This window comes from Squalius cephalus, assembly GCF_949319135.1.
Source record: "Squalius cephalus genome assembly, chromosome: 19".
NCBI classification, from domain to species: domain Eukaryota; kingdom Metazoa; phylum Chordata; class Actinopteri; order Cypriniformes; family Leuciscidae; genus Squalius; species Squalius cephalus.
In genome coordinates, this window is record NC_137140.1 from 18,439,540 (window position 1) to 18,507,405 (window position 67,866).

The 67,866-nt window shown below is 37.6% G+C and overlaps 1 protein-coding gene across 2 annotated transcripts; it reads right to left on the reverse strand.

The window, feature by feature from the left end:
• Positions 1-27,991: 27,991 nt before the first annotated feature.
• ptenb (phosphatase and tensin homolog B) lies at positions 27,992-54,509 on the reverse strand. Of its 2 annotated transcripts, XM_079851408.1 has the most exons (10): positions 53,806-54,509; positions 50,219-50,303; positions 45,916-45,960; positions 45,579-45,622; positions 45,227-45,465; positions 41,789-41,930; positions 38,314-38,382; positions 37,787-37,953; positions 30,193-30,414; positions 27,992-30,039 (listed from the first exon to the last, which is right to left on the reverse strand). In XM_079851408.1, exons 1-10 carry the CDS (start codon positions 53,882-53,884, stop codon positions 29,863-29,865), a joined length of 1,269 nt encoding a protein of 422 aa, XP_079707534.1. In that variant the 5' UTR covers positions 53,885-54,509; the 3' UTR covers positions 27,992-29,862. The 2 variants fall into 2 exon arrangements, with proteins under 2 accessions (XP_079707534.1, XP_079707535.1); XM_079851409.1 differs by lacking the exon at positions 38,314-38,382.
• Positions 54,510-67,866: the final 13,357 nt, after the last annotated feature.

Here is a 67,866-nt window from a genome sequence, read left to right on the forward strand (position 1 = left end):
CCCCATATAGTTTATTTCCAAGGCAATCTTAAATTATAGTTTCATTTTTACCAGCTCATGTTCAGAAATGTATTAACTTTATATTATATTAACTTAAAATAAAGTAAGACATGGTCAGGTTAATTCAACTGTCCTGATATCAAAATGAAGAATATTAGTTTAGGTTATAACATGTTATAGTCTTTTGATGCAACTCCCCAAAACGCAATGATATTTATTAATTAATATTTCATTGTAAATCGAAATACCTTAAAATATATTTAAAATGTACATAAGTAAAAAAAAAAAAAAAGTTAATATGTGTACACTAACAAAACGTGATGGTATGTACTCATCCAAAAATAAATAAATAAATAACAATACTCTCGGACTCTACTTTAATAGTAAGCAAACAATATTTCAAGGGAGTAAAGAAAGTATGTTTTGGATTTATTTTGATAAATCCATGACATTTTTCAAGTCATTAAGAGTCATTAAATTTAAACTTCTTAAAAATGGTTAAAAAAAAAGGAGCATTTTGCCTTTATTAGACATATAAAATAGTCTTTTTTTTAATTGGTTTAGGGATCGCCCATGTGAATTTCTGACCCTGGTCTGGACCTATAACTTCCTGAAAGTAAAAAGAAGTTGGCCTGCCAATGTGGTCTGAGTGCTATCTTCTCAGCGCTGGACATTTTACAGTCTTTCTCTCATTAATCAGCTTTATAAAGGGCCTGTGTATAGAAGGAAGAGCACGTTATTTGGCCAGAGCCATGAGCAAGGACAATCTAACGCTTGGCTAAAGCCTTTTCAGCTCAGATTAGACCAGCGCTCAGTATTACACACAATAGCCCTACCCTAGTTGTAAATCTGTTACAGCTTTGGACTTTAGACTGCAGAAAAGAGGGCAGAAGAGAGCTCTGGGAGAGCTGGCGCGAGCACTTCTGCTCATTTTGGGGCTGAGTGGGGGAAGGGAGAGCGAGAGCCTGGGAGGCACAGCCAATCAGATGTAAGGACACGTCTGTTGCTTTGTTTTGACTGGTCACATACATTTCCCATCATTTCCCTCTCCTCAATGCCACAGAAACGTTCAATATTCTCAGCCTGGTCTCATATGCAGTGTATTATTCATTTAGATGTTCAAAGGTATATTGCTTTCAATAGAACGAAGCATGTATATTGCATTTCAGACAGCCTTGAGTATATTAAACATACAGACGGAGTCTATGGAGAAGAATTCAGTCACTTCTGTTCAGTCTTATAAAGTTTTTTGACACTGAACTCATCTGAACCCCGCTAGAATTCTGATGTACTTGTTTGTGTTTGAGTCTTTGATGAGAATATTAACTTCAAGCTGAACATTATGACATTCTGACATTCATGATTCATGACATTCAAGTGTGATATAAGTCCAGAACTCTCTTTCCATCTCTCTTTTTATTTTTGATGATGATGCAGTAATAGGAAATATTAAGTGGGTCAATGTCATGACATATATATATATATATATTATTGGGGTTTTTTTTTTTTTTTGGTCAGGATTTCTCCATTTATTCAAAAATACATTATTCAATGACCTCATGATGAGCATGTTTTCATTTTTTTTTTTTTTTGCAGGGAGAGCATAAAGTAAATTAGGTTTTTATATATACTGTATATATATATATATATATATATATATATATATATATATATATATATATATATATATATATATATATATATATATATATATGTTCTCCTGTTCTCCACTCATTACCTGTATTAACTGCACCTGTTTGAACTCGTTACCTGTATAAAAGACATCTGTCCACACACTCAATCAAACAGACTCCAACCTCTCCACAATGGCCAAGACCAGAGAGCTGTGTAAGGACATCAGGGATAAAATTGTAGACCTGCACAAGGCTGGGATTGGGCTACAGGACAATAGGCAAGCAGCTTGGTGAGAAGGCAACAACTGTTGGCGCAATTATTAGAAAATGGAAGAAGTTCAAGATGACGGTCAATCTCCCTCGGTCTGGGGCACCATGCAAGATCTCACCTCGTGGGGCATCAATGATCATGAGGAAGGTGAGGGATCAGCCCAGAACTACATGGCAGGACCTGGTCAATGACCTGAAGAGAGCTGGGACCACAGTCTCAAAGAAAACCACTAGTAACATACTACGGTGTCATGGATTAAAATCCTGCAGCGCACGCAAGGTCCCCCTGCTCAAGCCAGCGCATGTCCAGGCCCATCTGAAGTTTGCCAATGACCATCTGGATGATCCAGAGGAGGAATGGGAGAAGGTCATGTGATTTGATGAGTCAAAAATAGAGCTTTTTGGTCTAAACTCCACTCGCCGTGTTTGGAGAAAGAAGAAGGATGAGTACAACCCAAAGAACACCATCCCAACTTTGAAGCATGGAGGTGGAAACATTCTTTGGGGATGCTTTTCTGCAAATGGGACAGGAGGACTGCATCGTATTGAGGGGAGGATGGATGGGGCCATGTATCGTGAGATCTTGCCCAACAACCTCCTTCCCTCAGTAAGAGCATTAAAGATGGGTCGTGGCTGGGTCTTCCAGCATGACAACGACCCGAAACACACAGCCAGGGCAACTAAGGAGTGGCTTCGTAAGAAGCATCTCAAGGTCCTGGAGTGGCCTAGCCAGTCTCCAGACCTGAACCCAATAGAAAATCTTTGGAGGGAGCTGAAAGTCTGTATTGCCCAGCGACAGCCCCGAAACCTGAAGGATCTGGAGAAGGTCTGTATGGAGGAGTGGGCCAAACTCCCTGCTGCAGTGTGTGCAAACCTGGTCAAGAACTAGAGGAAACGTATGATCTCTGTAATTGTAAAAAAAGGTTTCTGTACCAAATATTAAGTTCTGCTTCTCTGATGTATCAAATACTTATGTCATGCAATAAAATGCAAATTAATTACTTAAAAATCATACAATGTGATTTTCTGGATTTTTGTTTTAGATTCCGTCACTCACAGTTGAAGAGTACCTATGATAAAAATTACAGACTTCTACATGCTTTGTAAGTGAGAAAACCTGCAAAATCGGCAGTGTATCAAATACTTGTTCTCCCCACTGTATATGTATACTGTATGTGTATATATATATATGTGTATATATATATATATGTATATATAGATATGTATATATGTGTATGTGTATATATATGTGTGTATATATATATATATATATATATTAGTGGTGGGCCGTTATCGGCGTTAACGCGCTGCGTTAACGCGAGACTCTTATCGCGCGATAAAAAAAATATCGCCGTTAATCTATTCTCCAAATTGGGTTGGGAGCTGGCTCAAGCTACACAAGCTATGATGACGCAATCTACCCGCGGCCGCGAGGAACACCCGGCTGCAACGCATCATATTCGTCGTCATCTTAAGTAAACACGGCTGAAAGTGAAAGCTGGTGTAAAAGATCGGTGGAACATCCATTATTTGGACTTGGTTTGTATTTAAGCCGTCCGACGTAGACTGTGTGGTGTAACAGTTCGGTAAATTAACACACGACTAATCCGTTCTACCACCTCAAATTCAAAACGAAACATATCACTGAATACCAGCGCGCGCGTATTATTCCCAATATATCTTAGTGAGTGGTGTAGCACATAATCTCTTTTTATTAAAAGCGCCCCATTTTAAGAATCGTTGTTGTTTCTTTTTAACTGAAAAGACATCGGTTAGACAATATTCTAATTTTAAATTTGGGGTTTCATAAGCTCCAAGCCATAATAAACATTAGACCTACTTAAGTCTCTGCAGCTAGTGTACTTAAATTTTATTTATCTGCAAAATGATGTTGTATACTTACAGTTTTGCACAATATATGTTCTCAAAACTACATACACCCTTTCAAAAAAACAAATACATTTAGCAGTTGTTTAGCAGGGTCTGTGTAACCTGTTCTGAAATGGTTTTATTATAATATCGTTATCGCAAGAGGCTGCAATGTATATCACAATATGGATTTTAGGCCATATCGCCCATCCCTAATTGATAGCCTATAGTAGTTGATAATAACATAGGCCTACCTAATGTTGCCTACGGACGGTAACAGTACAGTAGTAACCTTTTACAGTCTGTGAGTAGAACAGCTTTCTCAAGCAGTTTGTGATGCATTTTGGAAACAGGAGATGAGCCCCTGGTCTAATGCGCCACCTGGCTTGAGAAACCCGTTCTCAAAGACTTACTTTTATAGTCATTATTTGGGTAGCACACATATTCTGAATGCCTTCGGCAGAATTCAAATGAGCCATTTTAATCTAGATTAATCTAGATTAATTTCAAAATTAATCTAGATTAATCTAGATTAAAAAAATTAATCTATGCCCACCTCTAATATATATATATATATATATATATATATATTTGAAAAGGATTATGATATGCCCAAAATACAAGAATAAATATTGTTAAATGTTTTTACCACAACACACAACATTTTTTAACCTTTTCTTAAAAATGGTATATAAGTTTGTCAAAATCATATCAAACCAACATGAACACAAAGAGTAAAAGAACTGTGTTACACTGTATTCCATTAACCAAATCAAAACAGGCACATTTAGGCCACTGTTGGATAAACATAAAAAATGGGCTTTTGCTCAGACTTTTGTTTGTTTTCTTTCCCTTTGTAACAGTAATGTTGCCATAGATACGGATGTTTTGGATTTGTCAACTAATGGACAACTCATCATGGATTTTTTGGTCATGGACTTTCTGGGTTTTTTGGGGTCATTTTTTTTGTTTGTTTTTTACTTTTTGGACATTGACCCAAGGGGATTTCACAGTACACCTCTACTGTAGCTAGTAGCTACTGCTTTTTGGGTTATAGGTCAGCATTTTCTGCCCAAATTAGAGGAAAATCTGCATAATGCATTTAAACCTGGTGAACCGTGTTAAACAGAGCTGAAAACATTCACATTAGGTGAACTGGATGGCAATATTAGGACAAAAAATCTCACATTTACAGTCATTTTTGCCATAATCCAGTACAGAGCTTTGCAAAGCAGCGCCGTTTAGATACTCCTCAAACATTATGGTTAGGGATTTGTTCTGAACCACATGCTGTTAAGAAAGACACATTATCGTCATGGAAGTAAAGTAATTAGGACATGTAAGGAGAGTGGGTGATAGAAAAGGAAATAATGCAACAGCATGAGAGGGAGAGAGACAGAGAGAGGGACTGTATCATGGTTTACCCGCTGCAGTGGCAGGCTGTGGCCTGCAGACTCTGGGGCTTTTATGGCTGTGGGAAAGGCCAGGAGGTCACCCAAATTTCGTCAGACATCATTTTTTTTTAGAGAAAGCCATTTCAGCATATTTTTTTCCCTCCACATGCCGTGTTTACTTTCATCCACTTCCCACTGTGTGGCTCCACTGCAGTCTGGGGAATATGCGCTCTGCGTTTGTACACCCCTTCCCTGCCTTTGCCTTTGGCTTGAGTGGGACGATGTCCATGCTTCAGGGGCTACATTCACACAGAATATACTTGGTTCTTTTTTAGAAAGACAAATACATTTATGTTCACGCATAGCGCTGTTATGAATGATATTCTATATATAAAACTTAAAACTGAATTGAGAGTGAGTTCAGTTCAGCCTTTGATGTGTGAATGGAAAACAAATATTGATTTTTAGATTAATCATGACCTTCATTTGAACGATTGTGATATTGATACTTATTATCCCAAAAGCAATCTTTTACTTTACAGTATGTCTGTCAATATGGACTCCAGTTAAACTGTCTGTTATTTTTAGTGAATCAAAAACACACAGCATTATCAATGTAGTCCGATCCACAAGCAAATGTCCGTTAATGAGTCAGTTATTTTTGACCAGTGTAGTCCGATTTACCAACAAATGACTATTATGAACCAGTTCTTTGTAATGAATCAAAAAATATATGTGATAGACTGATTCATGAAACTAATGACTCTTATAAGATGTTTTTTAATGAATAGTTCAAAAAAAACATGTTACCGGTTTGAATCGCTTTGAAATACCACCCTGTATCATTTACAGCAAGGGTGTTTCTAGCCTTTTAATCACAACTGGGACACAGGTCATCAAAAATGTGTCAGGATGTTTTTTTTGTTTTTTTCATACAATGGATTGTAGGTAAATATCCACCTCATCCAGTGCTCTTTTTGTTAATATTTTGTCTTATGAATATTCAATATAATATAAAAAATATAAAAAACATGAAATGTTATCAGGAAAAAATTGTAATCCTCATCATGAGACAAGGATTTAGCAGTGATATTCTACTAAGGCACAGCTGTAAAAGGGTATAACAACGCCCCTAATTTACAGCATTACATGTACGCATTTGGCAGACTCTTTTATCCAAAGTGACTTACATTTCATTTTACGGTATACATTTGATCAGTTCATGCATTCCCTGGGAATTGTACCTAATTAGGTACAATTGAAACTTAATTGAAACTTGGAACTTGAAATTGGGTACAGTTAGGTACAATTCCCAAGCCACATTGATGTTTGAGCTACATGGATACAAGAATATAGCATCAATCAGAATCAAAACCAATTGGAATTAAAATAGATTTGAGAGATTGTGAATCTAAATCAAATTTGGAAAACTGTATTGATACCCTGCCCTAATAGCAGAAGTGTCCCGCTTGGTAGAATCCCTCCTCACTGGTGTAATGATGGGACTGGGAGATAGACTTCTGGCGTCCTGCTGCCTTTTTTGGGAAAAGGGAAGAAGTGGTGATCTTAAGTTTCATAAGATGGGACATGGCTTCAACTTGACTGGAAATCTCATTAGCAAACAACTCAGGAATAACAATGTGGTCGCTGGACTGTAAAAGTCAGGGGAGAATCAAAGAGATTCTTCTCACTCCCTCTGTTTAGAGCGCCAAAGCCCAGCTATGTTTCTGATTCCACATCCCCCATGGACATTAATATTTAGAACAATCTCCCTCTCCGAGAAACAGCATTAATGACCGGCGAAGTAATTATCCTTTCGACGAACTGCAATCTCGACTTTCTCGGCTCATGTGAAGAGTGGCGGTGGAGGACCCTCCGTCCCAGGCAAAGATTATACTTGGAAGAAGCGCGTAGTGCTTTGATCAGTCCCGACTTCCTGCAATGATGAATCTCTCGTTTGCTCTCGTCCCGCATTGAGGCCTGAATGGAAGTCTTTGGGGGCGTTAGACAAACAGCGGTTCGAGCGGCGGTGGGGGTGAGCTTGGAAAGAGAGAGTGAAAAGCTCAGCAACTGTTTTGATGGCTTACACAGATGTTTGTCATCCCTAAAGAGTGGAGGCTTTCCCACCTCTGCCCCTGCACCTCTCACAGGCTCTCGCACCTGAGAGCAAGTGTGTTCATGTGTAATAATAAAAGACAGAGGACAGGACTGGCCATCGAGCTGTGACTGATGGCAGCATGGGGGAGAACAGCCACAGGGCGTCTGGAAAAGTGGGTTAACCCGAATCTGGCCCCACTGCCTGCTGCTGAGAAAAAACACAAAGACCTTCACAATCAGATACATGCAGAAACTTATTAACATAAACTAAAATACATGTGCTGTTTTGTTACTTGTAATCAGGCTGTTCTAAAAGAAGACTAAGAACGAATCCTTATTTGCATCCTAAACAATGTGTGCGATATTGGAATTAGCGTGTCCTGATGCATATGTTTAAAAGAGTATGACGGTTCACTTCAGAACTACAGATGTTAAATAAAAAAGAACTACAAACATGGTGGCGTGTAATACCAATTATGGTTACTTTTACTTTTAAAAGTACTTTTAAAGCCGTTACTTTTTGAAAGTTTTCTTTGGTTTCGTTTTTCTTTCTTCCCACTGGCTATTTATTTCCCTCTTGAACAGTTAAATGTGGAATACCCCACATTTTTGTGCAATATCTGTAAATTCAGTTAGTCCTATTTATTCATAATTATTATTCACAATACTGCAAATATGTTAATTATCAGAAAATGTTAATTCTGACTAATCCTATCTGTCTTTTTGTATTTGTTTTTCTTAAATGTTATTGTGTCTTGTTATATTTATGTGTGTGTGTAGTACTGGAAGCTTCAAATTCCTTGTGTGAGCATCATTTATTAGATCTAATTAATTAAATATTTTTTATATAAATGTTTATTTTATATTTATTTAATTAATAATGTCATTAATTTTGACACTATTTTGCCTAAACAAAACACCAAAATCTTTTCTTTTTTTTTTTTTCTTTTTTTTAAATGGCACAAGTGAATTTAGGCATCGTTATAATGTACAGTATTAAAATTGGAAATAGATTTGCTAAAGATTATTTAACAGTGTTTTTAAATTATTAGTGTTTTTAGGGAGCGATAGATGACAGCAATGGAAATCTAAATGGAACAATAGAGAAAATGAGCAGTACAATTAAATATCCATTTTTATTAGTTTTATATATATATATATATATATATATATATATATATATATATATATATATATATATATTATATTGGTCAATAGTACTAAATTAAAAAATATCTGGCTGACAACCGATAAGGTGCCAGTATATTGTGCATAATGATTAATACCTTTACTTGATTCATTAAATTAGCGATCAGCTGCTCCAGGGAACTTACAGTAAATGCTACTCTTAAAGGCTTTAAGTCAAACTGGGTGATTTTATGTGAATGCGGTGTGTTTAATGTTAAAGTAAATGTGTGTCTCTTAAGACATTTCATTTTATAAAATAATCTCTAAGGAAAACTGTCAGTCTCATGGATTTAATACATAAAAGTCATATTTATTTTGCCATTTATTGTGTCACTCAAATGTGGTGGGGGTCAGATGGGGACTGTTATATTGATCTGACAGATGTGAAGCTGCCAAACCAGAAATCAATAAAGAGCTCCAGTAAAGCGCCATGTGTTGTGTCATTTTAAATGCACTATACAACATTTTTACTTGAAAATGATAATGTGAATCAAATTTTACCTTCATCAAAATGATTTATTTGCTGTTATCCATGTTTCATCTGAAACACATTGTGAACACACATTTAATAAAGATGCGGATTGTAAAATTTCAAAAGAGGGATGTTTGGCTTGCATTATCTGCACATTATTAAATGCATCATTATTCAAAAGCTTCAGCAGCACTTAATGCATGAAAGACAGCGACTGGCAGATCTTCAATGTACTTTCCCATCCCAAAAACACAATATAGTTTTGCTGCATAGTGTAAGGTGAATTAGGACACAGTGCTATGAAACAAATAGTTCTGACTCTAAATTCTAATAGGCCACGTTTGAAGCCGTTGCAAAATGCAGATGGTTATGTTTATGTGCCAAGTTGCTTGGCAGTTGTAAGCAGCGTCAAGTAACGTGTTTGTCCACATTCAAAATGAAGGAAAATGTGATGTCGCAATTACTATTATCATGTGGAGAGGTAATTTAGACCAATTTTTCTAAATAAACCAATCCAAATGAATAAATAAATTCATTTTTTGTATCGCTTGCCATGGCCGTGACTACTTAGGATTAAAAACTTAGGATTTACTTGATGTCAATTAACTATCTTAGGCTAAGAAACAAAATAATGTGGTGAAAAAATTGTTTACTGTGAATATTAATAAGAATAATTGTAACTATTTATTAAACGTTGGTATTTCTCTCATATTGGGATCTGTTTTGAGCCTCCATCAGTGGTATTCTTTAGCTTCTTTTCTTCTTTTTTTTTATAAATGACATTATAAATAAATCGCTTTTGTGAAACAGATTGACTCTTTCTCTTAATCTCTCTTTTTCTTTCCTCCCCCTCCAGCCACCTCTCGCTCCCACGCTAAACGACACGCTCTCTGCAGCCAGAGGGTCTGGTCAGCGGCCCAACAGATGGTAGTTAATAGGCTGGTTGTAAAGATACTTATTATTTTGTTTCAGGGCTAAAAGGTTCCATCTCGCTGGTTGGTAATGTGGGTTATCTGTACTAAATCCGTGGTATTGTTCTACTGGCCATTTAATCTGGGGCTGTGCTCCCTGACTAAAACCTTTTTAACCCTTTCACACACTTGTGTATGTGCGTAAGACCCCCTCTGCCATCCTCATTAACCCCTGCCATCCCCACTGCACACTTGACCTTCAGAGCCACTCTCATATTTCTCACAAAAAAAGAGAGAAAGACTTCATTAGAAATGCAAATCTGTAATGTTTTGCAGTTGTTATCCTCTAAATGTACTGAAGGAATATTTGCTGTCATTATTTAATCACCCCTTATTTTGTATTTTGGTTAGTCTGTCTTATTCTAAACATGTAGACACCAGAGATGCAAAAGTAGGCAAAAGAACATCAATATGTTAGCATCATTAAAAAAGTGCCCCTATTATGCTCTTTCGTATTTGTGACCCTGGAGCATAAAACCAGTCATAAGTTGCACGGGTATATTTGTGGCAATAACCAACAAAACATTGTATGGGTCAAAATTATCGATTTTTCTTTTATGCCAAAAATCATTAGGATATTAAGTAAAGATCATGATCCATGAAGATATTTTGTAAATTTCCTACCTTGAATATATAAAAAAAATATTTTTGTGAGTGGATGCAGCAAAATCGCCAACATAAATGGACAACTTTAAAGGCGATTTTCCCAATATTTAGATTTTTTTGCACCCTCAGAATCCAGATTTTCAAATTGTTGTATCTCGGCCAAATATGGTCCTATCCTAACAAACCATACATCAATGGAAAGCTACAATTAAATACAAATAAGACAATTAAAACAGTGGAACAGTGAATATTACCTTTTATTTTTGTGGAACAGTGAATATTACCTTTCACGCAGTGTATAATATAGCTTTTTGTGAATGTAAAAGGTCAAAGTGTGCGACAAATATAGTTAATGTCTCCTAAAAGTTGATAAGAGTTGTTAGCAATTCCAGTCTCACTTACCGTTACATACCTACGTAACAATGTAAAATAATGCAGCCTACAGTCTTCATTTGCAACGTCTACTTTGACCCGTTCTCAAACACTGTAGTTGTAGCTGAGGCCTAGAAGAGTTTGATTTGTGTTGTCGACAGGTCGAGATGATGCTGTTTTCAGTGCTGCGAATCCACTTTGCATGCATTTCAAAAGGATGAGGACTCTAATTGATACAGAAAATTAAACGACACCATCGTTACTGTCTTACCACTGTTTGTCGAGTGCTGAGAAATCCTCCAGAGCTGAAATTCAGATATGTTAATGACCGTTTCATTTCCGCTCACAGCGTTGTAAACGGTAGACCAATCACAACAGACTGGGCCATCTGACCAATCAGAGCAGAGTCTCTCGGAAAGGAGGGGTTAAGAGAGACTGAATCTTCGAACAAACCCTTTTCAGACTCTTTGAGAAATAGATGATGTGTATTAGTATTTTTTTACCTTTGATGCATGTAAATCTATTGTAGGTGACCTCCAAAATAAAATTAGAAACCTTTAAAATAGCATAATGGGGCACTTTTAATTATGAACAAGCATGTGTTATGATAAAATCCATTTTTCTAAAAATCCATTTTTTCTTGTTTTCTTGTGGTTGATGTGCTTTCCAAATCCAAACACATGTGTAAGACACACACAGTTTCCATTTTTGGTGCACTTACATTGAACTTTGAGACAAACATGGAGCGGGGAGGTTGTATGAACTGTCAGGGGAGTGCTGGAGTTCACCCTGACCAGAGTTCTTTTGGTTCTAAGAGCAAAGAGTCAGGCACAGATCTGGCTCTGTTCATATACAAAATCATTCAGTGCTGTACTGCATATAGTATAGTCACGGTTATCTGGACTCACTCATCTTTAGTTTCACTTTCATGAACTTTCAGTTTGTTGTCATCAGTCACATGTTTCTTTGTATCAGTTTCCCACCACTCATCTGTTCCCATGGACACTAATCTTCCACCACAGCTGCACATCGTTTAGTTTGTTACCTCTGTGTATTTAGTTCCTCTGTGTTCAGTCTTTAGTTGACGGTTATTGTTTGTGTTACATTTGCTACCTTCTAGTTTAATAAAACCTCGTTTATGTTTTATAATCCTGTCATCCGTCTTCATCATCTTCAACTGATCGGTGTGGAACTTTTACTTATTCCCTGTTGTATAAAACATTTTTTTTTCTTTTCTTTCATTTTACCATTGCATAGTGTTTTATGTATTTTCTTTTCCACTTTTTCTATTGCTCTATCTCTTTTATTTGGGTCACTGTTGTTGTCAAGGAATTTTAGTTCATTGTTGTTTTTGTTAAAATGTATAAAAATAAAGTTACAATATACAAAATAAGTGGCATTCATAAAAGGACAGCACACTTTTCAAGCACAGCAAAGGTTTGCTGAAAAGATAATGATATATACCGTTCAAAATTGGTAGAAAAAAAAAACGTTCTGTTTGTTAGATGTTAGTTGATTATGTGCTGAACCTGAGCAAAGATCCACTAAAAACACCTTGAGACCAAATGGTTAAAAGTAAATCGCAAAAGAATGTTGTAGGAAAAGGCTATTTACAATATCATCACTATTTAGGAGTTTGAAGATAAACAGCGCAAGTTCCAGCACATTACCGTCTTTGACAGTTGAACCCTTCTGTTTCTGATGGTGCTCTATGGTCTGAAAAGCAGACTACAACACAAACACACACATCTTTCCGTCATTGCTTTTGTGTGGTATTTATCCACCTGCAGAAGCTGTAAAGGTCTGCCGCGTTGCTTCTATGCATTGCCTTCATGTGTGACTCATCCCATGACCTCTGGTAACACAGAGACAGGCAGAACAAGAGAGGCAGTGTTGGCCAACATCTCGCTGGCCTGAGCGGAGAGCACACGCGTATACAGGCCTCCTTCGGCCTTGCAGGAGGAAAAAAAGATCCTTTTCCTTCAGTGATAGCCAGCCAAAGCAAACAGAGCAAATGAATAGAAAAGGAGGAACACACTGAACACACATTCTCAGGTCCAACTATGTAAAATTATCTTAATAAAGATGTCTCTGGTTTGCTTAATCACAAATTTTCGCCTCATTTTTGCCTCTGATGAAATAATCTAGCCATCCAGCAGCTGAGCTCCATGTTTAGATGTAAACATGCTACAGTTTTGATTCATGAACTCTTTTAATGTAAGTCCTTTTTTTCAGTCATTTTCAGAGGTCTGCGCGTCTGGTCTCTTTTATTACTTCTGGAGGCAGGATTAAAATGAAGAGATCCTGTCTGTATTACTGGAATCTATATACAATCATGGCTTTTACTTAAAGTCCCTGTGAACCGGAAGTTTCAAACGACTTTTCTCCAGTGTTATGACGTATTTCCAAGTGAAACGGAATATTGAACAGAGGGCAGGGTTTTACTTAACGCTCCTCCTCTCCATCTATGCTCATAGCAGACTAACGGTTTGAGGGGAGTGGTTAAGCGTTTTCAAACCAAGCCGTCAAACTGACGTCATCATAAAAAGACGCCATTCCAGACCGGAAGAAACTTTTCAGATTTTGATTAAAGATTACCATGGTAAAAAAAATTTTTTTTATATATATTTACTTGCACGGATTAATTGTTCACCACAAGACTAGTAATATGCGCTAACAAAGTAAATAGGGTCAATTTTGATTTCATGGGGACTTTAAGTGGTACAAAATGTTTCTGAATGTCAAGCAGCAGTGTGGGAAAATGAGAAAGCAAGAGCTTCTATCCCAGACAGTTCAGCTTGGTATCATCCACTTGAATGCTTTGGCCATCAAACGTAATATTTTAATTATATATTTTTTTTACTGGCAAAAGTATTTTTGTACTTTTTTTCTTCTTTTGTTAAATCGCATTAAAGGTCCCGTTCTTCGTGATCCCATGTTTCAAACTTTAGTTAGTGTGTAATGTTGTTGTTAGAGTATAAATAATATCTGTAAAATTATAAAGCTCAAAGTTCAGTGCCAAGCGAGATATTTTATTTAACAGAAGTCGCCTACAGTGAACGGCCGGTTTGGACTACATCCCTCTACTTCCTTCTTTAATGACGTCACTAGAACAGTTTTTTGACTAACCTCCGCCCACAGGAATACACAAAAAAAGGGGGCGTGGTCTTGTTGCGCTCCCACGGAGAAGAGGAAGAGTTGCGTTTGTAGAGTGTGTTTGTCGCCATGTCGTCGAGACGCTGTTATTTTCATCCCGGAGTCCAATCACCTTTGTTTGGCCTTCCCAGGGACAAAAATACTTTTGCCAGTAAAAAAAATATATAATTAAAATATTACGTTTGATGGCCAAAGCATTCAAGTGGATGATACCAAGCTGAACTGTCTGGGATAGAAGCTCTTGCTTTCTCATTTTCCCACACTGCTGCTTGACATTCAGAAACATTTTGTACCACTTAAAGTCCCCATGAAATCAAAATTGACCCTATTTACTTTGTTAGCGCATATTACTAGTCTTGTGGTGAACAATTAATCCGTGCAAGTAAATATATATAAAAAAAATTTTTTTTACCATGGTAATCTTTAATCAAAATCTGAAAAGTTTCTTCCGGTCTGGAATGGCGTCTTTTTATGATGACTTAACACTGAGCGCATGCATCTCCACGTTATGGTAAGAGGCGTGACCTTTCCGGGCAACGTGCGCTAAGCTGCTGTCGAATCACAACACAGGAACCACTGGCACAATCAGAACTCGTTACGTATTTCTGAAGGAGGGACTTCATAGAACAAGGAAGTCATCAGCCCGTTTTTAGGACAGTGAAAACAGTGGTATAGCCTACAGATAAGTAAATTGTGTGAAAAATACTGTGTTTTTTTACACACGAAACATGAACACATGTTATATTGCACACTGTAAACACAGTCAAAGCTTCAAAAACACATGAAAAACGGGACCTTTAAAACAATGTGTCAAATGCATAACTCAATGTGTCATTGTATAATGTCACTGCATTAATGCATAATTAGGAAAGCTATTTAGGAGAAAAATATAGAAAATGACAGAACTGCTTTTTGCTTTTGTTTTCCATAAAAAAACTAAAATATGACAATGCATTATAAAATAAGCCTTTAAATATTTTTGTGTGAAAATCATTTAGTTCAGTTATTTAAGTTTAGTTACCACCACAACCAACATGTTGACCATAATACAGTTTTTTCAAAAGTTCTGAATCCACATGTACCCGATGTGGCCCGGATCTGGGCCGACACTATGTTGCTATCTGGACGAACTTGAGATGAAATACAGTATGACACATGTGATGTGTGAAGACAAGTGAATGTCACTTGTAAATCAAGCTGTATTTGTCAAAAAGTTTTACAAATATTTGTGTGTGTTTAGGATACATAAAGTCCTAAAAATTATTCTCAAATGTCATTTTCACCACACAGTGATATCAAAAAATGCCCATAGTTGAAGAAACATCCTTTGACTGGCTACAAAACTAAAGAATGAAAGCAGCAGTGTAATGAAATAAAGCCATCATTTCTCTGCTTTCTGTTATAATTTCTTTTGATGAGCAAACTTTGATGTCCCACCCACTCCATGGGTTGTTGGATACAGGTTTCTCCATCCTTGATAACTTACATGACTCTGCCCTTGTTTAATTTCCACTTCCTGCTTTATTCTTGGCTTAATCCAAACGAAAGACAGCTGTGCGGCAGAGCGAGGGGGCGGGTTATATGAGAGAAAGTGACCTCTTCAACTGTTTTAACAGATTGTGGGAACCAGAGTGTGCGCTGGTGTGTAGCACTATTGATGCGAGGCGGTCGTGTTTCCAGCCTTCTGTGTGTGTGATTTCTGTCCAGGTTAAAGCTCTCATTGAGCTTTAAAGCCTCAAATGTGCAGCCAATTTATATCAATGCAACATGTTATTGCACAACTAGGCCTATCTAAAAGATAAAAAAGGATGGATAAATAGTATATCCATCTTTATCTGCATACATACAGTATACTCAGGTAAAGTTATTTACACTATATAGAAAGATCTAAACTGCTTGATTGTATATACATCATCTCAAATTGCAAACTAAATGATCACCCAGTTCTTTATATAAAGTCTGATAAACATATAAAACAATATATACTATATAGCAAATGTCAACTGCTTGATTGCTTGTATCACTGCATCAAAAGTTTTTTTTTTTTAAGTATTTTTTTATTTTTTATTTAAAGTCTCTTATGATCACCAAGGCTGCATTTATTTGATCAAAAATACAGTGAAAATAATCATATTGTAAAATATGATTAAAATGTAAAAAGTTTTCAGAAGTCTTACAAATGTGCTAATTTGGTGTTCAGTTATTATTGGTGCACAATTATTAATAATGTTTTTTTTTTATTATTACCGGTATTATCAATGTTGAAAAAATGTTGTCACTTTTGATCAATTTAATGCATCCTTGCTGAATAATAATTATTATTATTTTTTTAATCTTAGACCAAACTTTTAAATGGTAGTTTCCACAAAAATATTAAGCAGCAAAAACAGTTATTTTACACTGTAATAATATTTCACAATATCATTGTTTTGTATTCTTGATCAAATAAATGCAGACTTGGTGAACATATTGAGACTTCTTTCAAAAATGTGTATTATGCTAAAGTGTGAAGTGTTATGCTAAAAAAAAGTAGTTGCACCTAATAACCAAAGTGTTGCTAAGTTCACCATGAGCCATATTCTACCTCTGCATCTAGAACATGAAAGAAGGTTTCATTTTGAATGTCTTTTTTATGTCTTTGTGTTTATCTAATAAATAAGGTATTCAGTAAACCCATATGGCAGAAGTGTTACTATTTGTTTACCGCTCTTTTAAAATCAAAGGAGCTTTTACAAGGCAACAGGGCCTGAATAAAAGTAGCTTGAGTAAATATAGATTTAGTACACAACCAGTGGAAAGAAGTGATTTTATAAAGACTTTGGGACAAGGAAGAGAAAACAACTGACTCATTGAGGGTTCGCTGAACTTCACATTTAAATATGGATCCTTTGTCTCTTTTTCATCTTCCCTTTCTTTGTTTTTTCCATCCACATACAGAGTTTTTGATCAAATGCTCCTGCAAGGTCATTCCTTCATAAAAAAAAAGAAAGAAAGAAAGAAGAAGAAATTTTTTATACATCCTCAGTTCATGTTGTCCATAGTGCAGTCTTGTGGAGAACATGAAAGGCTTCAGTAAGGCTTCCCAGGGGAAACTTCGGCTCTGTGTCTGCTCTCCTCTGGCCTTGTTCTGGCTTCATAAGAGAGTGTAGGGGGATGGGGAGGGGGGAAGCGACTGCTGTAGTGTGTCCCCTCACCTCCCTAGGGTCATTGGGTTTAGGGCACAGGTTGAGCCCTAAACAGGCCGGCTCAGACAGGACATCTATCTCTCCCAGCAAGGCTCTGGAGACCGCAGGGAGCTTCTCCCAGATGGGCTTGAGAAGAATCCACGCACATAGCAGATGTTACAATACTGTAGCTGCATATAGACATATGTGTCCAATGAGTGGCTGTTCCTTAAAGGGATACTTCACCTACTATTGTTTTCATCCTCATGTTGTTTCAAACCTGTATTCCTTGCTTTCTTCTGCGGAACACAAACGGTGAATTTTAGAAGAATATTCTCGCTACTCTTTTCAATATACTGTAATAGTAGCCTACTGTAGGTGAGGACAAGACTAGGCTGTGTACAAATATGCAAACTTCCATAGTAGGAGAAGAACAATATGTGAAAAGAGTAGTATTTTAGAATTCACAGTATTCATAAAACGTAGATGAAAAGTAAGTGATGACAGAATTTTCATTTTTGGACAAACTATCCCTTAAAAAAAAAAAAAAAAAAAAACTCGTATCTCAGACTGAGACCTTGAGGGGTTTTGGTTGATATTAGTAAGGACATTTATGATTTTCTTTTTTTTTAAATGACTGAAATGTATCATATTAGATACACCACAAAGATGGCAAAGAAATCAAATATCTCCTCAGATCAACTTCTAAAATATTTCAAGGACAAACTCAAACCTCTCAGAGAGAGATCAGCACTCATTCTCACAGATGAGGAAATTTGATCTACGGCTGTATTTTTGCAGCATGAATTGAGAAGAGCAAGGCAAAGTACTGCTAGTATAAATGTAATTATATAACAGATGTAGAAATAAAACAAATTTAATGAAGTACAAGAGAAAATGCTTTTCTTCAACTTTGAGACCACACACAACCTTAGCCTTCAGCAAACAATGACTATAATTGTTGTCAGTAACCCCAGACTAGCTGTTTATTTGATAGATTAAACCAAAACAATGGAGTCTGAACGTTAAGTTCAGTTTGTTTTCAGCACTTTTGAAGGGAAGCACTTGATTCATTACAGATTCATTACAGATGGCCACAATAATATTTGAGGGCAAGCGTCACCAGTGGTGGCACAATGTGAACACTAAACCTGCTGAAGTCAGTCTGACATACTATCTGGCATGTTAATGCGCATCAAAAATGCATGCTCAAATGCTTATATGAATGTAACATTAGCCTTCATGAACAACTTGTTTAATTGTATCTGAATTGAGTTATACATGTAATGACTGCTGTAACTTACAATCTAAATTTGGGACCAACATAGAAAGCCGTTCCGAAAATTTGAAAAAGAAATCGGACAGGGCAAAAAAAGAAAGAAATTAAAGAAATGTATTGGCAGCAAAAAGTAACAAAAACAAATGAACAAAGAACATATAAACATATACAAGACTTAAATAAAAACTGGCGAGCTAACTAATCTAATCTAAACTCCAGCTCCCACAGGGTTAAAACATTCCTAACTCTCAAGAAAATAACAAAACAAAAGTCTTCTGGGACAACTTACTATGCTTTCCCTCTATTCTCCTAATTCAACAAAAAAAAAAAAAACTCACCATCCTTTACAAAAGAAAACAAACACCAAAACAACCAACAACATGTCAAAGATGCTTGAGGCACAATATAAAAGTTTTAGGAACGTTTTCTGAATAATTAGCAAAAAGTACAGGCCTATTACGATTATTCCAGTTCTCATTTCAGATGAACTGACTGATGTTAAACAGCACTGCGCTGAATCACACTTGTCCTCTGCTAGAGATGAGTATAGCTCCTCGTTCACCACAGCCAAAGGAGTTCCATTCAGAAGCATGCTGGGAGTCGCAGTCTCGTTGCTGTCGAGCAGTGTTTGACTTTATCAGTCTGGTATAGCCACTATTATTGCTCTCTTGCACTGTTATACATCATGATTATCAGCATGTGCAAGTTTGTTTACCCATACAACTATTAAGATTATCCATAGATAAAACTGAGATTACTTCTCATTACCCATGACCCTTTGTGATGACAGAGGTGCCAGACAGACTGAGAGGTCGTAATTTCTCTGTCTGTCTGCGCTCAGCCATGTTGGCAGTGGAAGTGCTGATGACTGCACTGTCTTGGCTGGAGACGGAGAGTAACAAGGCCCACCTGTCTGTCTGTCAGCAGACCCTCCGCTCCAGCCAAGACACACGTTTCTACCTGGCCTCTCTGTCTCTTGTCTGTATACAGAGCTGTGGATCAGAGGCCAAATCATATCTTTTATTGCCCTCTTTTTCCAGCTAAGTTCTGTTTTGGTTTTGTTTTCACTCTGTTTGCTCTGTTCGAGTTCCTAATTAGTTTCCCTGGCTGTTAATTAGTTTCCACACACCTGTTTCTGTTCTCCTTGATTACGTTCTCTGTGATTGAGGGCTGTTTACACAACACCTTTTTCAACTAAAAACGTAAAACCTTTTAATGCGGTTTGGCCGTTCGTTTACACGACAACAGCAGTTTGGGTGCCTGAAAACGCAAACTTTGAAAACGGTCTCCGTGTAAACAACAAAAACACGAATCTCTGAAGACGATGACGTCATGCACATGCGTATTACGTGTTCAGTCTATAGTGTTTCATCGCCATCTAACACCCTGGCAGCAGAATACAGTGTTTTTAGTCGTTTTCGTGGATCCTTGTGAATGGGAATCGTTTCGACAATGGTGTTGTCTGTACAATGGTGTCGTCTGTCGTGTAAACGTACCCTGAGTTCCCTCTGTTGAGTGTCCGGTATCGTCTATGCTATGTGGTTGCATGTGTTTACGATGAGCAATCTCCTGAGCAGTGTTGCCAATTTAGCAATTTTGTCTCTAGATTTACAACTCCCTTGCCCCTTTTGAGACTTTTTTTTTTTTTTTTTTTTTTTTTTTAAAGCCTAGCAATAAATCTAGCTACTTTTTGGACAAACCTTATCTAGATTCTTATCTCACTCTCTGATCTACATTTATATTGTTATAAATCATGTGGAATAAGTACTTCACGACCGCTAAAAAAAAGTATATGTTCTATATAGAATGAATGTGGAACGTAATCTGGACTAACTACATTCGCCATGTTGTCATTATCATGTGACCAAACAGCTCCAGTTACGTTGCTTCACTGCCATTCATAAATCCTATCTCGTGGCCTCATGGGATAGTAAAGTGTCCATCGTACACACACACTTCAGAATCTCGCCAGAAGAATTAGGCCATCTGGATACTCTTTTATAAATACTGTGAATACTTCTTTTATCACATACTGTTTTTCACCTCGTAGGGAAGTATGCAAATTCAGATGCAGCCATGGTTAGAATCAAATTGGGTGTCCACCTTAGCGATTATCGCCATATTTATAATGAAACCATTTAAATATATAAAAATCATATCATATAATAAAATGTCATATTTATTTGTTACTACTGTAAAGCTTTATTAAATTATTATGGGATCTGATTTAATGCTTTCAGAATCTTTACTTTGTTAAATAATTTTGTTTCTGTATTTTCAAAAAAATGAACAAATTTTAACGACTTTATCAAATTAATTCTTTTATTTCTCAAAATAAACAAGTGTTAACTTGAACATTATTAAAAACATATTATTTTAGCTAAATTATTTGTATCAATACTTTTTGCCTTTTGTCCTGGTGAGCCTTTTACCCCGTGTGTTGGGTAAAAGGCCCACCTTGCCACCTTATACATTTATTGGATTTTTAAACAAACAAACCACTTTTATGATTTATTTTCACACAATATCTGTTGCTCCATCAGTGTTCAGTATTTTTTTCTGCAATCATACACTATGGGAGATGTGAAAAGCACATTTATACCCTATAAGCAAAATGCAAATATTTTATGCACTTTTTTTTTTTTTTTTTTAGAGATGCTAAAATGTTTTACTGGAAAACAAGACAAAAATAATGATAAGAATAATGAATAATGAATAATGAAAAGAGAAATAATTCCGATTTGAAGAGTTGTGATTTGGTATGTCAGAGTTTTATCATATATGTGAAACCCGACCGCAGCTCCTACACATGCTTTAAGCACAAACACAGTCTGATGCTGGTCTTCATGCTGGAAGACACTGAAATAAATACTACTTATGCAAGAGTGTCCAACAGCAAGTCTCACAATGAGCCGCTTGTGACAGGCTGGAAACAGACAGGCTGTTTCATCCTCTTATTTGCAGCCCTCTTGTGAGAGTCTAATGTGGAAAAAAACTGCAAAGCAGCAAAGTCTCATATTGCCCTTTTCCCGAACTCCAAGAAAAGGCTTGATTTTTCACACAAAATTACTTCCACAGAAGGTAACTTTCTTTTTAAGCAAACTTTCCCCAGCTCCCAAAGAACATTGTTCCCTCTCTGTAAGGCTAGAGCGTGTGGGAGGCGGTTATGTCATGCTCCTCTTGGGGAGTTACCATGCATGCTGCTGCTGCTGCTGTTGTTAGGTAACTGCCCTGAGCTTCAGTCAATTACACTGACAAGAAAAGCAGAACTTTAAATCCATCCGTTACATCTGATGACCAGGGCCACGAGTGGAACACACCGCAGAACCAGGCCTGCCATCAGGTCTGATTGTTTAACCCTTAAGACCTCAGCGTTGACACTGATTACAGCAATGACACTCGGTACTTAGTTACGTACCTTTCATGTACTTGTACTCATAAAAATGATTGTGATTCTAACAGTAAAAGACTGTAAAAATGCTACAGTGAAAAACTGTTTATTGGTTAACAGAAAGTTTCCTTACTATATACGGTAAATAACTGTGATAGATCTAATGGTACATTTACTGTAAAATACCGTTAAATTGACAGTTTTTGGAAGTGAAACCGAACAAATCATTGTATAATTTACAGTGAAAAAACGTACATTGACATTCCCACAATTCCATGCGTGACACTTCACATTTGATGTATTTTTGTTGAAATAACTGTTTCATCATAGTTTTCTTAGTTTTTTTTTTCTAATCAGTTATGTACATTAGGGTTTTATGTTACATTTAATTTAGCTAAATTAATGTTTATTGTATTTTTAAAATTTCATGTGTGTTACCATGATGGTGTTTAATGTTTGTGTGAATGACACTGTGCAGCTTCTATATATTAGTATTAACTTTCTTGTGGAAGAACTGCTTGTGATGAGCTTTGATTGATCATGTGACTCTCATCACTACAGTGATTGTTGATTGTCAGTGTATTACAATGGTACAAATCAGATATTAATACTTCAATAGGACGGTAAATTAACATTATATCAGATAATGAAATACGGTTAATACTGTCAATTTTAAGTTAAGTCTGTAAAACCTAAAATGCTGCTACCGTATTTTTACAGGTTTTTTACAAGTTTCTGGTAACCACAGCTGCCAGTTTTTTACCATAAATGTAAGGTTTTTTTTTTTTTTTTACAGTGTACTCATTTTTTTGGAATGGCAATAAACCATCCTTGAATCCTTGATTGTGTATAATTTGTGGAAAAAAAAAAAAAAAAAAAAAAAAAACCGTGTCAACACCTGGTTATAAAATGTGTATGCACTTTTTGGTTTGATTCAAGTTCAGGGCAAATGTTGAAAATTAAACAGCATGAATGAATGTGTAAAGATGCAACATAGTGCAGATATATGTCAGAGAAAGAGAGAAATTTAAAAAAAGGGACAGCACGACACTGTGATTCATCACGAGGTTGTGAGAGCAAGCCTGTTTGAGGATGTCCATCATGACATGGTCACAATGTGAATGTGGAAAGGAGAGGCGGTGTTGAAACCTTTACTTCTGCTTTTGATTCCTGTCCTGAGCTGAGCTTGTCCTGGGTCACTGCTGGCTCTTCCTTCATCAGCAAACAGGACAAATTGAACTGTATATTATATGATGTAGGCACAATTAAAGCATTAGAGGCACAAATGTTATTTTGTTATGATAATTATTAGATATGTTAGAACAAATTCTGGTATACCTGATTGAGCACAAAAAGTAATTTGTTTTAATGTGAGGATTTTTTTTGCCCCACATTAAAATGTCTTTAATAAACAAATCATAACTACATGTCATAATTTGAATATAATCTGCTAAATTTGAACTCATTGTATTTGTTATTGTATAATAATAATACTTAGATATTTTAGAGAATGTAAAATTAGTATATTATGCAACATGCAAATATTTTATGCACAAATAAATCAAGGTTATTTTGATGTTTTATGGGAAAACAAGACAAAAATACTGATCAAGAAAATGTTAGTGTATTGGTATATTCAGAATGGGAGGGTTATATATTAAAACAGTAGCAATAAGTAATCATAAAACACTGTTATAATTAAAATCATAAAACTATTTTGCTATAATCTGCTTCATTCAACTCACTGTATTTGTTTTTGTATATTATTATTTAGCTTAAAACAAGAACAAAACAATAAACAATTTGCTAATGGGGTAAGACAAATAAAGTTAGCGTAATGTAATAGATTTCGGAGTTGCAACTTATTTGAGTAATTTGTAACCCAGACAGTGTGTAGATCTCTCATTAGACAATTTTAAAGGGGATTCTCTATTAAATTGTCTATTTAATGTAGCACGTAATCTTGGCCCAAAGAACAAAGAAATATGAACTGAGCAAAACAGACCTTGACCTTGAATAATAATATACTAAATTCAAATTATTTCCTCTTAAAAGGGTTTGTCATGCCACATTCATATCAAACAGCGGATGCGGCGATATCAAAGATCAGTGGTGAAGATGACTAAGCTCATCAGTCTGTACATTAAACCAATTTGGTCTTGGATATTAGTGAGATTCGTGCATGGAGTTTATAAGCAGCGTCTCTACGGCTCCTGTAGGTCCGACAGTGAAGCCTTTATTTATAGATAACCGGGCAGAAGGGTAAATCTGAGGTCATTAACATTAACAGATCTCCAGTCAGGCTCCAGACACAAAGTGTGGTTTGGGGTTTGTTACTTGGAACTCTTTTTAAACCTAATAGAGATATATTTAAAATCTAAGTTTATTTTCTGGGCACAAAGATGTATCCCATAAGGCAGTTTATTTACAGAAGGTAATAAATATTTCTTCGTGCCGTTGAGAAAATCTAAATAGTCCCCAAGAGTAGTTTTAGAGAAGTTAAAGAAAGAAAAACAGAACTACATTCGTTTTCCTGAATTTTTCTTCAGCTGACATGAAAAGCACCTTCAGCATGAGACTGAAGTCATGAGTTCAGCCAGTTACCAGAGCTGTAATTGGCAGCTGGCAACAAAAAGTGAGGCCTACTCAAGTAAAACAGTCATCATGCTAATGCATTTGGCCAGAAAAAACAAGACTAGGTTCCCCAATAGTATTTTCATGAGTGAGACAATCATTATTTGAATGAAAACTGCTGATTTGTTTTCATGAATATGCACATTACAATTTGAATTTTGGGCTCCTAAAGGAATATTCTAGGTTCAATATAAATATTCTATGTCAAAATATTCTAGGTCAAATAATTCTTTGAATCACCACTATTCATTTTGATTTCACCTTCTTTTCTTAAAAAAAAGCAAAAAAAAAAAAAAAAAAAGCAGCAAATATCTGTTTCAGTGAGACACAATGACATTTGTAAACATAAAAATACACGTCTCACAAGCATAAACATAAAACCTAAACACATTTTAGTGTGAAAAAAGAAATTACTAACCTTAAGTTATATGCAAAGGGATTTAGACAGCTGCACAGTTCAAATAATACACACATTTAAAGAAGGTGCTTTAATAAAATTATATGCTTCATATTTCTGCTGTAAAAGCCTCCAAGAAAAGGCCCCATTAGTGCCTTGCCGTAACCTTGATATTTTAAACAAAAACAGCAAGGGATGAGTTGAAATGTTTGCGGTAATCAACATTATGACACAAATCAAATAGATATAAGAATTCCTTTACACCTGCTGCAATCATGTTTTTAAAAGACTTACTATAAAATGTGTGTGTATGTGCTGCTGTATTTATACTGCTGTCTACATAAAGTTAAGTAAGATAAGTACTAAGTAATATAAATTGAGTACTCGAGACTACTTCTCATTTAAATTCTGTGAAATAAGTTCATCATGAGATACTCCTTGGTAATCACAAATTAAACCACTAAACGTCAGCGTACATTTAGAGGGACTCTGGATTTTATTACAAGACCACAACTGCATGCGAGGATATCACTAAATTGCATCCTGCTTCAAGAGCAATCAATAACTTATTCTCAGCCCAATCAATAACTTATTTCTAATTCGATTTCTTTTGTTACTGTTGTGCCAGGTCATACATCAAATAAGTAAATAAGCAATTGATTGTGCTCAGAAATAGATGGTGGGATTGTGTGAAAAATGTCACCAAAATTAAGACAAATGCCCACAAAATTCAAGATATGATTGTACTTGTAGGAAATATTTTTTAATAACATATGATTAAGCAATATCACATAAGCAAGGTCGTTTTCACTAAAATGAGCGCGATTGCAAACTTGATATTGATTTCACACAAACGTTCAATAAACTATTTAATTTTTAAAATATTAATTTCAACAATATTTATGCAGTCGTATCTGTACCGATTAAGGATGCAACTTCTGTGTCACCTCTGCAATACAAAGATGAATTGTGTTGTTAAAATGATTTCATTTGATAGGTAACAGTTCTGTAGTGTCTTATTCTAAATATTGATCAAATAGAAGACATTTCTCAGACAGTGAATGTGGATGTTTTAGATGAATTTAAGGAGTGCTGGTCTTGTCTTGACCACACTACCAATACTTACTATAGGATTAGGATAGTTGCATGTAATTATGCATAATTAATAGTTATTACTATAATAACAAACAAGGACACTGTAAAATAAAGTGTTACTGAAGCCAAAATGTATCCTTAAATAGAAAAAATAAAAATAAACCATCCCTAATCAATGCTTCAAATTCAGTGCACACATTTCGAATTCTGTCAAAAACAACAAACTTGACAAGAATGAGACTTTATTGGATTTATGTGGAGTTTATAACACTAAGATAAAGGGCAGTTTACACATACAATTACAAACAAACATGTGATTTGTATGAGCAACATGATTACCTGTACAATATTTCATACATGGTTGGTTTGTGTATTCTCAGTGCATAGGCATTACACACAGAGCAACTGTTGCACAGCACAAGAGTATCTGAACAGGCTGAAACGGAGTAAGGCTGTTTGCTTAAGAGACTGAAAATATACCACGTTTACATTACTTGACTGTAAAAACCCTCTGAGGAGGAGAATGCTTTCTAATGGAGCATGGCCGAAGTCCAAAGGGCCCCGTGTAGCTGGACGATTTAGTGCACAGTACCACCCCATCCATTCAGCCATCCATCCACTGCATGACGATGTCCTATCCGACAGTTTTTAAAGAGTACTTTTCTTTAACTGTAAACAAGAGGCACTTTGTGGCAACCACAGGCATCATAACATCATATTGCACAAATCAGCTAAGAGTGACGTGAAACATATACACTGACACTTTTGAAGACGTTTTGTTTTTCATTAAAGCTGAAAATTAATTTTTTCATGCTGCCTGTGAGCTCCACACTCCCGTGCCACGTGCAGGATGTCTGAGGGTCTGTGTGTTAAGGTACTGCGTCTAAATTGTCAAAATGGCAGGTGATGTGTGTCATTTCATAGAGATGAGGCCGAGGCTTAAAAGGATAGTTCAGGTAAATATGAACTTTCTGTCATTTACTCATCCTCATGTTGTTCTAAACCTGCATGACTTTCATTATATGGACAACAGAAGTAGAAGAAAGTCAATGGGGTCCAAAACCACATTGCGTTTCATTATACGGACAAAAACAGTTATTTTGTGTTCATACAGGTTTGGAATGACATGAGGGCAACAATATGACAGAATTTTTGGGAGAACAATCCCTTTAAACCGAAACTCATCCCGTGATGCACTTCGTACATTAAACCGCTAAACACCCAAAAGACATCAGCTTATTTTTAGACGGACTACCTGCAGAGGGTCTTTGCCAGAATGTGAACGAATACTTTCATAAATAGTCGCTTTATTTTTTTTTTTCTATTTTATGCTTTCTTAAAAAAAACAAAATATTTTCAGTCATTAAAAACATTTGATTCTATTGGGATGCACAGAGACAATATTTGTCTTTTCACCTCTATTCTCCTACTTTTGATTGCTGTAAAGCATTTCTAGAAAAAAAAAAAAAATTATGTGGACCGCTGACTGAAACCCTGCAAAGACCTGTAACAGTGCAAATGTCTAGTACAATATGTTGCTCTATTATAGTAGCTTTAAATAAGTCAGTGCTTGGGCAGAATGGTAGGTATCAAAGCAGTAGAAGAGTAAGCATTGTCAACTTCAAGTAAGGCAAATAATACCTCCCGTGGGCCCCGCCTCCTCTTCTGAACACAAAGAAAAATTATAAAACAAAAATGATCAAGCTTAATTTTGGCAGGTTTTCAGTGATGTGATAAAATGTAAACAAAATGAGAATCCTTGATAGGCTTTGCTTTTATTCCTGGATTGGTTAGTGTACAATCTCATGAAGGAAGGCCAGGTCTCCTCCTCATGTGAGGGAAACGTAATCTTTCTCTAAAGGAAGGCGAGATGTACGGTGTGTGCAGAGGGCTGGTGAGAAGAGTGAAGCCTGAACGTTAACAGTACAAGAAAGGCAGCTTACTCACTACCCTTAGAGAAGATTCTTGCCCAAGAGACTGAGAAAGGTTTTTTTTTGTGTGTGTGTGCTGTGTGTGTGTGTGTTTGTTTGTTTGTTTGTGTGTGCGTGTGTGTGTGTGTACACATGTGTGTGTGTGTGTGTGTGTGTGTGCGTGTGTTTGTTTTTTGGTCTGGCCACATCAGCCAGATGTTAAAAAAAAAAAAAAAAAAAAAAAAAAGATTTGGCATGCTTAAAAGAAAATTATACATTTAAATATTCTCATATATAGGGCTTTAATATTTCTGAAGCAAGCACAAGACTGAGTAAAATCCGTAGCTGCACTATGCTCATTCCAAAGGGAACGAGGCCTGTTCAAGAACAAGAAAAAAAAAAAATATATAGAAATGAATTCTAGCTAGTGAGGGACACAAATTGTTGGAAACTAATTGGTTATGCACATCAAAGTGCAATTAACAGTTACGACAAGCACCGCAGTGTATTTGAACGCTTGCACCATGAGGTTCTTTGCTCCGAAACGACTGTACTGTGCATTGTAAGTTTGCAGTTTAGCAAGCACCAATGCTGGATAAATGATAGAGATTTCATTAGATCATGCACGATAAGGCTACAAACACGTTTATAGGGAGCCAAAGACCTGATGTCTGACATAGCCAGAAAGAAAGAAAAACAATGTGAATGCTGTTGAATTCAAATCAAAACTTGCATCCAAGGTTGATACATTCAGAAAAGGGCTTCTCCGTGTTGACATGCATTACATGAGATGCTGTACATCATCAAATCTGACCTGTGATCGCTGTAATGAACCGTGGCCACGCGGAGCCCTCGCGCAAGATTGATCCGCATCCCACAACAGTTTTATGACTGACGCTAATGTGAGCTCAAACCATGAACCTTTAAGAAGTGAAACAGAAAACTAACCATCCTGTAAGAGCCAATTTAAACAAGTGCCAATTTTAAAGGGGGAACTTGTGAATTATAAAAATGAAGTGCCACTGAGGGACTGTTTATAGATTCAAATCCCATCTGCAGAAGAAAAGAGTGATGGCAACGACTTCCTCCCAGATACAATCAAATTGTAAATGACTTTAGAAACTTCTTTTAGAAAAAACATTGTATACTATTTATTTGACAACATGGAAACTGATTCCAATAACATGCACACCTTCGATCAACATTATTGCAACACTGGTTTCCCTGTTGTGTTGTGTGTGTGTGTGTGTTTGCATTAAAAAAAAAAAACAAAAAAAAAAAAAAAAGAGGAGGAGGAAAAAACAAAACAAAAAAAATACATGGAGCTATTTGTGTTTACTGCCAATGTCATGTAGTTTAAAAGAATCATTACCACCTCCACTTTAGTAGTGGTAATAATAATAATAATGATGAAAGCAGACAGAAATATTCCACTGCACAACAGAGCCCGACTGAAACGTGGCAGCCTTCCAGCAGCATGAGAAGAGTTTCACAGTAGGTAGGACAGACTAAAGGAGGACAGACATGGGGGCATGAATGCTGATTAAAGCACTGGCCTTGGTGTCAACAGGTTGATGGAGCAGCAAATTTTAATCTCCACTGGATGTCTCCCATAAACGATCTCCCATCCTGACTGGGTTTCCTTTCTTGTGTTACAGCATGAACATGTATTTACATGATGCCGTTCTCCACAGAACATCAGTGTTGATACTTCATGGAGAGGGGCAGATGAACAAATGAAAAATTGGTCCGCATATTTGTCCCTAAAACTGGTGGCGTTTTGTGTGACGTGTGTCTTACTTCTGCTTGAAAAAAAAAAAAAAAAAAAAAGAGGGGGTGGAGAGAGAGAAAAAAAAAAAGAAAAAAAAAAGAAAAAAGTACTTGCTTTCAGTTCATATTCAAGTTTTCTCCTTTATACAACTCTATTACGTATGGTTTCTTTTTTTCTTCCCATAAAAATATTTCAAACTTTAGTAATCTGTTCTTCATCATACTGTTCATTTTCAGGGTCCGAGTCTGTTGTGTCCGAATACCGGTAATGGTCCGGTTCATTATCGCTAACATCCGGGGTTACAGATGTAGAAGTGCTGGCCTCCGAGTTGGATGGTTCCTCCACTGTTTTTGTGAAGTACAGCTTCACCTAATTGGGAAAAAAAACAAAACAAGAGAAAACATTTTAGACAATTGAACATTTGTAGATTTATACATTGCAACTTTGGATGAGCTTAACACCACAGTTTAACACCTGAATGAATAGCATTTGGAATGTGATGAGCACCAGTGCTTAACACACCTTGAAGTTTGGAGAGAAGTATCGGTTGGCTTTATCCTTATTGGCTTTATCCAAGTCGTTCTTGGTTAAAGTCAGGATTAGATAATCCTTGTCATTCTCTCCCCGTTCTGTTGTTTGGATTCCATCCAGTTCCTTCACTAAACCTCCGTTTTCAACCTTCTCTGAGCTCTCCTCTGGTCCAGGGATGAAGAAGGTGTTCACCCAGAAGTGAAACATCTTGTCCTGTTGAACAAAAATAAGCAAATAAAAGCTACAATCAAGTAGTGTAATAATATAAAAGAAAATGCAAAACATTTTATAAAATAAGTCTTCAATTACATCTCACAATACACATTACTTCAAAGCATTTTTAAAGGAAATGTTAATGTTATAATACCTAACGCCTTTTAGTCCACACGGAGCAGTTTAGAGCGGTGGTGATAGGATAGTTTGTATTCAGCAACGATATAGAAAAATCAAACAGTGGCGATTTGCCATGGAGTACACAAGTGGTGAATAACATGTGGGTGTAGTTGGATATACATACAGTAGTTGTAAATTGGAGTTATTAAATACATTGTGTGGTGGAGATTCTGTTGTACTACAATAGCAGTTTCTGATGGCACACTTAAAACAAATGAAAGGGCGTGTATTTGAGCTTAAGTATTTTACTCAATATATAATTGAAAAAACATTACTACATGGTTATGTAATACATTAAGTTGAATGTCCAGAAAATAACTACATAATGACATACCATTACTGTGATATCCAATGACTCATTCCATGATTGTGTTTTACACCACCCAACCATGTAAAAAGCTGTTCTTTTTTTATTCCGTGATACCGCGACATGTAAATAAGTGGGCGTGGTTAACTCACGTGCAGCGTGCATGAGAATGAGACACTGAGATTTGTCAAAGAAACATGGAGAAAGCGTTTTAAACACGAAAGCATTCAGTATGACACGTGAGCGGTTGCCGTGGTAATGAACATCCTGCTTGTTAAAGCAAATGTATAATCCTGTATCTGAGGCAAAATTACTAAATATGCAGCGCGAGTTATATATTTCTAACTCCAAAAAATTGGCCACTGAAACAGCTGATAAAATCTTGCTTCGACTCAATGCGTGATTACAACGTGTCACTCAAATTCCGATCGCATTTTACTGATGCAAAAGACGCACGCGTGCACACGCACTGAGTGTGTCGGTGTTCACCGAGCTATGTAAAATGACGCAGTTACAACAAGGTGTGTATAATTTACACTACTTAGTCAACACTAACAGTAGCTGCTGTTCGGTTTTCATACTGCTGTTCTACTCCTAGTCAATTCTGTTCTGAACTTGATGCTTCTGAACATAGCTTTAGGTGACGGGTTGCCAGATATCACAAAAAGAACAAAACAAGTCCTTTAAAAGCAGACATGGCAAAAATGTACCGGAAAAACATTTAAACGTAACTTACTAGTATCTACTAATATCCTACCAAATTAAAAGGAAGTAACTAATTTATTATGAATAGAATAGTTCAATATAAAATATTTAGATATTATAAACTGATTGATGAAGCAACACTTTAATTTAAAGTTTAATTGCACATATTTAATATCAATCAGTTGGGGGCAGTTCATCTAAAAGTTGATGAGAGTGTTTTGTTTACTATATTTAGCTATTAAAAATAGTTTACCAAAGAAATAATTTACCAAATAAAAGAAAAAGAAAATTCAAACACAGTGAAGTACTTTTCCTTTCTGAAGTAGCCTATTTGGGTTTATTTATTATACAAAGCCCTTTTTGTTGATTTTTCGGGAAAAAAAACTAGATATAAATAACTATATCGTGAAATAAATATATCATTACCGTGAAATAAAATTAGTCATACCGTGAAACAGAATTTTGGTCATACCGCTCACCCCTAATGTAGTTAATTAATGTTAAGTATGAAATTATGAATAATACTTCTACAGTATTTATTAATCTTAAGTGTATATAATGAGGTTAACATTAAACACTAAGTTAAAGGTGCAGAATGTAAGAATGACAATTATTGGTCGAAATAGGTACTGCAGTCAAATTCAAAATATCATTGTTTCTCCCGCCAACTGCCCCTCAGACTGGACGGCGCTCACACGGGTTGCCATTTTGAGAAGGCGGTATTAACATTAAGTGACATGGCATCTGACGCACAGAAGCCAATGGCACATGTCACTATGCTTCTTGGCACATCCGGTCTTCATTGGCATGTGCCAGTGGATAGTGGCATGTGTCACTGACATTATCGCGACACACTGACACTGACATGACACCGAGTCGCGGAACATGTCACCATGTGTTGTGACACCTCCAGTAGTGACTGACAGATGAATCGAGCACCTATACTGACGTAATTGTGACACAAAATCCCAAATAAATAGCCTTTAAATAGCAATTAAACGCATTAAAGTCAGTAATATCTTTTCAAACGTGTTATCTGTGTCAAGTCTGTATTTGATTGGCATGTGATGTGCCACTGAATGTTTTGTAATACCAATGCTACTTTATGTTGTTTATCTCGCAAAGTCAAAAACTGGCCATTCTAGAGCCCCTTTCACAGAGCGCTTTGAACCCGGGAAATTACCAGCAAATTGCCAGAGGGCCTTCTGTGTGAACGCAAACACGACCCGGGATCGATGCCGGGTTGGGGACCTAGTAACATTGCCGTGTTCAGTCCCGGAACGCACGCTGTGTGAACAAAAGCCGTAATAATGCCGTGTCGTATTGATGACCCTGAAGCCGAGATCGTTCGCCAGCTGTGAAATGGTACATAACGCGCAAGTTTATGATCGAATCAGAAAAACATGCACAAGCGTGGTTTCTCTCGAGAGAAATCGCAGCTCATAAGCAAACTTAACACGCTCCTGAGACATTACAAGTCACATCGATGTCACGTGTCTTTACGGGATTTTTACGGGTTGTGTGTGAACGCACTCTCTGATTCCGGAAAATCACTGGCAGTGTGAATGAACCAAAATCAAATGAACCCGGGTCAGATCCCGGGTCACTTTATCCATGGATTTTCCGGAATCTCTGTGTGAAAGGGGCTTAGGAAAGACACAAAATAAATCTATCATAGGTCACTACAAATGACAAATTAACAGTCGCATCTGTTACTGTAAACCTTTATATTTTTGCATGATGCTGCGCGGACGCACGCCAGTAGGTGTCAGTATAAGTGACCGTAACACTGGCCAGCGCAAGATTCTTTTATTAAAGCCACAGATGAGAAAAATCTGAGACACAAAATTAGGCTATTTATTTAGGATTTTGTGTCACAATTACGTCAGTATAGGTGCTACTGCAGTTTGAGCACACGCAACAGGAAAAGAGCGTAATGGACAATGAAAATTGGCAATGTGCAGCATCACAGACCAAAACAATAACAAACATTCCACACATTTCAAAGTCAAATAACTGGCTGTATAAGTGGTTTTCAGAGAAACGATTAAGTGAACAGCATGTTTCCTCAATATGCTCCTCAAATGCAAACTAGGGATGCACCGAATGTTCGGCAACCGAAATTATTCGGCCGAAAATAGCCAAAAAAAGCACTTTCGGTGTTCGGCCGAATAAGTAAAAAGGCCGAATAAAATTTGCCGAACAATGACGTTTTTAATGACGCGATCAAATAGTAACCCGCGTAGAGTGAGAGGCGCGCGCTTTATGCAGCAAACATGTCGGCAGTGTGGAAGCAATTTAAAGTGTCAGAGAAAGAGGCAAAAACGGCCGTTTGCAGACACTGTTCTGCTGAATTGTCCAGAGGGGGTGCATCTGCAAAAACGTAGCCTACAGCACTTCAAGTTTAATTTATCACTTAAAATCAAGACACCCCGAACATCATGCAGAGTACGAGAAAGTAGGGGTGTGCGATATGACGATTTTGATCGTGGACCATTAAAATGTCTCCACGATCTGCTTTTTAAGTAATATCGTAGTATCGTGCATTCTATCAGTTGCTGTTCTGGCGCCTTTGTCCCACTGAACAACACGACGTATATTCACATAAAATGTTTACGCAGCGGAACGGGACACTGCAGTTCGCAAAAGTTCATAATTTGCATGTGCAATAATGACTTGTCGGTTAAACATTTAATTTGCGTGCTGATGCGCGTTTCTCAGTCCGTACGTTAAGTTATGTGAAGCTCACATGCACTAAAAGCCTGTCTACCAGTGCCTGGATACTGGACAAAGTTATCTTTCGAGTCTTAAATACACAAGGTTTACATAAACAAAGTCGGTTATGTCTAAAGTGAAAGCAAACTTGAGAAAATTGAGAGAAAATCTGCTTGTCAAATGCGTGTATATTAGACGCGTCACGCGCAGCTCTTAAAGAGACAGTAGCTGAATAGAAAACACGCTGCCGCTTATCCTTAAAGGGATAGTTCACCCAAAAATAAAAATTATCTCATTATTTACGCACTCTAATGTTGTTCCAAACCTGTATTAATTTCCTTCTAATATTTTTCTAATATTAATATTTTGAAGAATGTGGCTCAGTAACTTTTATTTTCAACAGAAGAAACTTATTTGAGTTTAAAACAACTTGAGAGAGCAAATTATGACAATTTGAATTTATAGCAGAACTATCCCTTTAATGTTAATAAAACAACAAAGTGCAAAGAGAAAATCACTCACTGCTCTTGACTGACACTTTAATAGTAGCTTTAATAAGTATCAATGTATAATTTATACAGTGAAGTCCGTTTTGTTTTATTTTCATTTGTTCATTTAATTACTTTCTTCTATACTGTTAAATACACCTACTGTAGCTGAAAACATAAAGCACTGTTTATTTAATTTGTATATTAATTTGTGTATGTGTAATGTGTATCTTTGATCTTAATATTTAATAACAAAGAAAATAATGACAAATATTTTTATCTTCGTCCCTGTCTGCCATTCTTTTTTATTTTATAAAGAAGAACCTGCCACTTTTCCTGAAGAAGTAGGCTAAGTAGGCTTATGTCTAGGACAGTTATTCATTTGTTGTGGGTTCATCCACATTTTTTTTTGCACTATTCAATGCACATTTGTTGTTGTAGACATACAGAGTTACTTTCAGCAGTCAGTTATAGGCCTAACATAGGCTATTCAAGAAGGGGGGCTTCAAAGATGGCCAAATAATTATTTTTTTTAATTTTACTAATTTATTTATTTTAAGTTATATATTTGGCTTTGTTTGTATAATATCTGCTGGAATGTTAAAAAAATGTTCAGTGTTAAATAAATATTTTGAAATTGTATTTATATTCTTTGATTTATTTCTCTGAAAAGCAACACAAAATAGTAAAAAGCTAATTTTTACTATTTAATTATTGTAATGGTGAAAAAATTGGCAAAATAAATGGAAAAAAATGCGAAACACCGCGTTCGGTATTCGGCCTTCGGCCAAGCATTTCATTATTATTCGGCTTCGGCTTCGGCCAAGAATTTCATTTCGGTGCATCCCTAATGCAAACATTTTTTTTATTATTTTTATGCTTACATAGAGTGAATAAGTTACATACAGCACCTTTAATCCCTCCTGTAGTACATTTTATCACTTAAACCTCACCTTTGATCACCAAAATGACATTTTTTTATGCCTTAAAATAGCTTGAATTAGGGCTGCACGATATGAGGAAAAGCTGTGATGTGCGATAACATTGTTTAATATTGCGATGACGATATGTCTTGCGATAAATATTCAAATGTGAATGTTAGCTATAGCTAACAACAATTCCTGATTTTTTTTTTTTTTAAATAGACTATTTTAATAGAATATACTGTTCCCATGTCTTAGTGCTTTAATAGGTTATTTGCGTGATAGGTCAAACGTTTATTACCTGCCTGGTTCAGATTACGCGATTTAGCGCGAGTGAGTGAGCGCAAGTGAGTGAGTGAGCGAGGGACAGTGAGTGAGTGAGTGAGTGAGTGTGTGTGTGTGTGTGTGTGTGTGCGCGAGTGAGTGAGTGAGTGAGTGAGTGAGTGAGGGACAGTGAGACTGTGTGTGTGTGTGTGTGTGTGCGTGAGTGAGTGAGCGAGGGACAGTGTGTGTGTGTGTGTGTGTGTGTGTGTGTGTGTGTGTGTGTGTGTGTGTGTGTGTGTGTGTGTGTGTGTGTGTGTGTGTGTGCGCGCGCGCGAGTGAATGTGTGTGTGTGTGCGCGCGAGTGAATGTGAGCGTGTGAATGTGTGCGTGACGGCACGCGATGACTGGTCGGAAAGCAACGTGTAGTCTGACATGTCTCTTGTCCATGACACGACAAGATTTTAGGAGTCAAAATCATGTAATCTGACACCGTGACTATCGTAACAGACACAAAAATCTTGTAATCTGAACCAGGTGTTATTCATCGTGTCAGGCTGTCTGTTGCGATGTGTTCATCGCGCGAGTTCATATCGCGATGACGATGAAAATTCGATGTATCGTTCAGCCCTAGCTTGAATGTAACTCTACACCCATGCTTGGTTTAGTATACGTGGATCCATGAATACGCAAATTGGTCCCCAGCTCCACTCAATCACAAAATCTCAGACTACCTGATCCACTCGTTCAACTTGCCACTAAATGCTGCACAATGGAAAGTGTAAATACTGGTTTAATTCAGCCATATATGTTTGAACCAGAAAATAATTCAGAAGAAGAGGAGGAAGGGCGAATTATACAGGTTTGTCTACAACTCGATGTATCAGAACGGTAATGTGTTTTATGTATCGCTTTCTAAAAGGCCGAAGACATAACGGAAACTGATATGATTAGCCTTTGGCTTGACAACGTTATCAAACAGCTATAATGTTTTACTAATGTTACACAAACCATGTTCCTGTCACCATCTCTGAGTCCGATTTTTCATATTAACAGAAAAATATACTGGGATAACCTGGCTTCTCTCGGGACTCCCCTGCTTTGCAGCTTAGTTAATGATATGCTAAAGCTGCTCATTCAATTTACTGCTCATTGTTAATTCATGTTAGCTAATACATCTATGTAAAAAAAATGAGACCATATTGTGAAGTTTTACCATAATTCTATTTACTCTGTATAATATATAGCATTATATTGTACATTATAAATTGTTTGAATTCTGTTTGCAACAATGATTATTATTTCCTGTTTCTCACTGTAAAGCTGCGTGACGGTGGTATTGGTAACCTAGTAACCAATAGTAAATAAAACAACATCAATGGAAACAGGAGTGACGTATCGTTCAACTCTATGAGCCGGCTCCTTTAAGTGAACGGTGAGGGTCTGTTTCCGTCTGAGAGCAGTTTTCCCATTTTGTTTATTAATACAAGACAGAATAAAATGATTATCCTTTCGCTACAATGCTCAGCCACACGTCAAGTAGTCACTAGCTGAAGGTTACTTTGATGTGTATGTGCGTGCGATCACGTGATGACATTACACCACCAGCCTCAAATCGAAACGCACTTACATTAGGCTATACACATTAACATAACACACAGTCACTGAACGGAGTGCGTGTGGTCGAGCAGTGTGGAGAAAAGATCATCCTTAATATCCGGTTACAAAACAAGACGAGTAACAATAGAGATCTGTAAGAGCGCTCTCTGGGCTGTTTGGGAACTGACACTTACCTTTTTCATCATCTTGTTCTGTTTGTGGAAGAACTCTACCTTGATGTCTCCACACACAGGCAGTGGCTGCGGAAACTCAAAGTACATGTATTTCTCCTCTCGCCTTGTGTGCACTGGGTTGGAGGTGTGGATTTTCACCTTCAGCTGGTACACCACAAACTGAGGATCTGCGAAATAAAACAATGTGTAATTGCCATTCCAGCTCTGTGCGACAAACTAAATGTGAGCTTATGCATATGTTAACATGACACAGAAGAGAAGCATAGAGGAAAACAACAGGATAGAAACAGCAGAAAAATTGATACAGAAAAGACAAGTTAACAGTGGCATGCTAAGGGCCCTATTCTGAGAACAGCTGACGCAGGACCACACTTCCCATCTGCTTTGGATGGGACATCACAAACGACCACCCAAAAGTGGCGTTAGGGGCTTTTACTTGTACATGGCAAACACATTCTACAAAGCAACACTGGCTAGGCTAACAGAACAGAAAATGAGAAACAATTTTTTTAAAAAGCTGACGTTACCCCAATGCCAATTGGTTTTTCTGAACCCATGTGGAATCTGCTCACTCTTGCTTTTTACAGCAGAATCCCCTTGGAGAAAAAGAAGGAGATTAAAGACTGTCCAGTGGCCTGGCCAGAGCAAGAGAGAGAGGGCACTTTGAGGTGAAGAAACGTTTAAACAGAGCTAAAAACACAACACACACATGTAGAGCTTTAACAGAACTGGACTGAAATATTAATGGCCATAAAAGACTATGGAGGAAACCGTAAGTGCAACATCAATTGGAAGCCCTTTAGCCTTGAGGTACGGCCTCAAAAAAAAAAAAAAAAATTCACACAAGTTGTTACAGACAGAACAACAAAAATAAAATATAAATGGAGGATAAAGTTCAGATTTCAAACAGTAGGTTGTCTAAAGCATCATTAATGATCCACCCTGGAGCTGTGTGCCTTTCTGTTTGTAGCGAGTACGGCAGGCTTGGTTAGTGTCACCAAGAATGTGTTCAGAATAGGGCCTGGAGGAGGTACAGTCATAGACAGAGACATGGATGCTGTGCAACAGCGCCACTGGACAAACTCGCACTCCAAGTAAAGAGTTGGCCCTCTGGAAGCAGAGCTGCCTGGAAAATCTTTATACATTCTTGCCACTTTTCTTTGAAAACGACAGAGCTATGTGCCTAAAGTACATATAATAGTCCAGGAAGTACATTAGGTCTATCTGGATAAAGGTTAATGTCTAGGTGCATAGAGAAAGAGAAGTTTGAATTTGTAGGGTAGAATTTACAGCAGTTGAAGCAAAAAGGAAAGCCGCAAGCAGCCATGAATGCTATTTAGTAAAGCTGACCCTTGGCACTGTTACAATAGTAAAGTGTGTGTGAGAGAGTGTGTTTGGCTGGGGTGAGAGACTTGATCTCCATTTCCGGAGACCCTGCGTACACCTGGTATTAATGTCTGTAATGATTGAAATGATCCGACAAGTGGACGGCACTAAAATGAAGGTAAAAATGGAGGTAGCTTTACAGAAATTCATGATGTTAATTTGTATAACTTGTATAATGCCTAATCTCCCACATTTAGCAATTTAGATGTGGCCGATAGGATCATTTGATATCCTATCACATCCTATAGGATAGTCTGAAATCCTATCACCATAAAAAGAATGAAATATAGCTGCAAGCAGCAATTAAGGGGGCCAAGCACAAAGAAGGCACGAGTATAAGACCAACTGCAACAATGAGCAATTAAAGACATATTGAGATGATTAGGCAAAATGGCTGAAAAACAAAAAACAAACAAAAAAAAAAAACACAATCAGTAGTAACATGATTTATTGGTCTATCACTTTCAACCAACAGGTGGAGTTGTGACCAAATTGATGTGGCGTGGTCAGAGTGAGGTGACAATGACATGCAAAGTTTGGTGTCAATATACCAAAGCATTATACCACCTCAGAGATGTTTTGGCATCAAGCCATCAATTTTGTTGATCAGGTATAAGAAAATGGTTTGTCTATTGACACGAAACCCATAACTTTTTGCCAGCATGGTCTGAAGATGATCTGACTCGAATTTGGGGAAAATTGGACAAACGGTCTAGGAATTAGAAAAAGTAGGTTTTTAACGAAAATCTAAAAATCGCAGACAGAAAGTTTGACCGACTATGGCAAAATTGGTATCTATGTTTTTGGCATGACCTAAGGAATCTAATAAGACCCGTTTCATTACAACTGGCAAAACTAATTAAAAACCAACTGTCTTGAAACTATTTGTACCTTCATGGAATGGTGCTGATTGCACATACCTTTTCATAACGATACATCAATGAGTTCATAAAATATAGCATTCTTCAACAAACCTACAGAGACCAGTTTTGTGATTTTTGGCCAAACCATTCAGAAGTTACAAGCAAAAATGGCAATTTTCATATCTCCTGACCACTAGGTGTCACTGCGCCAAAACTGTGCAAGTACCCTCAGGTCATGGTCACCAAGGACACCAAGTTGGATTGAGCGATTACATGAAACATGATGCATTACGTTAAGTTGTACTGCTTCTTTTAACATACCTTCTGATGTTCGTTCATGTTTATTTTGTGTTTTTCATGTTTATTCTACAACTAGTAGTAAAGTCGAAGAGATCAGTTCATGTGTGCTCTATCTGTGCTGGCACTTCGCTTGAACTGAAACAATAGTATTGTTTTTTTTTTATTTCATTATAAAACTGACAGAATTTGAAAACTGAGACTTTGTTTCATATCAAAAGTAACAAAAGCACAAAGCTTATTGCAATTTCTTGGAAAGGATGCATGCCTAATATGCCATTCATAAATTTTCTAGTACATTAATCATTTAGCAGACACTTATCCAAAGCGCCTTACATACCATTGCCCTATTATTGCTTCGATTGCTTCTATTCTTCTCCTCATTTGTAAGTGCTGTGACTAGTTCCAGTTAGTCTAGCACAGTACACGTAGGAAGGTGTTTTTTTTTTTTTGGTTGCACTTTATTTTACAGTACGTGCACTTATACAAGTACTTGGAGTACTTACCCAAGAAAGTACTGGGTAATATAAGGTAACTACATGGGCTAAGGTTAAGTTTAGGGGTAGGGGTAGGTTCAGGGTTAGTACCTAGTTATTAACCAGTTATTGTAATTACTATAATAAGTACAGTATGGGGAACAGGACTGTAGCTTTTTTAAATAGATAAACTATATAGAATAGTAAGTGTAAGTTTTAATAGGCCAAGTGTTGACGAAAAATGTTTATTAAGATTAAACTTCACGTAAATTGTTGAATCTGGCTGAAATTTGGAATCTTCATGAAATTTGGAATCTTTATTTTATACTTTGGTATCTGGTAAACCCATTAATTCACTCCCATGCCACAGATTTTTAAAAAGCATGTCTCGGTATGACACTTCTCAGAGACAATTCAGTTTAGTAAATAATATAAAAATAGTATGTAACTATTCTCACTGTCTCCTCCATGTTTTCTGAAACCGCGGCGAAACAGCTCAGTGAAATATCCTAGAACATGCAAACAGCAAGACTTTGGGTGTACAAGCACTGCTTAAGCGCTGCCAAACTGCCTGTGATTTCCCATGTGCATCTCATCAAAACAGACCCTGACATTTGTGACTGGCACATCCTGCGTGAAATGGCCTGTAGTTAGAATCACATGTGCCAACATTGCATTTGTACTGTAAAAGCTAATGCTTCCTGGAAAACAAAGGACCTCCAACTCACCTACTCATCCACTAAACTAAAACAAGAGTTTTAAACTTTGAAGGGTGTGTGTAAATGTTAAAGAAAATATCTGATCACAAAAGTTGGAAAAGTCAAGACTGGTCACAAAAGACACAGGAAGTGAAAGTTAATACCAGGTGTATACAGCGATGCCTCTCACCAAAGCACTTGTGATCTAATCACCCGAGACGGATGATGATACAAAATATAAAACAACAGTGTCAGAAAGATAAAAAGAGAAAAAGCACTTACTGCAGGTCCCTCCACTAAACATAGGCACTGTCTCAAACACCATCTTGTGAAAGAGCAAGGCCACAGGTTTGTACTCGAGCTTATTCTTCAGAAGGTAGCTATAGTAGTACACATATCGCCTCTGACTGGGAATAGTCACTCCCTGTGAAATAGAAAACCACAGCGTTAACGCAAACATCTCCTCCGTGGCCTGAACAACACTAGAATTGAGTCATTAAAGGCAACATGACATTTGAAACAACGGTTCTAGAGGGGAGTTTTTTTTTTAACAATGCCATAGAATAATAATTTTGGCTCCCCAAAGAACATTTTAATCTAAAGAACCTTTTGTGCAATGGAAAGGTTTCATGGATGTTAAAGTTTCTTCATGGAACCACTGATGCCAATAAAGAACCTTTATTTTGTGTGATAAGTGTAGGGTGCAACATTTGGGTTCCAGGATTAAAAATCCCACTCTTTTTCTCCATAGGGGAACTGATTCACACAGGACTTTGTAAGACTATGGGGTGTGGACCTCTATCCCTCTAGTGAACATTTTTGTAGATTTTAAAATTTAATGCATCAATCAGGCACACTTTGAGAATTCAGAATTAAGCGCTCCAAACCATGTTCAGTGCACAAATTGAGCAGTAAAAAAACAACAACTTGTACCTGGACTTAAAACTGGACTTAAAGTCCCCGTGAACCGGAAGTTGCAAACGACTTTTCTCCAGTGTTGTGATTTCCAGTGTTTCCAAGTGAAGCGGAATATTGAACAGAGGGCAGGGTTTTACTTTAGTGCTCCTCCTCTCCATCTCTGCTCATAGCAGACTAACGGTTTGAGGGGAGTGGTTAAGCATTTTCAACCCAAGCCGTCAAACCTACGTCATCAGAAAAGGAACGCCATTCCAGACCGGAAGTAACTTTTCAGATTTTGATTAAAGATTGCCATGGCAAAAAAAAAAAATTCTGTGTATTAACTTGCACGGATTAATTGTTCACCACAAGACTAGTAATATGCGTTAAAGTAAATAGGGTCAATTTTGATTTCATGTCGACTTTAATCCTCTTTTAGTTGTGATAGTGTCTCAGTCAACATTATTCATACTGGTGTTTTAGGAAGCCAAACAATTAGAATATATTAATAATAATAATAATACTTTTATTGTATTATTAACCCATAAGACAGCAGCTTGTGCATATGTCAAACAAATGCACTGTGAAATAAATGTAAATGAAAGATTAAGCACATTTAGGAAATTGCAATGCTTTTGTCTTAATTTCTTCACTTGCAAGAGATAAACACTTGAGCTTTTATCTTGCTGGGAAACTGTAGTTGAGCTTTTATTTTGGCAGAAAACTGCAATTCTTATGAAAACAGGTTTATAAACATCTCATTACAAATCTAGTGAAATGCTGCAATCATCTATCCACAAAAATTCTAGAAATTATGCAAATGTGAAAATGCATAAATGGTTCCTGTTGAGTTCCCAAATGGATGCTAAACTCACATTACATGCAGAGATGAGGTTTGCTGAATTTCACTGTGAACCGAGCCACTCTGAGATTGAGAGAAAAGTCCAACAGACTATACACTAACTTAAATTGCAACCTTTCGCGATTTTGATAAGGGCACTAAGCCATATCAAGCTTTCAATTTTTTTTCATTTGACAAGATACTTTGCCAAAGCAAAAGCACAAAATAAAAGTTAGAGATCTGTTATATTATTATAAGAAGTTTATGAAAATCAAGTTTTTAAAGCTGTTAATATGTCTATGTGGTGTTTTTAATATGCTTTAAGACAAAACATGTGCAAATGCATCTGTCAACATCACTGCTGAGTATTTTCTCTTAAAACTGCAGCGTATCAAAGACAGTCTCAAAAACGTGGTTTGAAACCACCACTCTCTCCTATCATCACAAACTTGTAACCAATCCCGTCAATGTGTGGGGCGGGGCTTTTTCTATCATTTCTAGGAATGCTGATTTTTAGAAGGTAGCTGTCTGACTCTGAGATAGCGAATGGGAACATGGCTTTCGCAACATTAGCAAAACATTATTAGCTGTTTGAAGACTTAGTCAAGCCAAAGGCTAATCCTATCAATAACTGTTATATGTCAACTTTTATTCAAATTCTAGATAGCGAATGGGAACATGGCTTGCGCAACATTAGCAAAACATTATTAGCTGTTTGAAAACTTAGTCAAGCCAAAGGCTAATCCTATCAATAACTGTTATATGTCAACTTTTATTCAAATTCTGAATGGATTATATATAGCCTAGTTACAAAAAGTTATTCAGTCAAGAGAAATGTTATTTTCTTCGTCTTTTGTTCTTTGATTAACAGACAGCAACAGGCAAATTAGGCTCCTGTCACTTTAAGAGCTTATGCACGGATACATTTACTATTCAGTATTCACATACAAAAAAACTCTGCACCAAAATTCAGGCCCTGTAACACCAGCACTATTTAACCGGAACAAATGAAACGAGAGAGAGTGGAGGTGGGTGTGAGTCAATTTGCCATTGGAGAGAAGACAAGAGTGGGAACGTCCAGCTGGTATCAGTGTATCGATACTGCAGAAAAGGAGTATTGGAAAAGGAGTATTGGAAAAGGAGTATTGGAATGGTTTCAGATATTCAAATACATTTTGAAAAATCTGTATTTTTGACAACAATATCATATACTAAAAGCAAGGGTGTAGAGTTAAATTCAAGCTATTTTAAGGCATGAAGTTCAGTTCAACTGTGGCAGGACAGATTATAGTATGGTGGTCCAAAAGAATCTAAGGAACAAATATGAAACACTGATAACTGAAACCTTTAAAGACACACCTACTGTGAGCTATGAAGTTGTTAATTGATGGTATATGTTGTGTTGAAGCCCTTTGGTCTGATTTTCAAATACTTTTTGGCTTGTGATTCACTACGTAGCTGGTTGGGCTGGTACATGGTTTAGAACTCTTTAACGAAGACTTTAAAATTTCTATGAGAAAAACACTTCCAGAACAAAGGCCTCTGAAAATGTTGGGGGCACTGTTGCATTTTACAGAAGAATACTCAGGGGGAAAGGATGTAGGTAGGGGGATTTTTATCATTGGGACTATGGACTGAAATGTATTAGGCTATGACATTATTAATAGATAATTCTTATACAACAGCCTTGGTGTAACTATATCAGTGCCCAAAACCATTGCAATTTGATGAGACTGAACATATTTTCTTCTCTTTCAGTAAGACTAGGGACATAACTGATGTGATATGCAGTCTATAATGACATCACATAGAGCTTGTGGTGTTGTCATTTTAGATCATCAAAACAGGTTCCAACAGCCCCTTTAAAATGATAAAATATATCAAAACATTTGACCTTGTGATTTACATTTCTATACAAAAACTTGAATGAGAACAGTTTTTTTGGAAAAGGAAAAAAAAAGAAAAGAAAATATATACTTCACCTTCTTGTCTCTGGTTCTAACTTCACCATAGAAGTCCAGAGCCTCTTGTGCTTTTTTGAATTTGCCTCGGTGTAACAAGTACGCACAAATCATGACACCCGTACGTCCCTTTCCAGCTTTGCAGTGAATGGCAGCCACATGATTGTCATTTTCACTGAGCCACTTATCCAGATCTTCACAGAAAGGCTTAATAAGCTCTAGCTGAGGAGGATTGTGGTCTTCAAATGGATACTGTGCAACTACAAGAGAGAAATAAAGAGTTAATTAAGAGACCTTCATTATCACCACACAAAAAATATCACATTTCAGAGCCATCTGTAAAGAGCCGATTTCAGCAATCCGAGCATCTTACCTCTGCAGTTAAATTTGGCAGTATCATAATGTCTTTCTGCACATCTAAACAATACAAAGAAAAACCGATGAGTACAAAAGTTCGATGTAACACTTTTCTGCAAAGAACTTTGAATCAATGCCAAAACCAACAGAACATTCTCAACTAAATAACAGAACTATTTGCAATGACAATGCACTCCATTCACAACGATCAGCTTGTTTTCTTTAATCTTCAATTGAACATGAATTGCAGCTTTTTTGCTTTTATAACATCAAACTGGAAGAAATGTTCCATCAGTAAAATCCATTAAATGAAAACCCATTTACAAAACTCAGGTTTTTTGAAACACACTTACAGATTATATATCTTGTAATGATTTTTATGCTTTGAGTCCAAGAATCTGCAGAAAGAGAACAAAAAACATTGTTAATTTTCATTAAAGGAATAGTTCGCCCTTAAATTAAAATCCTGTCTTTAATTACTCTCCTTCATGTTCCAATATTATTTCAATGAATCTGATAGATTTATGTCCCTCCACCAAAACTGATGCTTCAAAAGGTTAATAAATCCAAGCTCAAACACGCTTGCATGACATTCAAGTCGGTGGAGACTTTAAATGAATCGTGATACGCGTTTTAAACAGCAGGGGCACTGAAGCTGTATACGGTGACATCCCTTCACAGACACGATAGCAGCGAGCAAGTTGTAGCGTAGCATTAAGCGGTAGATGTTGACGTTGAGGATGCCCCATCCTCATTCAAATCTGAGGTGTGGCAGCATTTTGATTTCCGAAGACTAAAAATGAAACCAGTGAGGTGGTTACAGACAAAACAAAAACTGGGTGCAGAATACTGCAAGATGATGTTAATATACACTAGCAGCACAACAAACATGATGCAGCATATAATGCAGAGTCTCCTCCATCTGTACGTAAAAAGCTATTAATAGGCCAGACCGGCAGATTTGCAGCCCAACTCGCGAGAGCCACGGAGATCACATGGTGCTGTTTTCTGTCGTAGAAAGACCATCACGAGGATGTATTGATACTTTGCAGTCACGTGACTACCACGGATACCTGGCGGGCAACAAACGGGTATTTTCAACGTTGAGTCCTGTAGTTCCAGGTCTTTCTAGTAGCTATCAAGTCTGTTAGCGAGCTAGCTGCATAACTATGGACTAGGATTAACTCCAAGGTATAAATTGTGTAAAGCAGACAAGTTTTTTTAAGATAATCGAGCATTAATAATTCCTCCATAAATAATCTAGCTCTACTGTTGGGTCATCTCTGGTTCTCATTGAAAACCATAGATATCACAAACCTCAAAACAACCTATCACACACTTCTGTTATTGTTAGCAAAAGACGACAGCTGTTACTGTGCGTTCACACCGCCACCGGCGAGAGCGTCAAAGTGCCCGGAAATCATTCATTTTCAAAGAATTTTGCCGCTCTCGCCGGCGGCAGTGTGAACGTAACGTTAACGTTACAGTTAGTCTAGCTTAGACTCATAACACAAACAGCTGACTCGCCGAACCAACTGGTGAATACTGGTGGTGTTGATTGACAAAACTACAGTAACTTAAAGACACGATTAATTACATGATCATACACCCATTGTATTCAAACAAATGTTGAAATTACCTTTGATGGTAATTTGCACACACGTGTGTATAGGCTACTGTGAAGGTTGCTTATCTCATCTGCGGTTAGTCCATCCAATTGCACAACAACTATCTGGCATGTCGTTTACACCTCAAAACACCAACTTTTGTATAATAAAACTGGCGACCCTTGATTAGTTTACTGGGTTTCGTTGCTGGAGAACGACGTTCTTGCCCGCCAGCCAGTACTTGTGACGTCACGTGCAAAGTATCAATTCCACAGACTGAAGGAGAAAGCTGCTGACACGTGCAGTTGCAGAACCAGGTATTTCATTCATTTTACTTACTACTTTATTTCTTACTGTCTCTAAATGTTTTTACATACATTTTTTAGTAATTTGTTGATTATTATGGCACATTTATTTTAATGCGTTTTATTTTTATAACTCTTGCAAGTGTAATGATACAAATTATAACAAATAAAATGTTGCCCTTATAACAATGTAAAATCCCTGTCACTGCTGTACTTTTATTTCAGCTATTTCTCTGTGCAGGATGAGAGTGAGGAATGTGCCAGTGTCCGTTTAACAGAGCAGCCTCTTGACCAGACAGACTGAGCTGAAACAACCTCCTGCCAAGAAAACAGCATTGGAAGATCCCCTTGGACAGACTTTTATGGGATTTGTTTTAAAATTTCTATTTAGTTTTATTACTGAACAAAATTTTTTTTTTTTACAAAAGAAATGTGCAGCATTTTGACTGAGAAATAAAAGGAAGCTTTTTCATTTATAATGTCTTAAGTCTCTTTTTGTAAAAAACAAACAAAAAACAGTATTGTTGAATCGTATCGCATCGTGAGTTGAGTGAATTGTAACATCCCTACGGTTTATCATATAAAGTGATCGTGTCACTTCAGAAGATTTGAATTAAAGCGCTCATAATGATTTCTTTTACAATCAAAAACAAACATTTTGAACCATCAAAGTTTTGGTGGAATACTTTTTAAAATGTTGGGAATAAAATCTCTTAGGTTTCATTAAAGATATCTTCATATTTCAAGATGAACAGAACTCTTATGGGTTTGGAATGAAATGAGAGCGTCTTTGCCAGACTATTTCAATACACATAATTCTGCCTAAAAAAAAAAAAAAAAAAAAAAAAAAATATATATATATATATATATTTTTAATATTAAGTGTACCTTTGTGTAAGCATACAGTGGAATGTATAGCCTTTCAAAGTATACTCCATTTGATAGCGTGAGTGAAAGCAGGCGGTCGATGCATGCTCTTTGTGTCTTCACTATTTTTCTCCAGAAGTTATGTCTGATAAAATATCTTTGTATTCTTTCAAACTAAAGTTACGGCTATCTCATAACCCTCACACAAGCACACAATGCTGGCGTCTTTGTTGTTGAAATAACGTCTGTATTTTGTTATTCACAGTTTTTTTGTTTTTTTTTACTGTAAGTGTAAAACAACGGCCAGGGCTAATGTTGACACCTTGTTAAACAACTGATTTGTGCAAAACAAATTCAATAAGCATGTGCGATCTGCGCGTACAAAGTACACACGGTTACAAAAATGGGGCACGCGTACCATTCTGATGATGACATTTCCATCACGCGCACTGTACATGGACCCTTTTCATAAGTGTAAAAAAAAAATCAGGGCTCGACATTAAGCCTTTTCATGTGCTTGTCCTTCAGATAAATAAATCGGTCTTTCACTTATCAAAGTAAAAAAGTTGCTTGTCCACAAAAAATTGATTTTTTGTGGTGTATATCTAATTTATTCTGAAGCAATATTCTCATCAGAGTTCTATCAGTTCTATAAATATGCATATTTGTGATAAAAGCATTTTTTTATCTTTATAAATTTCATTAAATGTGTTCTTAATCGTTTATATTTTAAATTCTTTGCATTTGCAAATTCTTTAAATTTGACCAATAAATTATACACTATAGGGCTGTTCCCAATCAAATTAAATCATTTACACTGAAAAATTACACCTGCATTAAATGATGTTATGATATTGTTTTACATTTTTTTTGAAAATACAAATAAGAAATGTTGGGAAAAAACAAAATGCTGCTGAAACATAACAAAAAGTCAATATTGTGTCTAAAATGTAAGTGACTTATTATTCACTACTTGTTTATTGAAGTGTCGAATTAAATCAGTGTCACATTTTCAATCGTGATGTATTCAGGAAAACAGCACTCTTGGCCGTGTGATGTTGCTTAACTCCTATCATGTTATATAAAAACCACATTATTTTAACAGAGTTCATTTGTGTGTGCTGGGCTCATTTGTTTTGATTTCTCCTCGAGAGGCTGCGATAGCCTTAACAGCACAACCTAGTTACCGTCAGTACATTATAGCTACATTATATATTATTATCCACTATCGATCGCCACTTACACTACGTGTAATACAATTAGAGTCAGAGTCATTCTCACGTTTTGGTGATTCCCTAGTTCTTTTTTTTGTTATTGACGTTTTAATCAGGCTTGTCCGGTCAGGCAAGTGAAATTCTCTTTCACTTGCCTCTTCAAAAAATCCACTTGTATCGGACAAGCGTTAATGTCGAGCCCTGTACACTTTAGCCATTAGTCAAATGTCACCAAGCAACTATGGATGACTTGAATAAAATGTCTAATGAACTTAATTGTTGGGACGAAATTATACAAAACCATTATTTTAACCTGAAAAGACCACACAGACAAGGCTAATATTTACTCTCAACTGATTTACATCACAAATGCATTTATTCATTTGACTGTGGAATGGCATATTTGAATGACACACTGCCTACCATTAGTTACACATTTCTTAAAACGTCAATGAATGTGACCACGACAATGCAAAGTCAAAGCAGTGCAAGAGGTTTAGGATGCATGGTGTGACAGGCCTAGTCCAACACAGCTGTAAATATCAGCTTTAGCTTTTTTTGTTTTGCTCCAACATGGGTTGTAAATGTTAAAAGTGACTCACAGACATGGAAAGGTTTATACTGACTAAATCTCCAGAGACAAAACACAAAGTGAATACTTACCTTACGACGTCGTCTATGTTATTTCTGTAGACACCCTCAAGTCTTTCAGCCGGAAAACCCATTGCTATAATATTGGGGTATATATCTGGACAGCAAAAGTTAGGGAAATCTAGAGAAGTCTTACTAGGGAAACTGATGTGGACAAGAAGAAAAAAAAACGTACAATCATCTGACTAAACATGAACCTATTTATAAAGTTCACTGGCTGATTGTCTTACACATTTATAACAACTATTTAAACACATAAATTGTATCCAAAACTCTGAGGCGATATTAGTGAACAATGCAGAGCAGCAAAATGATGCCACAAGGAGCAAGGAAACTAACAAACATCAAACCCCGGTTTCAGCTGAGAACTTCAGCATTTCCACTAAAGCAGCGCTTTACTTTTTAGTTGTGCAATGAGAGCTCAGATAACAGAATTCTGGGTAATATAGAACAGATGGCTCTCGCTGTAAGAGACCAATGCATAGACCTCTAACCCAGAGGGCCACACAGGGGCACTAAATAAATCACACTGTGCCTCAGCCCAGTCTGGAATCACTTTCCTTCCTCACCTTTCCATAACGAGTGCATCACTCCTTCGGCCTGACATACAAGTGCAGATCTTCATTAATAAAGACAATCTAATAAGTCCCTGATACAGCAGACAAATTACATACCTGATAGTAGAAGAGAAATTCTAATAATATCTATCAATAAGAGACAAGAGACTCACAATTGTTATATCAACTTCAAAATGTAACTTTGGAAATGCAACTGAAATATTAGTTGTTAGATCATTCATGATCACTATCCAAATTTGTATCTTTCTTTTTTTTTCACTCCAATAATAAAATCAATCGATGATTTCTGACAGAATGCTCTTTAAAGAAAATTTTAAACATCTGGTCTGGAGTAGATTACGGTAAGAAACATCTTCCTGTGTTCTCGGATGGTGTAGCATGTGGTTCTCACTCCTGATCTGGCAAACTTGACATTTCAGCAAACAAGAAACAAAATTTTTTGACAACTATTTGGATTTGAGCTCAGAGATGGTGCGATTCTTACAAGACATAGAGAGGTCTTTAAAGGCGGCGTTTTTAAATATATAAATGTCCAAATGTCCATCAGGTTATAAACAGTAAAATGGTTAGGATTCACATACCCATGACACAGATAATATTATGCATGTTAACTTGTAAAACGTGCTATGGGTCTGCATTTTTAATGGTCCAGAAGCCAAAAGGCTTCTTTGAACCAAATTCTGAAATCCGTAAACATCAGATCTTGTCAAATTCAAGCAATCGGGATATTCATCAATATCACCAATGTGTTTCTCTCTTTTAAAAAGCTTGCTATATACATTTTCAGACAAAAATATGCAGAAACATGCACATCAAAGACTTCTAGCTTACAAAGATATGTGCACAAAATTATCCAAATTCAAATCAGCATGACCTTTTTCGGTCATTGTTGTGAGATTGAGTTACCAAATTAACATTAGCCTATCTGTATGCCACGATTGAGTCTATAGCAATATAATGTCAAGCTATTATTTCAAATATGGAAGTAATCATTTAGGCTATTCAATTATAATTTAATGAAAATTATAAATCTATTAATAATGAATAAATGGGTCACTGTATGCCACGATTGAGTCTATAGCAATATAATGTCAAGCTATTATTTCAAATATTTAAGTAATCATTTAGGCTATTAAATAATATTTTTTTAATGAAAATTATAACTATTAATAATGAATAAATGGGTCAGTTTTTGCAGTGGAGTCAGTGAAAATCCTGGCAGGGCAAATATAAGTTATCATTTAAAAAATCCTTATTGTTGAGCTCTGTGTACATTTAAGAGCAATAGCTGTGCAGCGATCCTAAGGGCAGTTTCTCCAACCAGAGATGCTTTGTGCCAATTTTAATCTAATCTAGATACATTTACATGAGTCATAGAAAATTGTTTTTACGTTTACGTCTGGTAAACATATGTAACGCCTTGCGATCATACACGTTTCATGTTATCAATGTCGTGGACTGTGTTGCTTTTCAGTATCAATAAATTGGGACTGAAAGAATTAAGTCATTCAACATATATATTCTTTGAACAATCCTGTGGGAATTTAGAAGCCTGCATTCCACTTCAACTGTGTGTGTGTGTGTGTGTGTGTGTGTGTGCGTTTTAAACGCAATGAGTGCATAGCATGATGCAATGTGTCAATAAAGTGGGACCCAAACACCATCTGAGCAGAGGTGCAAATCAATGTCCATGCAATCAATTCATTCAGTTTACTCATGTAATACACTAACGCTAAAGCAAAGTAACATCCTTGTTTAGTGTAAATACACTTAACATTACAAAATTCTTGAAAAAACATGCACCAAAGCATGCCAGATTGTTATAGTGCTATAGAAATAATAGCACCTCTTGAATGATTTTATTCTGCCCTCTAACTGTCCTTCCAGCCCTATTTCTTGATGTTTTACACCTGCCTTTCGTGTTTATAACAGGACAACAATGAGTAGGACAGTTAAGTGAACAGGACTAGAAGTGAACGTCAACGAGCATCTTCAATAACACCGAAACCTGCTTAAATAAAACAAGCTACTAAACCACTAATGCTTTGCACTTCATCTTCAAGAATGTAAAGCACCAAATCACAGCCATCACAAAACCAACAATGTATCTGTGCTTTAAAGTCAAAAATGACATTGACATATGGCACATAACAGTGAGCAGGCATCAATGACGTTTCTAAAATAAAGCGCAACAGAGGGAGTCCTCTTTAACAGGACTGCACGAATCCCTTCCTGCGATTGCATTAAAAAAAGACACTTCACATACAAAAGCGTTTCCTTTTGTTCGCAAACGGACTCGTTTTGCTCAATCAAAACTAACCCAAGTTGAGCGCGAGATCTATTTTCTGCGAGCAGCTGATGCAATGGCTCTTTGTGTGACACTGCTTGTGCATTTCATCTAATCCATCGCATTATATAAACCAGCAAGACCTCTACGCGACGCATCTTTTGTTTTAAACCCCCAAACTGCAGTTTTCGTGCGAGAAGCCTTGAGTTGAAATCAACGCAGGATTAACAGATTCGCCGTCGATCGATATATCAGATTACGTAAGAAGGGAGCAAATGACATCTTACAACCTCGCTGGCGTTGATTTTATTGTAGTCTACACATGCAACTTGCGGACATGCCTAGAAAAACGTTACTAATGAAATAAGTGCGCGTGCAGTCTGTTGATTTTCTGTCTACTCGATAACTTGGTTAAATTGACAACTGACATGAATCTAAAAGGCGCTGACTTAGACTTGATCCAGTTACAAAAACCAATAGATCTAGATCATGTCAAGCTCCAGTCGCCGAGTAGGTGCCAGTACCAATAGTTTCAGCTAAGCGCAAAAAAAAAAAAAAAAAAAAAAAAAAAAAATTCATTTAAAATAAACTTAATACTCATTTCCCCTGTATCTTCTGATGAAACGTCAGAGATTTCTCGATTTGGAACAAGATGCAAGCCATTACCTTCGCCGCAGACACTGGTTTCTACACAATAGACAGGACAGGGACATTTGATTGATCAAAGAGGATACATGTCAAGTCCAAGTCGAACCCATCTTCCTGGTATCTCCTTTTGTTTCGACTGACAAATTCCTTTATGATCGCAGCCATTGCTGTGAAAGGAGTCTTTAAGGTTTTTAGTGTGAGAGGGAGTATTGTTGCTTTCCGACGATACGTCGTCTTTATGCTCTGCTGGTTTCGCAGTCCCCCTGCTAGCTAGAATGGAGTCTGCTGTGGCTCTCTCATCAAGGGCCTCGCTCCAAACCACCACAGGCCCGGCTTCCAAAATGCCCTCCTCGACTCAGACGAGCCCCAGGTGAAACGATAAGCAACTTCCCACGTCTCGAATTGCAGAATTTCTAGAGCACGACAAGTCTCTGGTCGCACCGTAGCCGCCGTGATTGAGCGCAAAGGCGGAGAGAGGATCCTCTCCGGGCGCTTCACGGTTGTCAGAACCCCGCTCGCACTCAGCTCGCGCTCCGTCTAGCCGCTAGCTTCAACGGCTAGCGCACTAGCTCGTCTACACATCCTTAAAAAATAAAAGCCATCGAACATACAACAATCCACGATACCCAGGTCCCAACACATACATGAAAGGTGACAGCCTCCACCAAGAAATTAAAAACTCGATTTTTTTTAAATGTCGCGTAGGGGCTGACTCCAGTCCGGTCCTTTTCATTCACTTCTCCCCTGTTAAACTCTCAAACTTCCATCATGGCTTCCCATTGAAAAAGGTGACGTTCAGACAACATATTCATCCGCTGTGACAAATAGTTCCATTAATGCAGCATTTTATAATTATGCCAATGCTTTAGCTGTAGCCTATTTCAGAATATAAATACACAAATTATTAGGTACACACCAGTTATGACATTAAATTAATAAATACGTTAACTATTTTTTATGGGTACAGCAAGCGGAAGAATACAGATAGAGCACAATCGGACTACTTTTTGTTCCAGGGTCACGTGTGTACAGAAATGAGGGAAGTTTCCAATATTTTATATCAGATTTCAATTTAGTAATGTAGTTATTACGCACCAGCATTCTCGTTTCCTTTGAAATAATTATTTATTGGTTTGGCACATTATGACTGAAAAGAACAACCTGTAGCTGTATTTTTAAAACACTCCTGTATACGGGGAAAATATCAGAATGCGTCTAGTTACCCCCCTCACCAATGCCTCTACTACCCATGCTACTACCCTGCAATAGAAGGCAGGAAATTACTGAAATGCTTACGCAAGCAGAAAAGTAAGTTACTGCATAAAGGCACAAGCACATCATTTGGCAATAATAAATGAAATTATAGAAATTAATTGCGCCAACGTACGATGCCAATTTAATGTAAACATGTCCATTTGCTCAAATGTGCATTTTGCCCCCAAGGACGGAACGGAGGTGGAAAGTTCTAGCTGCGTTTCAGATGGAAAATCGTTATTGTACAGCGCCATCTGTCAGAAAAATCTAGAATGAAAGTCCATGAATATTACAATGACATATTTGCTTTTCCAGTTCAACCCTTTCTAAATTATCCTTCTTACGGAAATATAAAGTAGCATAAAAAACCCTGTATAGAAATCATTTTCAATTTTTTAATACAAATAAAAAGAGATCAGTTATTTTAAATAAATAATTTGCTTCTGTATTGTATCTTGTTTGGATGTAATAAATCTTACATATGAAAACCTCTTTTTTTCTTCTTTAAAAAAAAAAAGATGTTGAAGTTTGTTTAAGTTTTGTCATTCTCTTCTAACAATAACAGCAACAAAACTATCAAATTTATGCTCATATTTTGGTGTTTTATATTTGTATAGTAACCATATTTGGTGCTGTTTAATGTATTTAGGCTATGTTGGATATGTTTGGTTTTTTTTTATTTTTTATTTATTTATCTTATTCTTCTCTTATGCCTATCTATATTTTTTTATGCTTATTCCATTTGCCGTTGAATAATATCTTCCTGTATTCTTTGTTGGCTCTTCTTTGCCAGTAGAGGGTAGTGTTGGTGCGCAGAGTGCCTCTATGGTTATGTCTTGAAAGTTTGTAGCTTACTGTTTTGTGCATCCTGTATTTTTTACAGTCTATGCGTAAAAACGGATTTTGCCTGTCAATGAATAGCATCATCATATAAACCCACATTTCATGTAATTTAGGCTTACTTAAAGTCCCCATGAAATCTAAATTGACCCTATTTACTTTGTTAGCGCATATTACTAGTCTTGTGGTGAACAATTAATCCGTGCAAGTAAATATATATATTAAAAAACAAACATTTTTTACCATGGTAATCTTTAATCAAAATCTGAAAAGTTACTTCCGGTCTGGAATGGCGTCTTTTTCCGATGACGTAGGTTTGACGGCTTGGTTTGAAAACGCTTAACCACTCCCCTCAAACCGTTAGTCTGCTATGAGCAGAGATGGAGAGGAGGAGCGCTAAGTAAAACCCTGCCCTCTGTCAGAGCCTCTGTTCAATATTCCGTTTCACTTGGAAATACGTCATAACACTGGAGAAAAGTCGTTTGCAACTTCCGGTTCACGGGGACTTTAACCATTCTAACAACGTACTGAAGAGAAAATAAGTAGCTATTCGCCGGGGCGTAGCAGCCATTATAAAAGTGGGGGGGACAAAAGCTGTATGTGACCATAGGACGTGACCCAAAGGTGATGTTCATTCCTGGCTCAAAATGAGGCGGAGGTGGTAAAATCCTAATAATGTTTAATAATAAGATAATTAAATGTGTATTTTTTTGTAGATCATCATATAGCCTAATGTGTTTCCCACATTATTTTTGTTGGTGGAGCTTGGTACCTCTAGGGGGGTCCGGGGGCATGCCCCCCCGTAAGAAAATTTTGTACATTTTAAAGATAAATTCATTAATCTGGTGCACTTTGAGTCACCCGAATCCACTGTTAAAAATAAATAATCCACCCACAAACCGCCCGATGATATTCTCTGATTTAGATATCTGCATCTGATCATCACATTACAATTATTCAAATTCTGGTATCAAATTATTCAAAGTATGGTAACATATCACACTGAAGTAGGCTGATTTAAAATGAACATTTATTTAAAATAAAAGTTCTTCTTTTGGCAAAATGACATTTCCTTATAGCCTAAACAGAGGCTTTACTCCATTCAAACTTAAATTGTCAATGTTTCATTACATCACTGTTTGAAAACACAATTTTTGTACCTTTTATAAAGGCATTTTCCCCCTAATTTTATGCTCCATCTTTCATTTTAAATTCTTAAATTTGATCAATATATTCAATTAAAATAATAAGACACTAGGCTGTTACCAATCAAATTAAATAATTTACATTGAAAAATTATAACTGTATTAAATTAGATTATTTTAAATATTTTTGAATATACAAATAAGGAATGTTGAAAAGAATGATACTTTATGAAACTAAACCGCCAGTAGGAGGCGGCAGGCGACCATCTTAATGAGCGAGTCATTGAGTCATTCATTCAAACGATTCGTTCAAACGGCTGATTTATTCAGAATGAGGCAGTTTATGAATGGGTAATTGAATCTTTGACTCAACCGATTTGTTCAAAACGCTGAATCATTCAGTAATGCAACGAGTGTTGCTGTGAGATGTGCTATGGTTCTGCTGTGATCTTTGTTTGGGACTATTTTCGCTGATGAAACAGAGCAAAAACAGTCATTGCGACTAAAATGTAAGTGAGTACATTTTTGAGTACATCAAGTAAAATTAATGTAAGTTAATTTTAACTGTTTGTTTATTGAACTGTTATGAAACCAGTCACGGTTTCAATCTTGATGGCATTCAGGAAAACAGCTGGTCGTGTGTAGCCTAGGCTATATATTGTTTCTTAACTAGGCTATATTGTTTCTAAAATGTTATAACTTCACGAGCCTCGACAGCGCACATTAGGCCTATATTATTATCAACTATAGGCTATCAATCGCCACTTACATCAAATGAAATAAAACAGAATCATCCATTCCTCACGTTTTCGGTGATTGCCTGGTTATTTTTTATTTTTATATTAAAAATTGTTTTAATCAGGGCATTTGTCCGAAAAAAAAAAAAAAAATGCGGGGGACAGAATCACCGGTTTCTAAAAGTGAGGGGGACGTGTCCCCCCCGTCCCCCCCGGTTGCTACGCCCCTGGCTATTCGTATCTTTATAAAAGTTCACAATGTTATTGCAGATGAAATAGCCTAACAAAACACTATTAAATATATATGTTTTTTATTAAATAAATATCTTATCAGTGTTTTTGTCTGAATAGTTTTCCCTATTTACAGCATTCAAACAGAAAGGGCAAACTCATATTTCCAAAGGGCCCATCACTAGGTGACGAGGATCGGTTGATTAAAGAGAAGCTTTCGTTCCCTTTCGAGAACAGTCTCTTGTATTGCGTAGCTATACGCTTATGGGAAAACTCCTTTTCTCGAGAATATTGAAGTCTTTATTTTAAAACGCAGTGCAGCTGCACAGTTCTTTCCTGAGGTTCACTATGAACTCACTAAGTCGTGGCGCGCCCCTTACTCGGCCCGCCTGAAAACATCCACCTCCGCAACGCTCTCTACCATTGACAGCGCTGAGGAAAAGGGATATGAGAAGCTGCCCCCCCCTAGAGGAAGCGGTGGCCACGCACCTCTGCCCGCCCACCGCTATTGGATAGAGATCCAAGGCGGCATATCCACCTAAACCCTGCAGAACCACCTCAGCTCTCGCTGGCCGAGCCTACACCTCCGCTGGCCAGGCTGCATCGGCCCTGCACACCATGGTGGTCCTCCAGTCAAGTCAAGTCAAGTCAAGTTTATTTATATAGCGCTTTTCACAACACAGGTTGTATCAAAGCAGCTTCACAGCAATAAATTAAAACAATACATCAATGTTTGGTAATGCTGATCAATAGTATCGTTGATTGATTAGTTAAATTAAATATCCCCAAATATCCCCAACTGAGCAAGCCAAAGGCAACAGTGGCAAGGAACCAAAAAACTCCATCAGGTGACCTAATGGAGAAAAAAAAACCTTGGGAGAACCCAGGCTCAGTCGGGGGCCAGTTCTCCTCTGGCGTTTATGAACTAGAGACCGGATTTAACAGTAAGATTAAAAGTATTATATGAATGCCTGGCTGAAGAGATGCGTCTTTAAACTAGTTTTAAACTGGGAGAGCGAGTCTGAGCAACGAACAGTATCCGGAAGACTATTCCAGAGTTTTGGAGCTAAATGTGAAAATGCTCTCCCTCCTTTGGTGGATCTGGATATCCTAGGTATGACCAAAAGCCTCGAATTTAGTGACCTTAAAGAGCGCGATGGATTATAAGGCGATAGAAGATCGGTTAAATAGACTGGATCTAAGCCGTTTAGGGCTTTATAAGTCAGTAGCAATACCTTGTAATTAATACGGGACTTTATAGGTAACCAATGTAGTGATGATAAAATTGGTGTTATATGATCATATTTTCTTGATCTAGTAAGAACTCTAGCGGCAGCATTTTGAACTAACTGTAGCTTGTTTATTGAGGATGCAGGACAACCAGCCAATAAAGCATTACAGTAATCTAGTCTCGAGGTCATGAATGCATGAACTAACTTTTCCGCATCAGAAACAGATAGCATATTACGTAGCTTAGCAATGTTTCTAAGGTGGAAAAAGGCTGTTTTTGTAACATATGAAATATGATTTTCAAAAGACAGGTTGCAGTCTAAAATAACACCCAGGTCTTTTACTGTAGAGGATGAAGTAACAGGACATCCTACTATGTTAAAGTTGTATTGTGAGAGGTTTTGTGGGTGGTTTTTTGAACCGATAAGTATTACCTCTGTCTTGTCTGGATTTAATAAAAGAAAATTGCGCGTCATCCAATCTTTAATATCTTTAACACACTCTGTCAATTTGGATAATTTAGCGTTTTCATCCGGCCGTGATGAAATATAGATTTGAGTGTCATCAGCATAACAATGGAAACTAATTCCATGTTTCCTTATAATATTTCCAAGTGGCAGCATATATATTGAGAATAATAGAGGGCCTAACACAGATCCCTGCGGCACTCCATAGTTTACTGGAGTTATGATCGATTTTTCTCCATTTAAATAAACAAAATGGTAGCGGTCAGATAGGTATGATCTGAACCAGCTTAATGCTTGTCCTTGAACACCAGTATAATTTTGTAGTCGATCTAAGAGTATTGTATGATCTATAGTATCGAACGCAGCACTAAGATCAAGTAAAACTAGTATTGAGATACAGCCTTGGTCAGAAGCAAAAGTAAATCATTTGTAATTTTAACAAGCGCAGTTTCAGTGCTATGATGCGGCCTGAATCCAGACTGAAACTTTTCATAGGTGTCATTTTCTTGCAAGAAAGAGCCCAGTTGAGAGGACACAACTTTTTCTAGTATTTTAGACATAAAAGGTAGATTTGAAATGGGTCTATAATTTGCTAGATTATGTGGATCTAATTGTGGTTTCTTAATGAGAGGTTTTATAACTGCCAGTTTAAATGTTCTTGGAACATGACCTAAAGATAAAGATGAGTTAATAATATTGAGGAGAGGCTCTTCCACTACAGGTAACACTTCTTTCAATAGTTTAGTTGGTATAGGATCTAGTAAACATGTTGTTGTTTTAGATGAAGTGATAAGTTTATTTAACTCTTTTTGTTCTATAGTTGTAAAGCACTGTAATTGTTCTTGCGGGGTGATAATTGAGGCTGAATTATAAGGCGCGATTGAGGATTGAACGTTTACAATTGTGGTTCTGATGTTTTCTATTTTCTCAGTGAAGAACTTCATGAAATCATTACTACTAAACTGTAACAGAATAGTTTGTTCAGGAGACATCTGTTTATTTGTTAGTCTAGTCACGGTGTTAAATAAGAACCTAGGATTGTTATGGTTGTTTTCTATTAGTTTGCGGAGATGCTCAGCCCTGGCCTCTTTTAGGGCCTTTTTATAACGTGACATACTGTCTTTCCATGCGATTCTAAAGACCTCTAAGTTAGTTTTTTTCCATTTACGCTCTAAATTACGTGTTTCTCTCTTTAGAACATGCGTAGTATTGTTGTACCATGGTGCTTTACTTTTCTCTCTGACCTTTTTTAGTCTAATGGGTGCAACAATATCCAATGTTCCAGAGAGAATGGTGCTCATAGTGCTAGTTAATTCCTCAAGTTCATCTGTTTGTTTGGGTTCACTGAGCAGCTGAGACAGATCAGATAAGCTATTTGAAAAATGATCTATGGTGGATGGAAGGATTGTTCTGCCTAATCGATAATGCGGCGCAGCATGATATATTACAGGGGTACGTAATATGCAAGTTACCATGTAATGGTCAGTGACATCGTCACTTTGTGTAATGATATCTATATCGGTTGGATCTGTTCCATGTGATATAATTAAATCGACTGTATGATTAAAACGATGAGTTGGTCCAGGTGTTCCAGGCCAAACTCCTCCGCTCCATGGACGAGTCTGGACCGGACCCCAAGGCTTTTAGGGACCTGCGCAGCACCACTGATCCAGCCCTGCGCGCCACTAAGACCACCGCCCAGGCAATTGGAAGGAGTATGGCCAGTTTGGTTGTGCTAGACTGGTACCAGTCGGGTGTAAACGTGGGTGTGGTCTCGAGGAGGAAGGTGATTTCAACAGATGCCTCCAACCTAGGTTGGGGGGCTCTGTTCAAGGGCAGGCCCATCTCTGGCCTCTGGTCGAGACCGGAGAAATGCCTACATATCAACCTCGAAATGAGAGCGGTTTTTCTGGCCCTAAAAGCCTTCTTCCAAAACCTGGCAGGGCACCATGTCTTGGTCCGGATGGACAACATGGTATTCTATATAAATTGCCAGGGTGGTCTCAGGTCGGGCAACCTGTACACCATGGCCAAACACCTCCTTCTATGGGCACACGCCAACCTGCGCTCACTGAGAGCTCGGGTTCCCAGAGTTGGCACAGCTGCTAGAAACAGCTCCTTGGCTTATACCGCTGAGGAGGGACCTCCTCACGCAGGCGAACGGGACGATCTGGCATCCCCGCCCCGACTTGTGGGCCCTCCATGTATGGCCCCTCAATGGGTATCTGGGAGCCTCCCAGAAAAAGTCTTAAGCACCATCACTGAGGCTAGGGCACTGTCAACTATGCGCCTCTATGCCCTGAAATGGTCAGTGTTCACCGGCTGGTGTGCAGCCCTGGACCTTGACCCCTATTCAAATCAAGTGCCACTGGTATTTTCCTTTCTCCAAGAGCTATTGGATGCGGGTTGCACCCCCTCCACGCTCCAAGTATATGTGGCGGCCATAGCAGCCTTCCATGCCCCTGTGGCCGGCCAATCACTGGGAAAGAACCTCGTTGTGCACTTCCTCAAAGGGGCCAGGAGGCTGAACCCGCCTCGGCCCCCTTCTATACCTGCCTGGGATCTTTCCACGGTCCTCAGGGCCCTGAAGGGACCCCCTTTCGAGCCGCTTCAGTCGGCTGACCCTAAGACCGCACTCCTGCTTAAGACCGCACACCTGCTAGCCCTAGCATCAGTCAAGCGAGTGGGTGATTTGTAAGCGCTCTCTATGAGCGCTTCCTGCCTTGAGTTCAGGCCCAACGACTCTAAAGTCGTCCTCAGGCCAAGGCATGGTTATGTTCCCAGAGTACTCTCGACGTTCAGAGCTCAGGTCATTTCGCTATCGGCTCTTCCCCCATCGGAAGACGATAGAGACGTGACTCTACTCTGCCCTGTTAGGGCCCTTAGAGTCTATTTAGAGCGTTCTGCCCATTCAGGCAGTCAGAACAGCTCTTCGTATGCTTCGGCAGCCGCACCAAATGGTTCCCTACCAGGTCACTAAGCAGAGACTATCACGATGGATAGTAGATGCTATCGCTTTAGCCTACGCATCTATGGGCCTCCAATGCCCCATAGGCGTTAGGGCTCATTCCACGAGAGGAATGGCCTCTTCATGGGCCTGGTCCAGTGGTATATCAATTGAAGACATTTGTGCGTCGGCTGGCTGGTCCTCGCTGTCCACATTTGTGAGATTTTATAACTGAGAGGTTCCTGCTCTGCAGGCACGAGTTCTTAAAAGGGCTTGGCCCCAGGAGGGCCCAAGCCTCTAGTTACTCCTCTGTGGGGCCCGACATGGTCTGGTTCCCATTGGATTCTGACTTTTAGCTCTACTATTAACCTCAGGCTTCTCAGCCCTAGGTGATAGTATTGGGCGAAGTTATTAAGCTAATAGCACAGTGTTTCAAAATGGGTTCCCATAAGCGTATAGCTACGCAATACGAGAGACCGTTCTCGAAAGGGGATGTACTCGGTTACTATCGTAACCTCGGTTTCCTGAGAGTAAGGGAACGAGTATTGCGTAGCCTGCCGTGCTATTACGTTTGGTTCAGGTGCTTTTGCTTCAGTCAATTTAAACCTGATTCCTATGGCGAAATGGTCTGCTTAAATAGCCAGAAGCCACGCCCATGGCGGGTTTTGGCGCGCACAAGGTGCTTTGATTCGTTTGCGCGCATCAGCCGCTTCGCCATAGGTTCGTGCAGTTCCCGCAGCACAGCCAATGAGTGCTAGTCAGCTCTGCTCTGTGCTCGCTGTGCAGCTGCACTGCGTTTTATAATGAAGGCTTCAATATTCTCGAGAAAAGGAGTTTTCCCATAAGCGTATAGCTACGCAATACTCGTTCCCTTACTCTCAGGGAACCGAGGTTACGATAGTAACCGAGTACATTTTTTATCAACATTTCCAAACCCACTACATTTCTGGTAAGTGATCTTTTATGAAGAGTTTCAGTCTATGGGCCCTATCTTGCACCCAGCGCAATTGACTTCGTACACCGACACATGTATCGTTCCTATTTTGCACCCGCGCACAGCGGACTTTTCCCTCCAAAGACGCACGTCGGTAAACTAGGAAATGCATTTGCGCTGCTGGGGGCCGGTTCAGTGCAAAGAGGAGGCGTGTTCCGGCGCAAACGTTTCCTGGTGCTATTTTGCAGGTTTAGAAAACAATTCCGCCACTGACCAGGAAAAACCTAGTCTAAAGTTAGTGGCGCGTTGCGCATGTTATTCATATGCTATTTTAAGGGCACATGCTTGGCCATAATCAATGTAGCGTGTGCACAACGTGCATGCACTTTGCTTATCTCATCTACACACAGACGCAGCAGTTCTCATTTTTAGAAAACCATACATTATTACAAGGAAAAATATTAACACACGAAGAAAATCATTGTTGTGTCCATGAAGATGAAAAAATAGGCATAAATCTAGCTTACACATTTACCCAAATTTTTATACGCCTGTTTAAAGGACAAGTTCGGTATTTTACACTTAAAGCCCTGTTTACAGATCGTTTCGGATGAAATAGAACGGTTAAGATTAAAATTTGGACAGATGCTCCTGTCCCGAGAATTTTAGGTTTCTTTCGCTTTCCCCAAAACCTCTAGAATGGGTGTATAGGTGCACTCGAACACTCCTTCATAAAACGCATTAAACTTTCGTTTACAAAGACGTGAAACTCACCGAGTGGTCAGGGGTGTCCACTGATATGCTCACACAAAAATCGCTGCAAAAGATGCTTTCCAACATGTGTTTTACCATTCGTTGTAAAACTGTGGATCTATTTTTCCAAACGCCTCACACCCGTAGATTCTTCCGTTGAGAGCTTGAATAATAGACACTCCAGCCCAGTTGGTGGCGATAATGCACCTTTGCCAATTGCAAGCAAACCGCTGGCATTTCATTGAATACACAGAAGAAGCAGCAGAAGAAGCAATAATAGTAATACCGTACCTCACACAGCACATTCAATACAAGTCAATGGAGTTGGACAAAAAATACGATAAAACCTGTTGGAAAGCATCTTTTGCAGCGATTTTTGTGTGAGCATATCAGAGAACACCCCTGACCACTCGGTGAGTTTCACGTCTTTGTAAACGAAAGTTTAATGCGTTTTAGGAAGGATTGTTCCAGTGCACCTATACACCCATTCTAGAGGTTTTGGGGAAAGCGAAAGAAACCTAAAATTCTCGGGACAGCAGCATCTGTCCAAATTTTAATCTTAACCGTTCTATTTCATCAGAAACGATCTGTAAACAGGGCTTTAAGTGTAAAATAACGAACTTACCCTTTAAGCGAAGCTAATTTGGGTGGGTTTCTCCCATCCCCATACAATGTCACTTCTCTGTCTTTTACGGCCCTGACGAGAACGTCGGTCTCCTCGGCTGTGAACCGCTCCTGGCGTGCGCCTGGCAAATCCGCCGTTATAATAGCAATCCACCATGGAACAAGCGCGCCTGCTCTTAAAGGGAATGTGAGATGTTCGCTCTGATTGGTTTATTTCACGTTACGCCCAAACCACACCTATGAATAATGAAGCTACTTCAGACCAACCCATTTTAGATTTGCGTCGGGCACAAGAGTCATTTATCCCGCTGGTATAATAGCAACAGCGCCCAAGACCCGCCCACAAAGCTACTTGCGTTTCGCGCTTGATACTTTCGTTTCAGATCATTAAAATAGGGCCCTATATCTTTTTGACCCTAAATTACGTTTTCTGAATTTTTTTTTTTCTTCTTCATCTAAATGGCATGAGACTTGATGTTGGTTGATACTAGCTCAAAACAAAAAAAAAAAATTGAAATGCTATCTAGTTGTAGCTATGTTAGCTTGGAAAAAAAGGCCCTCTCAGGATGTTCGATGTCTCCCAAATCCCCACACAATCAAATGTGATTTTGTAACATATTTTTAAACAAATGTAATATCACTCCCTTATTAATGAACATTTCACATTAATTTTTTTACTCTACATTTGTGCAGTGTTGGAGGATTTAAGGTATTTTTTGAATTTATATAAATAAAAATATATTTTTTCATATAGGATGAATAGGGAAATTTGTCAAATATAAAAAACAAAATCAACCACAACACAGAACACAAATACACAGAAGTGAAGTGACAACCCTGTAGCACATCCACTAGTGGAACGCTCGTGCTCACACACACACACACACACACACACACACCTCCACCCCCCACAAACAGCCCCAACCCCCCAAAATCACCCATATACATCAATGGGAGAGTATAAAAAATTGTTTTTTGTTAAATAATTTGTCAAAAAAAAATCAGTTACAATGCAGAAAACACAAAAACAATTAGGAGGCGATACCACAACATATCCCTGATGGAGTAAACACACACAACTTTTTTTTTCAACATGTTAAAGGAGAACTCCGGTCAATTTTAACATTGAGCTCATTTTTTTGTACATTTGGAGTGCTGTCAATACAGAGAACAACGACAAAAATCGGTGTTGCCTACACCGAGTTATTCTATTTTTAAAATTTGCACCCTGTTGACTTCAATGGGGCAAGTACTAAACCTGCTTTTAGCCTCTTAACATCCTTGATGTGTCATTACAAGTGCACAGAAAATGTGAGTGATTCCTTCTGAGTGAACACGAGTGAGTCTGACTGCAGTAGATGTGAAAGATATGTATAAAAATGATGTTATTTAAGCCAGCGCAAATACCTTTGTTTACATCCTGTTTTTCGGTTGAAGTCCAAAGTAGTCGATTGCAGAGTTCACACGCATAGGTTTAATACCTATGATCACGCGCGTGAACTCGGCAATCGACTACTTTGGACTTCAACCGAAAAACAGGATGTAAACAAAGGTATTTGCGCTGGCTTAAATAACATCATTTTTATACATATCTTTCACATCTACTTTTCATTTTAACTGGCCCATCCAGTTTTCTGGAGGCCCACCTACAATCAAAATCCTGGCGCCGCTAGTGCTCAAGACACTTTCACGTTTTATTCTGCAACATAAAATACATCAGTATTACCCCTCTCATGATTTTTTTAAGATGTTACATGTCTTGAAAAAGGTTGTTGCTAACAAGTGACTAAATGAGACAACATAGGCTGTCGGGGAGATTAAGTGAAAAAAGTTAAAGTCCACTGACATGTCCTCTGCATTTAACCCATCCAAGTTAGTGCGCACACATTAGGAGTCGTGAGTAGTGAACACACACACACTGCAAACCGTAAGACACCCGGAGCAGTGGGCAGCCATTATACTGTGGTGCCCGGGGAGCGATTAGGAGTTTGTTGCCTTGCTCAAGGGCACCTCAGTCATTTACTGGAATCGAAACCACAACCTACGGGTTACTAGTTGGACTCGCTAAACATGAGGCCACGACTGCCCCAAAAAATACGTCGAACAAGTAAACTCAGTCCGCTTTTACAGCCTTGTTATGCTTATAATTAATTTTATAAATAACTAATTTAACTCAAACTTTCTGGGGAAAATGTTTTTAGATACAACGTTTAAGTTGTGGGACCGTGGTGTGGTTTGTTTTAGCTTTAGCTAACCTTTAGCTTTTTACTTCTGGCAACTGCATTTAGGCATCAAAATTCATAAAAGTTGTGTTCATCTGTGAAAATGATCTTGATGGACAAAACGTGTAAGTATCATAAACATTTGTTGATTACAGAGCTTTTTATATATATATATGTATATAATCCAAAAGCCTATGGGGAAATCCTATTGGGTTTTTGTTGAGGGAACCAATGTGATGCTAACTGCCGGTTGGCCTACAAAGTGACGTCGTACCAGCACCACTCTATAGAGCCAGATGAATTGCACTTTGGAAATTGTGGCTTTAATGTGTGCTGAAAAAAGATGAGGAAGTGAAAGAGGAGAATATTGACACGGTCATGGCTAGGGAAAAGAGTCTGACTTTGCATGCCAATGTTGCTAATGGAGCTTGAGGATTTGAGTTTTAGCGCTATGTCGCATTGATCAATACACCATGTCATGTTTCATTTTTATTATGGATGCACAATATATCGGCCACCATATTAGTATCAGCCAATATATGTTCATTTTTAATGTTATCGTTATTGGTTTGGTAAGAAATTTGTCTGAGATCTTAAAGCCGAAAAATAATGGATTCTAAGATGAGACACTTCAGATGCTCACTGGTCGCCATGATGGTTTTAAATTGCTTGAAATATGATAGGAATCACTAGATGGAAGACTCATTGTAAAATAAACAAAGGGAAGTTGACTATCACTTCCTCCCATTGGGTGGGGGGGGGG

Bases quoted from the DNA above. Each gene is read 5' to 3' on its own strand.
- ptenb (XM_079851408.1), bottom strand. From the start codon at position 53,884: ATGGCTGCGATCATAAAGGAATTTGTCAGTCGAAACAAAAGGAGATAC. The intron at 50,304-53,805 runs GTATCCTCTTTG...TTTGCTGTCCAG, and splicing joins GTTCGACTTGGACTTGACAT to ATATATACCCCAATATTATA. The intron at 30,415-37,786 runs GTAAGTGTCAGT...TTTGTTCAACAG, and splicing joins AGAACAAGATGATGAAAAAG to GACAAGATGTTTCACTTCTG.